Genomic DNA, 70,919 nt, shown 5'->3' on the forward strand with positions numbered 1-70,919 from the left:
AGAGTAAGCAGGATAATGCAAGGGGCAAGTCACTACGACCCAGAGCCCAAGCACATGCTGATTAATTCAGTTCCCCTCCCTTAAAGAGTTAATTTCTGCTAATCAAGAAAGGTTTGCAGAAAACAGATCTGGTCACAGTAGCTTGCTGTGGTGCTGATACAGGATGCTCACATTCAGTACAACTCTTACTTGGTATTGCATTTTCACTGAGAAACAGAATAATGCCAAAGGTTATATAGCAGATAATAACCATGGCAAAACCTGGCCCACACATAGGTCTGGAAAATCAGTTCTAAGTCATGAACCAGCATCAAGCAGACGCTTGTCAGAGAAGAATTTTTTTCTTGCCTCTTTGAAATTTCACAGTTTTAATCAATGACCTGGATGAAACTACATAATTAACACAGAATCCAGGTCCCTGGTTCCAGAACTGGGCCCACTGGACACACAGTAAATGTTTTGCTATGGAAAATATAAAAATCACAGGTAAAGCTAAGACAGACTCAGGGACAGGACATGGTGATTGGACCAGCCCTGGGCCTGATGGACCCTCATGGAGCTGGCAAGACTCATCCAATTTATTAGCAAAGACCCCTGAGTGGCAACACCCCCAGTAGGGCCCCATATGAATGCTGCTGGGATGGTGTATCCTGGTTCTGGTGTTCACAACCCCAACCCACCAGAGAGCTTCAGCGATGGGAAGGGTGTGCAGCACAGGAGCTTCTCCGCTGCTCTGGGTGAGAAATGCAGTGTGAACACCTACGACCCACCAGGTCTGCTCCGGATCACTAGCCCTCGTGCGACATCCCCACTTGCCAGCAAGCCCACATGGCTATGAGCACGCAGGGGAATCCTTGTGCTGTGGAGGCAACAACAACACTCACTTCACTTCACAACACTTCACAAACAACAGTTGGCTGCTTCAAATGGACAACTACAGGTGGCTCCAGAAGAAATAGACCCCAAAACAGAACCAAAGAGCCTGTAAAATCTTTTATGGCAAGACCAGCTAAGACCAGTCAGGCACACAGACACTGAACTGAATTTTAAAGGAAATACTATGTTAGGGGGATCTTTTTCACAGTTGCACATACTTTTCAAAGCCCATGGTGAGGTTATTAGAGGCTCCCCTGGCAAGTGAGAAGCCACAAACCATGTAGAGCAAAAAGTACCTTGAAACCACCACCAAATCCATAAGAAAGCTTCTCGCCTGAAGGGTATCCACAGACCCACAACAAACACACCAAAAATACCCTTTGGTGCGACGCTGTTAAACCATACTGGCCTCGGCATCCAGATGCCTGAGACATGGGCTGCTGTAGTCTACTGCTCTCATGCAGTATTTTTTGCTAGTTATTAGCTAAATCAACTCTGAGACTTTCCTCCTCAAAACAGCTTCATTTATCCAGAGGAGCAAGGAGGCAAGAAAGCTCAGTTGCTACCTTAGCAAGACATTGGCAGCTTTGGATGTCCTTTCCCTCCCTTTGTGAAAAACACGGGTGACCAAAGCTGGCCAAGAAACTTGTGCTGTTCCTCAGTCTCAAGCCTCAGAAATAAATGCTCTTGGACTTCTTTTTTGTTTCATTTTTATCTCCCTGAGAAGTCTCTAGGACACTTTGGAGGCTTCAGATAAGATTATGGCCAGTTATGAAGGGAAGAAAGAGTTCGTCTCTTTGTATCTTTTTGGACAAATAATCTGGGGCAAACAAGGCTTCGCAACCTCCCTGGGCTTGCAGGGTTTAGGATCCCAATAATGCATCCTGATGCTGTAAACCCAAAATACAGCCCAGCCAGTTTTCTGGCCTGGCAGTATCTTTGCTCTAACTCCTTGTTCCTGCTGGCCGAACCCACACAGCTGATGCTTTTATAGCAATCCATCCATGAAACGCTGTAGGGATGATGTGGTTTCCTCATGTTTTGTCCCCCTTTTTGGAGGTGTGAGTGGCCCTCAGCTGCATTGTGCCCCGGCTGGGTCAGTGCTGGCTACAGCTGGTAGGGGCTATGTGTCCCCAACACGACCGACGCAAACCCTGCATGTCTCCTCTGTGACCCTTGTGCTTTGTGAAACCCTGACACAGCTGGTCACCAGCAGATTGGTGAATGGGCCCAGTTCCCTGGCCGAGAAGAAATATCCTCTACAGAGGAGCTGCTATTCCTGGCATCCCTCTTTATTTGCATTACTGTTGTTACAGCCCATGCCACGCACCTGGTGCCACTGAGGCTCTGCTAGACTGGAAGAAAAATGAAAAGAAGGTAAAAATCCTGTGCCCAAACAACAAGATCTTTTTATAGGCAAGGGGATGAGGTTTTTACTCTCTTCCTATTTTCCACTTAGGGAGTAAACAGGAAAACCAACCTGGCCTGTTAGCTAATTTGGGAGCACACAGTGTCTCTCCATTTGCGTCCCTGTTGACGCTTCCCGCCCTCTCCTGGCCTGCTGTGGGCAGTAGGGCAGCACTAGGGCCAACACCCTGCATCCCCAAAGTGTCCCTTGGAGGGAGCCGACAGCCTTTGGCCGCTCCTGACCAGAGACGCAGACCCCACCGGGACTGTCACCAATTACACTCAGAGCCAGCATCAGGCGTGTGGGTCTAGTCAGCATCTGTGCTAACGGCAGGCAAAGCGAAAGGCGAGAGCATGAGCACTGCACTGCAGCCACTCGCAGGGTGGACATTTTCACCTTGGTTTGCCATTGGGAACATTTTCTCATGCCCTTCCTTTAGACCAGCATGCCCTGACACACTGGGAAGTGCACTCCGGCTCTGCTGCAGCGCAGGGGCTGCTCGGGACCGGGGTACTTCTGCCCAGGTGCTCTCAGGTAGTGCTGCCAGCCCAGGGGGGCCTGGGGCAGGGCTGCGGAGTTCAGGCTGGGGGAGCAGGAGGACATGGGCTAAGTTCAATATACACAGCTCCCTTGCCGCCTCGGCACATTCAAAACATCTTTACAGGTCCTGCCATAGAAGGGCTGGGAGCCAGCGCCTCTGAAGGAGCTCCAGATGGCTTCACATGTCCCTGCACGCAGCTGAACAGGTTTGTGGTCTGGCATCCACACAGTCTGAACTCAAACTATACCTGTGGACCTTCACCTGTGTTCATGTTTGTGCTGCCGTACAATGACTACCGCAAAGAGGAACCCAGGCTCCTCCGGGAAGCAGAGTATGGCACCACCATACATCATCCTTCATTGCTCCACTTGGCCACACAGCTGGGTGATGAGCTACCCAACATCTGCCCCCCTCTCCCCCCTGCCCTGGGCATTGCCACCAAATCTGAAATTCCTCCCCCAAATCCATCCACATAGAACAGAGCTGAAGAAATGCCCACTGTGGTGGTATTTCTCCCTCCCACCTTGCTTGCTATCCCCAGTGAATGTGCTGCATTTAACCCTGTGCCGCTGCCTGTGCTTTCCACGCTCACCCACCCCGGGAGGGTGTGATGGATGCTTAGCCCCAGGAGGGTGACTGCTGTAACAAAGCAATTGCTCTTACAGCAAAACATTGCCTGCTTCATCACACTGCCCAAAAAAGAACACATCTTTGCCTTTAGTCATCAGCAACTGAAAGAGAGAAAAAAAAGGCAGTAGGGCTGGCAACAAGTGGAACCCAAACTGCAGTGAATTTTCAGGCCCTAAGCGATGTAGCAGGTCTCTGGCCCACTCAGTGAGATAGCCCGTGTAAAAGCAGTGAGCCCAGCAGAAGGAGCCTTGGTGGTAACATGATGACTTTAGTCATAGTCACAAGGTAAAACAGCCAGGAGGGGAAGTTTTCTCAAATACCAGATAGGAAAGTTGCATAACCACCACCCAGAGCCTTCAAGCAGGGCCTGATTTCCCCCTCCAAAATTAGGATGACTTCCCTATGCAGTTTCCAGCTACATATGTGGCACAGAGTGAACCGGGAGGAGAAAGCCCACCCCACGGCCACAGCTTGGCAGCCTCTGAGGAGTCCCACATGTTCACAGGGGTGGAAAAGCATTTCAAAAACCATCGCTTGCAAGGCTAATCAAAGCAAACAGCTTCAAAGCTCCTTTATTGAGAGATCACATGCTGCTAACCAAAGGGCTGAACCCGGGGGACGCCTCCTGCAGGGGCTGTGCAGCAATGCCTCCTGACGTGAGCCAGAACTCTCTTCTTGGACCACCTAGGACAGCAGCAGGAAAGCTTCAACAGGATTTGTCAACAAGACTACAATAAGGGTTTAGGTTTTGTTATTTCTGATCCCCTTCCAAAATGGACAGCAAAGGCAAGGCAAACAGAAGTTAGACATGAGTGCGAGAGCTCACTGCGTACAAATGGGTATGTGCCCAGTGCAAGGACATGCATGAGAGAGGCACTGGTACCCTGAGCAGTGGGAAGCAGACTGGATGCTGGAATTAAAAGGCTGCCTCGGTCAGTGTTGCTCATTCCCAGGCACCTTTCATGTGTGCATGAATCACCGCCCCCCCCCCCCCCGCCGAATCATTAATCACTGCAAAATCAATAAAAGCCACATAAGCTTTTCATGTATCAGTCATTAGTCTGACCTTGTGTCTATCTCTGTAGTGGCTACGAAATAAAAGCATTACAGATCAAAGCAATCAGCACTAAATTTACCCTAGCAATAGTACCCAGTGGAGCCCACTGATTTACAGCTGATGTGCTCATACCAAGGTTGTTTTGGTTCCTGAGAGTCCTGGGCAGTTACAAAGCCCTTGTTGTCCCTTAGGGACATGAGCAGGCAGGAGGAGGGCACTCTAAAAGGATGTTCTTTGGGATTTGTTTATTTCCTTAAAAACAGGGACTGCTTTCTTGCCCAGGAGTAAGTGTCTACTCCCCACTCAGGGATGAGTGGATGCATCTCCTTCCCAGGCACTCACACACAGAGTGATAGCACCCAGAGCTGCGTGTGAGCATGTTCCCCTCTCACAGCACATGCCCTGCCTGCCTCCCTCCACCCAAGCCTTCCACGCTCTGCTGCTGCAGAGCAAACACCTTGCACAGCAAAACCTGCTGGAGACACAACATCACTGGTAAGGGAAACCAGAAGGACCAGATTCATTCACCAGGGATGGGGCACAGTATACTCAGCCCTCTGCCAGCAGCCTTACCCTCTGCAGCCCTTGGACCATAGGCTGAACCCCCCTCCAGCCAATGCTCCTGCCAGCAGAGTCAGACTGCCTACATTTTATCTGAACGCATTTATCTATTTTGGGACTGAGACACCGAGAGCCTCCAGGCAGCACTGCCAGCCAATTACCATCACTATCGATCACTTCTGCATTCAGCTTTCTGGGTCAGATCTGCTCTAGTTTTGTTAGGGGCAGGCAAAGGCCCAGCGAACTGGGAAATCGCAGGGCTCAGGGATGCCCCTGGGGCACAGAGGCAGGTCCAGAAAACCCAGACTCCTTCCAAATGCCCATGAGCTGGAGGCAGGTGTGCCACTCTCCTACATGGACCACTGATGACTGCACACCAACCCCCTCGTTAGCCCATCACAGTGCCCATAACCATCTCTGGCTAATGCTCTTGCAGAGGCCACAGAAATATCTTCCTAAGGAAAGAGGATAGTTTGCTTTTTGGAATAAAATAATTGGTCTTTGCACTAAGCGGGTCAATGGGAGGGTGGGGTAGGACACTGCAAAGTAAAGGTCATGTAATAGCAGGAGACACACAACTTGGACCTAGTTTCAAGACTTCTCAAAACCTGAAGTCAGAAATAACTCTGCTTCCTAGACACAGCTCTTTATTATGGATTGCTTTGGTTTTAATTTAAAATCGCCTCCTGTTCATGCTTCCCCAGCTTTGACTCTAAGGACCCCATCAGATTTTAGCTACCCCTAGCTTCTTTCATGAATGCTGTGGTCCTGGCAAAGGTATCCACTTCTTGCTGCAAACACATCATTCAGCCACCCTCCCTGAAATGTTGAAGCCTACCTTCCTACCGCAGTCAAAACACCATTCACCACATCGAAGGCACCTAGCAGGCACCACCCCTTCATGCCCCCCTTCATGCTGGGGCGTCCTTTGGCTGCATCCCTCTGTCCCACCTCCTCCCCTCCCACTTGACACCAGTGTGCATTTTTACTGGCAACACCTCCACGCTCAGCCCCCTCTCGGCACCAAAATAGCTGTGGCCAGGCTGCGGCCAGGCTCGCTGCTCTTGCAGGCAGCACTTTTGTAACTCAGTTTGCACTGGCTGCCTCCCTCCAGCATGACATCCACCCCTTTACGTTCCTTCTTGCAGTTATTTATTTCCAGGGGAGCTACAGCAGAGTTTTTCACCCTGTGTCAGGCTGACACACAGCATGTCACATACAGGTGTAGTACCTTTGGCCTTGCCCAGAGCATCTCCCCTTCCATCATCCATCCTGGGGCCAAGGGCATGGGTTGGGTCTAGCCACACATGACCCTGCAAACTTGCAACTCCCTCCCTGGACTGGCAGAGCCAGGAAACCATCAGGCTTTAGCCAGGAAAGTATGAGGCTTACACGCCTTCCTCCCAAAAGACCACAAAGTTTCTGAACGCTCCAGAGGACCTGGGGCTCAGCCTCTGCGGACCAGCTGGCTCAGCACACACCAACAGACCCTGGGATGGAGCGCTCTGCAGCCGCTCATTGACACCACCAGCTGCCTGAAATATTATGGGGCCTGTTAGTTTCAAAGGAAACTACAAGCACCTTTTTTCAACCTCTCTTCTCACTTTCTGAGTTATAGTTGCAGACATGGTCCTTGCCTTCCCATGCTCACTGGTCCCCACCCTGAGCCTGGGCATGCAGGGACCCCCTGAGGGACCCACCAGTGCACTGTGGCATGGCACTGAAGGACACTGGCACAGTGCACAATTGCTCAGCAGTGCCGAAGGTGAAGTACTAACTGGGGAATGATGCCGGGCCTGTCATCCTGCATGCAGCTGCAGAGAATGCACAGCCTCAGCTCTGCCCATGAACACAGGTGCCCAGCAGGCATACGGCCAGGGGCATCCCATGGCGATGGGATTTTGGAAAGTACTGCCATGGACTGCTGCATTTCCCAGCTCTACATAGTTGTTCCCAGCACTGGATGGATGGATGGATGGATGGATGGATGGATGGATGGATGGATGGATGGATGGATGGATGGATGGATGGATGGATGGGTGGATGGATGGATGAACAGACACACAGGCTGCTGATCTCAATCTGCCACTCTCGGAGTAATCCTGCTGTATATGTAAGTCAGGTTTGCTGCATGTATGCAAACCATGGGCAGCAACCTCCTTATTCAAATTTAGTAGTCAATGGTACACACCTCTCCATCTGGGAAAATAAACAACCCTGCCCCCGTTGCTTTGCCTTGGTCTCTCTTCAGCAAGAACTCCTCTCATGGTAAAGCCCTCAGCAGCCTGAATGCTCGCTTCCCAACAGCCCCCATGTTAGCACCATGATGGGTTTCTGGGGTTTTTTTGGTGCTTGATAGGCATCATCTCACAGAAGTAAACATACCCAAGCTGCTCTAGCAAAATTCCCCCAAAATTATATGGGGGATTTTATTTGAGGGTGATTCTGGTTTAATCTTGCAGCTGGGCTTCCTATAAATCTTTGGACTAGGGCACATATAACTCCACCTGCTTAGCTGATTACTTTGGGATATTGTTATAAAAAATGTTCCTTTGACATTTATCATCAAACATACATGTTTCATGTTGAAGGATGGCACAGGGCCAGCTTTGGGCAGCCACTGGAGGCGGACGAGCTTCCCCCACCTCGTGCCAGTGCAGGTCACCCTGGGACAGGCAGTCCCTGCCTACCTCTGCCTGCACACAGCTGCACTCATGCTGGAGGGGGGGATGTCTATATGGCTGAACACACCAGCGATTGCTCTGCCCACACCGATGCTCTCCGCACACTGATGTATTCCATAATTGCTGCAGCGGATACATGTGCAGCCTGCCATGCTGGGGACGATCTCCTGCCCTGTCCCAGCAGCAAGCACAGCACCTAGAGCAATGCTAACCAAAAGAGGGAAGGGTTTTGTTTGGATTTTTTTCCCTTACACTGCTTTTTACTCTTTTTCTCTGCCTTTTAACATTCCAGATGAGAAAAATAAATATTGGAAGGTTATCCTTTGTATCTCATGATCAGATCACAAGTTAGCATGTGATCTGGAGGGAAAAACAAGTCTTTCCAGCAGATGTCAATGCAGCGAGCTCGCTCTGCTGACTGCTGTACCTTGATGTCTGCTGCCAAAGTCAATTCTTGGTGCATCCTTGAGGTAAAGAACCTCATGATTCATCAGGATCTTATTCTAATTAAAGAAAACTCAGATGACTTTCATTTTGGGTTCATCTGTTTAGCAACTCTGAATGTAATGAGTATGTAAGGATAAACAGCAGCCCTCAGCCACTGTTTTGTAAACAGGCTGCAGCTCAGGAAGGGCAAGGGCAGGTTTAGAACTACCCAGTAAGTCGTGTGATTGGGGGGCTAAGCAAAAACCTGCTGCTGAGCAAAGGGACCGATGAAACAGGACCCCAGGTAGCCACCCCACTGGCCAAGAGCCCGTACAATGGCCTATAATGTACTTTGACGGGCAGGGTGGGCATTGACAAGGGGGCCCACACTGCCCCCCAGGGAGCCAGGAAGCATCTCTCCATAGGAAAGGGGGGCTGGCAGTAAATAAGCTTGCTGCCTTCCCTCTTAAAGCACATCGGGGTTTGCCTGTTCCCAGAGGTCTAGTGCCTGGGTGCTGCCTGTGCCCTGGCACATGCAGGTGCCAGGAGGCCTGTCCCCACCTGAGCACTGGGGTTTGCCCATGGCCCCCGAGCGTCTTGATAAGTTGGTGATACCGCATCTCAAGGCAGCGGCCCCGCTGCGGCTCCTGTCACATGATGGGTCAGCAGTTCATGGGAAGTCGCAGGCTGAAAGCTTGAAAAAAAAACCATTTCTTTAGCCAGCTCCTTCCCCACAGGAAATAAAATTAGAGCTCAGCTTTAGCAATTTGGGTTTGACCAGACTTATCTTGCCTGGGGCCCGGGGTGGGTTTGTCTCACCTTGCTCCTGAGCAAGCTCCCAGCCATGAAAGCCATTAGAGAAAGGACTCAGAGAAGGACAGAAGGGGCAGAGAAGGGAGAAAACACCATGGCAGGTACTCATGGAGGGGAGGCAAAGGGGGTTGCTGTAGTTCTCCTGGAGCCTCATATGGGGACAACTCTGCGTGGAAAAGAAAGTCTCTCCCAGACCTTCCTGTCCCTTTGAGGCCGATGGGAAAAGCCAGCCCAGCAAATATTCCCATGCCTGCTGTCCTCATGCCCCAGCTCAGTCAGCGAAACCGATCCAGTGCACGGTACACAGTGCAGCACAGAGAGGCTTTTGCCCTTCCTTTGCCCAGGCTCCATCAACAATCTGGCAGCTATTTTTAAACTGACTTTTTCTTTTCCCCTGCAGAGGCGCTTGAATGGCTTTCTCCTCGCACACGGAAGTGCAGGGAATGCGGACGTCGTCTCTCATTGTGATGGGAAAGGTTATTGGGTACAAAACAAAAGTGAAATCACCCGCTGGTATTCCTGGGACCAAAATAGCCGCTTGCTCTCCAGCACTGACATTATCTCAGGGGAAGGAAGGCTCCGGGTACAAGCAGTCCCACTCCAGGGCTCACGTACTGACCCTGCGGCAAGCAAACACCTGGGCTTGCTGCAAGCAAGAGAGAAAGGAGGCATTCTTGAAAGATTAAAGGTAACTTAGTGGGTGAGCTCACAAAGTTGCCATCATGCACAAGCAGCCACAGAGCCTTGCACAAGTATCACTCCGGTGACAGCCCAGCAGAAAAGCTCGGCTGTCTCATGTTAATGTGCAGCACTAGAGAACTCCTGGGGATGGCAGAGGAGCGGGGAGAGCTGTGGCAGATGGGACATTCCTAAGAGGGGGATCTGTGAGCTGCCAGCCCCTGCTACCAGCAGCCTTGGGGCCGTGGTGCCCTGCCCACCCTTCCAGCTGTGCCCAGATCCCCAGCAGCAGAGTTGGGGCAGTGCAGGGACACAGTGAATGGCAAAGGCAGGGCTTGGCTACCAGCTCACTGAAAGCATCTTTGCTATTGGACTTACCTGGGTTTTTTTTGTTACTGTTTTTTCCTCTTGCAGAAATATATTAAATCCAAGAAACAGCATTGCCACAAAGCCAGGCGCATCCGTCAGGCCTGTCACGACAGAGCCACTTATCCATTTCGCAACTGAAATTTGTCACAAAATGCTGGTTTGCTGAAAGCGGAGCTTGCCACCAGCCTGGAGGCCTGAGCACTAAGGAGGGCTCTGGTGTGGGGCTGCCCAGCATCACCCTGAGCCGGCAGCATTGTCGTTGTACGACCAAGGTGCTGCCTCCACCCTGGTCCCTTTGTTGCCTCATGCCTTTTTGCAGCCGCTCCTGTTGGGCCCTCTGCAAGAAACACCAGGGGAGTACCCAGCTCTGGGGGATCGCCGCTGCCAGCTGCTTCCCAGGGATCTCCCACGCCTCCTTCTACTGGAAAGGCAACCACTGGAAAGTCTTTGTTTCGGTTTCTCTTCTTAGCACAGGACCATGCAGGCATGGCGTGGAGCCCCAGGCTGGCCGTCCCTGGGGTAGTCCCCGTGCAAACCATTTCTAGTGGAACTCTGAGGAGAGGAGCTGGAGGGGGGATCGCAGGGAGTCTCCAACACCCCAGTCCAGTTGCTGCTTGCAGTCCTGCTCACCACCTGCAAGTAAGCCAAAAACCTGGGTAAGGGCTGCAGGGTGCTTTGCAGATGGAGAAGGCTGGGACACCCAAGAGATTCCACAGAGCCTGGAGGAGATGAAGTGGCTGGAAGCTGGCATGCTGGAGCTAGGGCATCTGCCAGGACATGGGGAGAGTGGGGTTTGGGGAACCCCTCAGTGCTGAAAGGCCTTACGTGCTGCCCTCAGCACTTCCCCAGCCTGGAAGAGGAGCTCATTTACTGGGCATCTGGGCTGAAGAGGTAAACATCCGGCAAAGCACAGAGAATTCATTGCTTAAATATCTCCCTGTGAGATGACTGCCAGGGGTGAGGGGTGACTTGTGGCAGTGCTGAAGCTGACAACCAAGGAACAGGAAAACTAGGGGTAAATTTTACTTCCCCCGAACACACAATAAAACATTTACCAAAATTGTCCAAGGCATTTTCAAAATAAGCCAAGTGCTCCGCTGCCTGCCAAAGCCAGATTCTTTTCAGAGAAGATTTAAGACTCTTCTTCATTTGAATTGCAGTAATGAACAATTCTGTGAGTGTGTTCAGCTGCCAGCAGCTGGCTCAGACTTAATTGCACCCAGGAGCCTTTCCTGGGAGCTGCAGAGCCGCCCTGCACCCAGCACAGCCCAGCCTGGGTGGCAGGAGTGGCCCACAGGCACCGCAAATGTTGGTTTATGCAAAACCAACCAGGTCAGGAAACGCAAGCCAGTACTGTCCATACGGACTCCAGCAGGGACAGCAGAGCCGCCAGCGTGGTCTCCGGCATGGCTTTCCTGGCTTTGTTGACGGGTACAGCTTTATCGCTGTTAAAACACCATTTGTTGCTGTGACTTTTTCCCCCCTTCTTAAATGTCAACTTGAAAAGAAAAATTCAGGAAAGGTCACTTACCAGAGAGACTGGAACAACTCCAGTCACTTGGATAAACACGTGTAGGGTCAGCTGCTGTGAGAGGGGATTTTAAACCAGTATTTACCTGGTTGAACAAGTGGTGTGTTTCAGCAGGAGGGCAAGACTTTATGTACCTTGTGGGAGGCAATCAATCTCCTTACCACCCATCCATCTGCTGCCAGGATCATTAACCCTTCAGGACACCCAGGCAGACAAGATGCTTCACTCAGGATGTCTAATTCTATATTTTAAGGGGGCATGAGTGGCCGTCAAAGCCCCAGGCTTACCCCAACACCACTGGTCTGATGCTCACTGGCAGCCCTGCCAGAACCCTTCCCTGGGCACTGGGGCTGCTCTGCATTGCACTTGGTTCTTCAAGCCAAGTCACTAATATTTGGGTGGAAGCAATGTGCCAGAGACCCCCTTAGTGAGGGGCAGCGTTATGTGTACACAGATGCAGTCCAAGCGGATCCAGAGTCAGGTGTGCTTGGTCCTGTTCTTACCAGCAGCGTGAGCAGAGACCTGTGCACTCCTCAGCTTCCCCCAGCTCAAAAAAAGGATAACCAGAACATCCTGTTAATAAAAAGGCACCCATTTAGAAGATTAGGGGAGCGGGATAGGGTTTTCACTACCCTCAGCTAAGGTTAGGAATTGGAAGGTGAGAGCTGTGCGCCACAGTAGACACAGTGAGCTGAGCTTTCCCTTACTGCCTTCCCAAGGATGCTCCAGCACCCAGCAAACACTATGCAAACCCTGGCAAAGAGCATCCAGAATGGAAGCCCTTTCCTACTGCTCCTTAACTCCCAATTGGTGCCCAGCCACCTTCAGCACGTGTTTGAGTGCACCGAGCACTCACAGCCCCGCTGCCCCTGCAAGTTGGCAGCAGTTTGCCCTTTGATCTGCAGGTAGTGATCAAATCCAGTAACTGCCCCTGCTGACAGCTGTAGAAAGGGACAGGATTTTGCCTGCTGACCCAGGGAGCGGGGAGGGTTTGGCAGCCCCAAACATGCTCACTACCCTTTTCGGGGAGCCTGGGCATCTTAGGTAGGAACCTCAGAGGGTTTCCTGTAAGGTCTCTGCAAACACCATGATATGTTGCTTGCCTGCCTGGTGGCCAGGCAGGGGGCATCCCCAGCAGCTCTTTCTGCTCCCCTCTGCCTAAGCACTGCTCCTATTTCAGTACCAGCAGGGCACAGTCAGAGCCCCAATAACTACGGCTTCTTCAGAAAAACTCCCAGCTACTAAAGGCACAGGTGGCAAGGGGCTGCTTTCGCAAAGACATCAGCAGGCGCGTCAATAAGGAGCAGCCCCTACAGACACAGCCTCGTGATGCCCTTCAGCTCTACCTGCTACCACTACACTTGATCTCGGCAGGTATGTTTCTCTCTCACCCAGTACATTTCCATTCCAATGCAGAATGTGCTGGCTGCATCCAAGTTAAGGATTTGACTAAAATAATTTGTCTTCCCTGTCCCAGCCTTCTTCCCCATGGCTTCTCAACAATGGAAACTTCAGAATTTCATTCAACAAAAATCCATTGATTTTTGTCCTAATTTATAGCCAGTATGCTCATCTATGACTTGCACAGAGTGCTCTGTAGCTCAGTAGAACCCAAACTAGCACATGGACCAGAGAAGTTCCAGACAAATCTGCTGCAAGATGGGCCTCCAAACCGCCACCACTGGCTGAACCTGTCTGGTTGATCAAGGTCCCTAGACACACACCACCTCCATTCCCTCAGCATCCTCTCACTGCCTGGTGAGCATCCTGCACCCAGTGCTTCTACAAGGGCCTGGATGAGGCCATTATCACTGTAAACTGGGAAGGCTGGAGTTACTCCGGAGGGCCAGTGCTAACCCCACAGCAGGCCAGAAATGGCTTTGCAGGCACCTGCTTTGTGGTCACCCCGTGTGGCCACATTTGTCAAGAGCTTTCCCAGTGGCAGCCCCAGCTTTGGCAAGGAGCAGAGTGCACCTACTGCCAGCCCATCAGCAGCCCCAGCTCGGTCTGTGGGGAGACCAAGCCAAGGTGCACCCTGAGCCAGACCGAGGTATTTTTGCGTAAGCACTCTTCCCACAGCAAAAAGTGCACTGTCTGTCATCAAGTTTACCTCTGTTGGCAGTTGCTATGCTTACTCCTAAATAGAAGTAGAGCATGCAGCCTTATTCAGGACAACTACTTGGCTGCAGGAACCTGAAGGCTTATGTTGACCCTGTAAGGAAACCAGCATCAGCCAGGGACCCCATGTCAGCCCCATCCAGAACCCAGTGCTGCTCAAACCTAACAACTCACACTATTGCGTACAATGAACAGCTTTATGGCCTCCAGCAGCCATGCAAATGGTACCACAGCAGTGCAAGGTCAAAGGCATAAGGTCTCTGCACAGTGGGAAACCACCACCACAAGGCTTTCAGAAGTTAAGCTAGACAGAAGAATTGTCAGCAGCGGGGAAAAGGGCAGCTGTTGGTCCTGCCAGTAAAAACAAAAAAGGAGAAATCAGCCCACCACTGCTTCCGATCGGATGTGACAGATCTGTCTGAGGTCCTCAGCAAATCCAGCTTATGTTGCAAGCGCAGCAGGAGACCCAGGAGCTCCCAAGCGAAGAGAAGTGGAGAGCCCCAGCTCCAGGGGCACAGGAAGGGGAGCCACAGAAAGTGGCCCCTGCTTCTGCTCTTCCCCACAGCCAGCACTATGTGCTGACTCACACACACCTCAGAAAGGAGCCTGGGTCCCAGTTATGTGTGTGCCATGACCCCATGTCCCATCCTGGCAGTGTTCCCCAAGCAGGGGGTGGGTTTCTCTGTTTCCCTAAGAAAACCAGAGACAAATCGTTTCCTATAGCTAGGGAAATGAATAGCCTCTTGCATCTCTGTGCTGGCCAGGGGAGACAGCTCCAGGCAGCCTGTTCCCAAACACAGCAGAGCATTCCCACCAGGCCCCACAGACCCCTTGAAATAATTCATTTTTTGTGGAATTCAGTCACTTTAAAAAAAACAACAACCAAACACAGAAAAGCCTTCCACAGGCTTGCAGCAATATTTTGTCTGTAAATAACTAGAGAGCAAGGTCACATTCCCAAGTGAAAGCAGAGCAGGAGGAGTGGTTAGGAGGGTGGAGGAGGCATGCAGTGCCTGCAGGCCCAGGGAACAACCGAGTTGGGCTGGGAGACCAGGGGGTTGGCAGAAGGGGCTGAGCAAAAAGGGGACCTGGAGGTAAGAGGTAAAATGATTTCACCTTTCTTTTGCTGGCCATGGTAAAGGGTGAGGTGCAGGCACTGAGCTCTCGGTGTGCCGCAGCACTGCCCACTCACAAGCTCTTGCACATCTTTATGCTCCAGTCCCTCATCTGCAAAGCAGGGACAAGTGGCAACTCTGTCCTCCCATGCTTTGGCATGTGTGCCTGGCCCTGCTGCTGGCAGGATGGTGTGCCATCACAGAGCCTTGCAGGGCTCAGCCTGCCCTGCTGCTGGCTTAAGTAATGGTGGCAACGGCTGGGTGGTGGGCACAGGCTGCCCCACTCACCAGGAAGCATCTTGCACCACTGGTGCGTTGCTGCGGAGATGGAAACGCTGAGCACTCCCAATGGCTGTCCTGCCCAGGCTCTCCCTATAGGCATGGCATGGGATGCACTGACCCCAGCATCCCCCAGTGGTCGCTCTGTTCGTGTCAAAGGTGTTGAAGTCCATGCTTTTCTGAATTGCTGCTGGAACTGGCTCTCAGCAGCAGCTCCAGTGCAGCGGTTGGGCCATGTTGCCCAGCTTTGCCCTGCCAAAGGGCAGCTCCTCGGGGACAAAGGAGATGCAAACCTCACCTGACTCTGCAGAGCATGGAGCTCTGGGAGTTCAAAGCTCTCCGCTGGCTGTGTGGGAGTGAGAAGAGCGGGAATGCTATGGGAAACCACCCACAGCCCTGGATCAAGTGTAGACCAGATGGCAGAACAAACAGCACTGGGATTTCTGTTTCACATAATCTTTTGCCCTACTCACTCCCACGTTTAACCTTTTCCTCCCATGGAGCAGACCTTGTCTTGGAAAAAGCAACCAGGAACACTGGAAGAGTTTCAAAGCAGCAGGTGGTGCTCTGCTCTGAACATCACCATGGTCATCATACATGAGACCCCAGAGGAATTTTTTTTTTTTTAAGATTCAAGCTAGTTTTGTGCTATTTTGCACCCTTTTCGAAAGACACTGAGAAAAATAATTTTTCTTTTTCTAGGCCAGGGGAAGGGTGAAGCTGCTATGGCAGAGAGCTGCCCACATGACTGCAGGTAAAAACATTTAAGGATGCCGGTTTCTTCATGCTATGGCTGTGAGCGTGACTTGTGCTGAGCAGCAGCCCTGCACAGGAGAGGTGCTTATGCTGGGACTGCCAGCATGGCTACTGCAGGTACACGTTTTTCAGGGCATGTAAGGGTTAGGGGGGGGAAAAAAGAAAAAAGAAAAAAAAATAAAAGAAATTCAAACCCTACACATGTTTTATGGACTTCTCACGCACCAGAAAGCTCAGGGGTTTCTGTGGAGTTTTGGGACAGAAACCATGTACTGACTGGCTGACTCTGCAGGGCTGGGTTTCACCTACAGCTGGCTGTGGCTGTGCAGCAGCCCCATGCTCCTGTCACAGGGGACACTGTCTCCACCCAGCGGTGCCACCCATGAGGAGACAGGATCCAGCCCAGGGAGGAATCCAGCCCTCCTCGGCAGAGCTGGCACCTGCTGAATCACGTCCCATGTTCTGCTTGAAAACGCCACCATCCAGCTTCAGTATGAAATGCTCAAGGAACCACATCACTTGCAGGCTCAACATTCAAAGAGCTCGTCTGTATCAGGGTGCCCACCATGCACGTGCTGGATATCAGGAAACAAGAGTTTCCCCTGCACATCAAGCACCATCAGCTTTCAGCAGCTGTTGCTGGTCTTGTCACTACTGTTTTACATGCTTATTTTACACCCAACTGGTGGAATTTGTTCTTGCTCATGCATTATAATCATTGGAAAGTCATCTAACCAGCACCCACCCAGTATAGCACCAATATGAGCACTCCTTCACAGCCTTGTGCTTGGCACCAAGAGGTGGCCTGGCCATGCTGCCTGGGGCACAGTCCCATCACACAGGGCAGTGTGACACTGGATGAGTCCTAGCATGGCCACGCTTCCTCAGGCAGGCTACTGGGACCTCTGGGAGTGCATCCTCTGCCTCAGGAGAGGTGGGAAAGCCCCAGGATGGTGAGGCCACAAAGCAGCTGCATCCAGCCAGAGAAGCCGGAGGGTCCAGCCTACATGCCAGGAGGTCAAGTGCTGAATGGCCTTTTGCTGGCAGCTCCTGGAGAGACAAGTGTTAACACTGCCTGTCCTGCACTGACTCCTCACTGGAGCCACAAGGCTCTACCTGTATTTTAGGAGTTTCCAATGGGTTCATCATAAAGGTTCACGATTAATGCTTGGAAATGAATTACGACAGTCTGGGATCTTCTAAAGACGCTAATAGCTAGAAGGAAGAAGCCAACTACCCTTTTAGCTCAGCACACTACAGACAGTGCTTTCTCTCTAGCACTTTGATGAAGCCAAGCACTTTTGCATTTTTACTAATAATAGTAAAATTAAAAGTGCTGCACTGCAAATTAAAAGCGCCAGAAAGATCTCCTGGCTTTGGTGTCATGCTGCAGAGCAGGCTGCCCATAGCAGAGCTCCTGATACCATGCCTGGTGCTCCCTGAGGTACAAAGTAGCATGGACAACTTCCCCAGTTAGACTCAGCCAGGCCATCACTCCCCACAGACCTTGCTGTGTATGAGCCACATTTTAAAAAAAAAGAAAAAAAAAAAAGAAAAAAAAAAAAGAAAAAACCCCGGACAGTATCCAAAAGATGTAAGCAGGGTGTGGGGTTCCTGCTGTATTCACCATGTGCTGAGCTGTTCAGAGACAAAAGAACTGGTTGGGTCAAACACAGGAACTCCCTCAAGTGAACTGTTGTCACAGGTCAGAATTATTAAAGGGATTAAATCCAGAGAGCACAAGCTTTCTGCAGTGCCTACGCTGGATCTCTGCAGACAGGCTTTTCTAATTCCCTGTGCTGCAGCATCTCTTAGGACACAATGGTAGCTGGTGTGGTCCCCTACTGAATTAAACCAGACATTTTTATAGATTTAACTCTTAACCAACAGAAACACATAACACACCTCAGCTCTGACACAAAATGGGTAAACATCCAGAAGCCACGAGATTGCCAATTTGCAAGTATCGGTTACAGGCTGTAGTGCAAGAAACTTATCACAGGCTGGGCAGAAACAAATGGCCTGTTTGAAAGGAGACCTATTTGACAGAGAAAGCCAGCTCTTCTCTTCCTTGTCTCATTTGAATAAAACAAACAGACCAAGCCTGAGCAGAGAAAAAAAAAAATCCAATAAAACAATCTTGTTCAGCACAGAGCTGATTTTTAGACTTCCTACATTTGCTTTCACGTGAATCAGGTTTTTATTTTCTTCTATTTTTAACTCTGTTCTAATTTAAAAGCTTCCATATCTGACAGGATAATTGTTAATTGTTTGAAGGTAACATTTTTAAGTGCTCCCAATAGCAGCAACACTCATGAAGGAATTACACTGACTCTGTTTAAACCTGAAAGCAAGTAATTTCCCAGCATGCATCGATTCCTCACATCGTATCTTCTCATTGCAATGACAACCCAGCTCAAGTCTGGCACAGAAAGCAGCCAGAAAAACAGAAGTGAAACCCAGAAGTTTGTTTTCATTATCCAAACTGAATCAACACAAGAGGTGAAATTATGTGAATAAACGCCAAACACTTGATCTTTTTCTTTCCAATGATTCGCTGGGGTTTTTGGTGTTTTTTTTGGCTGCCCAATTAGTAGGTTTTTGTAACAGGGCTCTCCCATCCTGCGCGGGCTTGGGTACCACCCTGCGGGTGAGACCCATGCTGAACCCCCTCAGGATGGCAGCAAGTGCAGGCAGAAAAGGCTACAGCACCGGCACCAATTCCCTCAGTGAGACATGCCAGACTAGATTTTTTGCATACCACAGCAAAGCAGCTCACAAACTGCCATATAACACCATTCTGCAACTCACATTTTTTGAGCTGTAACAGCATCTCATTTTTTCCAGGGCAAAAAGAAACCCACTGGCTAGTTCAATGCTCTTAAGAAGCCTGATGAATAGATTTCTCTTTCCTTTAACAAAAAGGCAGCTGGGCTTCTGCAACAGCATGGCAGCCTTTGCCTGTGGTTACAATGGATGCCCCTTCAGAAGGGAACCGCATTGGGAGCAGGTGCAGCGCCAGCAGATAACACTAACAGCTCCAGTAAGACCACTGTGTATACTGTTAGCAGCTGGGAACGCTGCCTTCTCCGCCTCTCAGCCCTGCAAAGATATCCACACGCAGCAGACCAGGAACAACTCAGAACTGGTATGAGCAGCCAGGCGATAGCTGCAGCTCAGCCAGCACCTCCACTTCTTTCCTCTCCCCTTGAACACAAGACCATGTCCAGCACTCAGGTGCCTCAGAGCAATCCACAATTTATGGCTTCTGCAGGTGTAGGCAAATTGGGGCCCAAACAGAACCTACAGAAATTACAGCGTGCTAATCGTTATACAGGATGAGGCCTGTTGCATCCACCACCTGCCCGGGAAGTACAACAACACTGAAGATCTGAAAGCTGTCACAAGGATTAGATGCAGCCTTGTGTTTAAACACCACCTACTCTCCTTCTGCATTTAAAGAATGAAATAGCAGTGTCTTGCTTCCTTTTCTGAGGCAGAAAAGAGGATTAACAGCAGTTTTCAATGGAAATACAGGACTCCATTGAGACAAACGGTCAGGCTGAAACAGAAAAAACATTTTTAAAAAAATCTGAAGTGTCAGACAAATGCAAATTAGTCCAAACTTCCCTAAAGTCAATGCAGCTCCAGTGTTTGAAGCCCTGGTCTTCAATCCTACATCACGGCAGACCCATGGCAGAAAAGAGCAGCTTGGGGAGCACCACTCCAGCTGGGATGGGCAGAGTGCCAGGGCAGGGAGTGTGGGCTCCAGCAGCCCAGGCTGTGCCCACTGCTCTCAGGGTGGCTGAGCAGAGCACCCTTGGGTGCAGGCTACCAGAGCAGCCTGGCCCTGGGCATCAGGCAGCCATAACAGGTAGCATCACTTCTACACTGCAGTCTCCTCACTCAGCCTTACAGCTTTCCTAAATTACCCCCAGTTCTTCTAGCTTTTAGAAGACCTACCCCCAGTTTCCCCCAAGCCAAGGAAGAGTGGGAAACACTCTCCAAGCTGCACCTTCTAAAGGGTCAGGTTTACAGCAAAGGCTGATGTGACTTCATTCAAGGACATTTCCAGACTGTTTTCTCTTCTTTTCCAGAGCACACTGTAAAAAGTAGCATAATATGCTCTCTGCTCTTGCTTTTGTGGTGCCTGCCAGATCAGGTTACACTGCAAATCAAGATACTGATATTTTATCTTTGTCCTGCTTGACATCGGGGACGCATTGAGATCCACAGCAGGACATTTCCATGCAACATTTGACCTCTGTTCAGACCGTTTCTTGCCCTGTTGTTTGCCGTGCTTTTCAGCACACATCTCCCTAAGCACCGCATATTTTGGAAACTACCTTCACTTCCCAGCACCAGCCAGCTCACTCCCATCATAGCCAAAGTCAGATGCCTGAGACCATCCATCTGCCACAGAAGCAGGCGCCATTGCTGTGGGAACTCAAGAGAGGAACCGAGCATGATGGTCCCACGCTGCAGGGTATTAATCCTTTCGCTGAGATGAGCCAAGATGGAGTTTAGAGAACTGGAAGTCAGAGAACAAGCAGACGTTTGTCCAGAGCGGGCAGTGTGAGGGGGAGGACTGCCAGCTCCTTCCCACCTCCATGGGACTCACCATCCCTGAATGTCCCTTTTTGTCTTGCTCCCTGCATCTGCGGCCAGTTGGCACAATGCCGCTCTGTCCAGCACAGGGCCACAGCCCCTGCCACATGCCTCCCCGCGGGCTCAGTGGCCAGCAGAAGGAGAAGCAGGGTGGCTGCTGCTAGCCATGGTGATGCCAACCAGCTGCCAGGCTGATCTTTCCCAAGAGGAAGTCTGCCACCCACTGGGTGCTCTTCCCATGAAGGGGCATGCCCTCTCAAAGGGCTGAGGGGTTGGCTGATGGGCAGCCAGGGAGGGAGGCTGAACAACAGACTTGCACTGTTTAACAGGCATCAGAGCCACCAGTGCCACAGAAACATCTGACTTCAACAGGAGCATGAGAGTGCTTTTTACAAGTGTTAAGCCCAACACCCTCAAAAATTACAGCCGCTCAGTATTACTAATCTGAGAAGGGTTAAACTCTGTCACCTATTGCTCAGTCTTTATCGTAACTCCTATCAGAAACTCCAGTTTTGGTAAGAAAGCATGCATCTGTGAAAGAGGCAGCAGCAAGCCTTGGCATAGAAGTAACAAGAGTTCTGTCGCTATCTACAAGCAGGAGCAGGTCAGAGGAGCCTGTCTGTACCCAGCTATGTTAATAAAGTTTGGAAAGTTTTGGCCTACAAAAACCACCAGGTTATTTCCAGTCACAGTAGTGAAGACGGGCCTTTTGGACTGGATTTTCCCCTTAGGCTGTCTTACTCTTAGTTCTGACTGCAGGACTCCTCTGCATCAAAGACCGGTATTACACTGCTCTGGTGCTGCACAGCTCATTTCAGATCAAAACATCAGGAAGGTAGGTACAAACTGATGCATCCAGGTAAGCACCAAAAACACTCACTGAGTACCATCACCCATCCGATCAAATAAGCAGAAAGTTGTGGTTTTTTTAATAAAAATACTTAACATTTATTCACCACTGAAGTCACCATAGTAAAATTGTACACACTATGAGTAACCCAGGAACGTTATTAAAAGCTACCAGAAACATAAGGCAATTTGTACAACCATTGAAAGAAATACACAGCATGTCGAAAATAGAGTGAACTATTACTCAAACAAGACAACACTTGATACACTTTAGAGTGACAAGAACCAGCATTAAGTTTTAAACAAAAATAAAGATGTCATGGCTACAAGTATTATACAGTGATAAATACTTCAAAAATATATTAAGATATATGGAAATTCTGGATTTCCTTGACAAAACGAGAAAAATTCCAGCTCCACTGGATTTCAATATACCAATTAAGGTTTAATATTTAAATTCCTTTCCTTAAGAACCAGTACTGCAGCCATTACTGTCCTGTATCAATACTTATCTTCTTGTAGTGTAATGAAGTCAACCTTATATTATAATAAGCCTCTCACATTGCAGGCACTAATTGCTTTAAACCAATCAATGAGTGACCTTTCGGTAACAAGTGCTGTGCACCACATTTGAAGCCATAAACCATGTTAAATCACAGTCGACGTTCGCCCACTTTACAGTATTAATGGAACGCAGGTTCAAAGACTTGCATCCATGTAAATAAGACATCCTGAACAGAGGGTTTAGTAGCAAGTCCATAACATTTTCCTAGCATAACATCGAGCACTCAGAAGTTACAGTACATGAACCATGCTAAAGTTTAGGTTAGACCTTCAAAAAAAAGTCCAGAGGATGTTTGGAAACGACAGGTTTTGAACATGCACAAATGGTTTAGTACACATTTGTTTGTGCTGTTACTAGGTAGCAAGTGAAGCAGCTTATAGCCAAGGATTGGGTGAGACAGTTTTCCAAGCCAGTTTAAAAATATAAACTTCTTCAAGAGTCTGTTCTATAGAAAATAGAGTGAAATCTGGTAAATTGTCAGTTTTGAGAGTACTTTCCCATGGCAAGATCCATTCATCAGCCTACCGCACCACCAAGAGAAAAGCCAATCCTGCTATTCCAAACCCCGCTGCAGCCATGATCGCATTGCTTATGGTACTGCTCTGGTCAGCCAGCTGGGAGTCGTGTCTGCCAAAGAAGCGACAGAAGCCATCCTAGAAAAGCAAGAGAAAGGACACTGAGTTGCTTGGCTTACAATTAACTGGATTTCTTTTAACAAGTCTTTGAGCACAGTTTGGTTCACTTTCCCAGCATGGTGTTTGTCAGCTGCAGAAGTCTCTACTTTAATTGTGAAACTCTAAGCCTGCTACCTTGGGAACACAAAAATGCTTTGTGAGAGCCTTTGCACAGGTGACTGAAAGCAGTAGCTACAAGCGTTTGTACACCTTGCTCAAAAGAGAATTGCAAACTTCTTATGGAGATGCTCAGCGTATCATTAGATTATTTTTGCCCTTTTAGGCAAGTTTCTGATGGGAGGTGCCAGCATTGTTCCCTCTCATCCAAGTTTCAGAAAGCATCTGAAACACAGGATATGGAGATTTCCACTTGAAAGACAGGAGCCCAACGCCAGTCCCATCTCAGTGAACGCAGGACCAATTACATATTCTCTTGGAAGAGCCAAGTGGAGACTGCTCAGAGCTGACCTATAACAGCAAAGCTGGCAGCTGCTCTCCCAGATCGTTATTTGTGATAATCAGAAGTGGCAGAAATACAACTCCAGATGGTCATGTTTGAACTCTGCTCTGCAGATGTCTATGTAAACAAGTTATACTCTTAATTTCTTCCGGAACTTTGTTCTTCACACTTTAATTTGTGCGAACAGGCAGCACGATTTTGCCAAGTGACAGTGCACACTGTAGCCAACCACCATACAGTCACCGAGCAGTCAGATGGGCCAGTGACCACTGGAAAGCCAAGTTCACTTTGGTCTCTGGAAAAGTATACTAAACCAGTGGCTGCTTCCCCCCTTTTCTATTTTTAGTGCTTGTTTGTACTGGCATCGAATATTCCACTAGGACCAAAAATAGGAAACGGGTAGTTTTGCAGGATAGCTGACATTTTGTTCAGAAATGCAGGCAGAGCTACACGGATGCCTCAAAAGCCATACTTTTAGCATGCATCTCAAGTGGCAGAAAGCAACCATTGCTTTACATTGCAACGTACATTAATGCTGTGGTCCACACCTTCCTGAGGCTCCAACCTGACCAGTTTCGGGACAAGCAGGAACCAGAGGAGCAGGTCTAGTGGATGGGTGGCTTTATACACACATATTTAAGAACAGGCACATGGGTGTTTTGTGTTTATGCTTGGGAGAAGACCTGTGTCAGCCTGCTCTCCAAAACCCGAAGACCACGGACCCGAGGAGGCGGCAAACCTTGGCCGCCGCGAGCCAGCAGCATCACTGCTGTATTTTCAGGAGGCTGCAGCTTGACGAAGCTAGCCACCGGCACTTTTAGAGACCCGGCCTAAGCCGCAACGCGGGACACCCACGGGTACCGCGGATACCGGGGCGTGCCCCCGCCGCATGCCGCCGTGGGTGGGCCAGCCCCCGCGCCCGGGCCGCGGCCCTCGCCTCCCCGCCAGTGCCGCACACTCCCACCACCGGCGGCTGCCCCGGCGCCTTTCCCCGGCAATGCCCGCCGCGGCCGAGCTGCTGCACGGCGCCGGGGGCAACCCTGCTCGGCTAACGGCGGACAGGGAGCCAGGCCTGCCGGCTCCCCGGGGTCGCGCCTCCGCCCCGTCCCCGCTCACCCATCCGCCGTGCGCCTCCAGCCACTCGCCCCGCTCCTCGGCCAGGTAGGCGGCCAGCGCTTCGACCAGGCGGCGCGGCCCGTCGCCGCAGCCCCGCTCGGCCAGCGCGGCAGCCAGCGTGCCGGCGAAGACCACCAGCGCCAGCAGCCGGCCCCAGTTGAGGCCGCCGTCGGCCTCCAGTTGCGCCGCCACCCGCCCCAGCAGCGCCGCCGCCTCCCGCGGCTCGGCCCGCGCCAGCGGCGCGCAGGAGCGGAAGAAGGGCCGCTCTCGCCGCTCCAGCTCGGCCGCCGCCCGCCGCAGCGCGGCCGCCGTGGGGCTGGGGGGCAGCCCGGCGCCGCCACCGCGATGCTGGAAGTAGTCCTCCAGCAGCAGCGCCGTCTCCTCCTTCAGCGAGCCCGGCATGGCGGCGGCCCAGGGCGGCTGCGGCCCCGCAGCAGCAGCCGCCGCCGACTAAGAGGCGGGGCGGGGCGGCCCGGCCCGGCCCGTCCCTCCGCCCCACCCGGGAGCGCTCCCCTTCTCCGGGGCGGGGCAAAGCGGAACCCGCGGCCCGGAGGGCGACGGCTGCTCCCGCAGAGGGTCTGTCTGCATCCCCGGGGAGGCGCCTGCTGCACGAAGCCGCGGGGTTCCCTGGGCGTCAAGCAAAACGCTGACTTACCGGATGCTGACTGTACGATACTTTCTTCATAAGGGTTTCTTTGCCACATCCGTGGCCCGAACCTGCGTTGTTATCGTCAAAGCATTATGTATTTACCAAACAAATGTGGCAGTGTCGTTTGCTTTTTCATAGCATCACTGAGGTTGGAAAAGACCTTTAAGACCTCTAAGTCCAACCATAAACCCATCACTGCCAAGTCCACCAGAAGCCATGGAAACAGACGCTGAGGTCCTTCAGCTGGGATGGCTGATGACTGCCGTGTCCTGTTGCCTGGATGAGGCCATCAGCAGTACTGACAGTGCTGGTGGCTGAAGTCAGGTGCAGAATTTGTGGGAATAACTTGAAAGCTGCTTCTTTGCAGCTTTTGATGAGCATATAGGCAAAATTTCAGATTAGGAGCTTCATGGTGCAAAGGTTGGGCTCTCCACTACTGCTGGTGTAAAATAAAATGGCTGAGAACACCACTGGCCAAGCAGCGTCATTTGCACAGCACCAGGGAGACATCTCAGCTAGATGCCTTCCCTACATCCCAGCTGTGCCCTTTGAGCTGTGAGTACCATCAGCTGCTTAACAGATCATCAAAACTCCCATAAATACCACCTCAGGATTTATGGCAGGCCCAGCACAGGTACACCCATCTTGTGCTTCCTGCTCAGTGCCAGTTTGCAGATGAGGTTCAGCTGGTGGCCCACTGCAAAGCCTGGCTGTGACCGCACCGTCACCACACAGCCCTGCACCAGCGCTGGGAGAGGTGCTGCCGCAGCTGCCTGGGATCAGACCATGCTTTCGTCACACAATGGGCTCGAGGCGTCCAACATGACAGCACAGGACTGCTCAGCTTCACTCCACCTACCTTGAGTTACAGCTCTCTGTCTCTGTTTTACATCCCCGTTAGAAAATCTAAAAATAGATGGGTGGAATCAATCCTAATGCAATTTCTTAGATCACTATCAAGAATTGGCCTGATGTCTTAGAGTCTTTCCTAATGCAAACTGTGAGTTTTACATCCCCATATTTGGCTTTTGTTTTGTTTCTAAGCAGGGAAATCTAGTCTGTGTTTATGTGCTAGAGCAGTAGCTGGAAGGATATCTTTACTTTTCACCAGTGCTTTACACACATGCTTTTTTAACTAGCATTTTCCTTGCAATTGTTAATCCTGGAGCAGGAATTTCCTATTGCATTCCTCACAGCAGGAGAGCAAGAGGGAGAGGCTGCTCTTTCTCTAGCAATATCCTTTTCCACCCTTCCTGTTTATATAGCGGTTTTTGTTTAGCAGGACGGAGCCCTCTGACAGTGATTTTGCCCTAGCTATAGCTCCCTTGCTTTCCATATGTTTAACCTGGTTATAGCCCGCTTGCGTAGCCTTTCCTTCACCTCCTGGCTTGAGCTGAGGGGCGGGTCAGGAAGGTAGTGCCAGTGCCGGGGCTCTGATGTGACACTGCTGCTTCTCTGCTGCACCCAGAGCTGCGTGGCTGTTCTCCAAGGCTGGGACATGCTGGGGAAAGGACAAGAACAGGTTGAAACCTCTCCCTCTGGACAGGAATAGAGGTGTTTCTGAGACATGAATAGCTTGCTTGATAGATCAAAGGAGGGAGTCTCAAAACACTGGGTTTTCCAAAGCCTCCCTGGCCAACCTTTAGTGAGTAAGAAAAACAATGGATACTTCAGTGCCCTGTTCCTCTTATCTTCATTTATCTGATGGGAAGTAGAGATCCATCCTGGTTCACTGCTTTCACCATTACCTCAGGAACAAAAAGGTGGTTTTCACAGGTGCTTGAGTCCATGCAGCCCAACTTAACAAGTCCGCAGGCAGTGGCCCTGAAGTGCAAGAACCACAGGATTTCTCCTTGCAAGAACAGAAGTGCAAGTTGCGATGTCAGCCTCATTCTCGCTGGAACCAGTGGTCGTTTGGGCACTGATGTCACTAGGAACAAGCTGGCTCAGCACTTTCCCCAGCCCCTCAGAGGAAAGGAAATGAAACAATGAGCCTAAATGAAGGAGGTGCTTTTTTCAGTGTCTAAACTGAGCAGTTGCACCAACCACCCTCATGCTGACCACAGAACCTACACTAAAGTGGAGAGAACAGCTGACACCAGCATGGTTTCTGACAAGGCAGAAAGCTGAACTGTTGCATCTCAAGGTGATCTGCAAATATGGTTTACCCAAACAGTGATAGCCAGAGCCCTCAATAGCATTTTGGTGCCCAGCTTTCACTGGCATCCCACTGCAACGTGAAGAGAATCCTGCATTCCCACAAAACACATACTCTGCGTTTTCCAGTGCGTTCCTGGGTATGGCAACAAGGATCTGGAAAGAAAATGTCACGTGTTAGCTGTGATCCTTCTGAGCAGGAAAACACAACCTGAATTCTGGCCTCCTGAATGCAGAAGGAGCTCAGATGCAGTCTCAGGTACTTTCAAGGAGTGCTTGCTCTTAGTTGCTCAGGATCACCTTGGGTATTTCCAGAAGATATTCCAGAAGCAATTTTCTGGTATATCTGGATTTCACCCTAGATTTTTGCAGGACAAATGATCTTAGAAACTGTATGGCACAAAAAGTAAATGCAAAAAAAACCAGAAAAAATAGCTACCATTACAAGAACCTAACTGATGGGAAAAACGACTGTATACATGTTCTCAATATGTAAAATACTATTTATTGTATTTAGGCCATTCATAAGTATCAACACAATGTAGTATGTTTGAAACAAACATTTTACCAATAAATACTATCTAAACATTGATATTAATCTTTTGATCAGTACAGAGTGCAGTGTATTGACTCAGTATTGCACAGTGAGCTCTATATAACATTTCCGTAGTGCATTCAGCTTGTTACAGGGATAGTTTGCCACAAATATTGCAAAGCATCAGAGTTGACTTTTCCAAGTGAAAACAGCTGTACTATTTTATTAGGGACTGAGCTGATTCAAATGGCAGTGTCCTAAGTTAATCGGTTATGGATTCATGGAACAGATATTTTAATGAACCAGGAGACTTTGTTTCTGGTACAATTTTTATAGAATTTTTAAAAAAATCCCACTTTCAAACAGAATGGGAATATTATCATCAAACTTACATGAACAGTCAACTCATCCAGTGATCAGTGAGCTTGTGATCAAGCTCACTCCAGTGAGCTTGTTTTCTCTTGTTTCAGTCTAAATATAAATCATATCTTTGATTTTTTCAGAGATGTATCTCACCATTTGAATTTCAAAGGCCAGAGCATGCAAGCCCCCAGCATTACTCCAGCACTTTGCTCCCTATATGCCTCTGCTCAGGTTACTCAGTACCTGTCAGTATGAGCAGAGGTCATACACTCTAGTCTCAACAGTTTTCAATGTATAAATGCAGATATAATTTTCCAATAGTTCTATAATTAACTGTATTTCACCTTTCTCTGGTTAAATCTTAATTCTACAGCATCAGCTCCATATGGGGGTAGTCCTGCCAGTTTGTACTGCATTACCATGCTCACACAGAGGGCTGGGGGCTACCAGCAGTGAGGCTGGCTGTACTGCTTCCCTGAAACCCAGCAGCGCCTGGATCCAACAGGCTTGCAGGCTCTGGTGTGCACAGGATCAAATGACTGGCAGAACTGTGGCTCACAACAGGTTTTCAACAGCTTACTGTTGTTCATTCTCAAGTCCAAGTATGACAAAACCATGTCCACACCAGTGGGAGATTACTGTTAGAGTAAGGACGGTATGATTTGGCTTGTAAGGTTTGACCCACATTTGCATGAACTTTGACTGCTCTGACATTGCAGAAGGTCCTTAAAATGGGCATATACTGCCTTATTACACATTTAAGCTACATTGCCCTGCCAAAGTGGTATGAGCTGCTCAAAATGCAAATAAAAATCATGGTCATAAAATTACTATGAATAACTTGGAAAAGATTTGACCATCAGTATAACAGTGCTTAGTGCTTAGCATGTAGTATCGCTTAGTGCTTAGCATGTAGTATTCCTTTAAGTAAAAGAAAATTCACTCACCAAGTGATACAATTAAAAATTTCTAAGAAACTACTGGTTAAGTATTACCTCATGATTATGTAAATCATGTTTATATCTCTCATCTTTGCAGTTTATCATTTTGTATATATTTAGATTTTTTATATTCATGTAACAGATGAAATACTCATTTCTATCTAAAAAGACAGTAGGAAAAAACAGGGATTGAAAGGATTCCTTTTTTCTACAAAAAATACATTTTTATGACAACAGCCAGCACCTTTACAGTAGGTCCTTTGCTCCTCTACTTACTACCAAGGTTCAGACATCCACAATGCCATCATAAAGTATCAGAATTGTTTTTCCTTCCACTTTTCAACACCAAAATTCAATGCACTACTATGGAATGTTTCCAAAGTCTTACTTATGCTACACCCTCATAAAGTCAGGAATATTTCTTTTTCTTTTTTTTTGTTCTTTTTTACTTTGAAAAGGAACTCCATGCAAATAAATACATAATGTGCACTGAAATACTCAATTCTATGATACAGGTGACTTAAGAGAAAAATCCCTTTATAATTATCTAAACTACTTCTAATAAAAGAAGGCAGTTTCAAAACAGAATTAATTTAACTAGAAGTTGATGTTTGCTATGTGTTCAAGTAGATTACATTTTCTACCTAGTTGTGTTAATCTGTGGGTTCAGTGTCACTCTTGTTGTATAGCAAATATTTCATTTTGAGGGGTGGTGCTTTTACGCAGTTTTTGCAGTCCAGGGTGTCAGTCTTCATTTGATTCTTCATACAGGATCTCAGGTTAAGCCCAGATCTGCAGAGAGAGAGTTGAACAACCATTTTTGACATTGACTATCCTATCAAACATTCAACTAAAATTTGGCAAGGCAGTCAGATTAGCAGTACAGTGTATTAGCAGCACAGTGTATTAGCAGCAATGATATTTAACCCGTAAGTGCAAAATTCCCTTGACTTTAACACTTTGGCTAGCACTTTGTGGGGATTTTTTTATTTGAATTTTTTGTTCATGTTTTACACTGTGGTTTTATATCCTCATTAGTCCCTCTAGAGTCAATTTTCCTGAAACAACCCTTCCCCCTCACACCCTTTTTTTAAACAGTAAAACAAAGAAAGTGTGCTGGTTCTAGCTGGGATAGAGTTAATTTTCTTCACGGTAGCTAGTATAGGGCTATGTTTTGGATTTGTGCTGTAAACAGTGTTGATAATACAGGGACGTTTTAGTTACTGCTGAGCAGTGCTTACACAGAGTCAAGGCCTTTTATACTTCTCACCCACACCACCAGGGTGTGGGCTGGGGGTACACAGGGAGCTGGGAGGGGACATGGCTGGGACAGCTGACCCCAACTGACCAAAGGGATGTGCCACACCATATGACGTCATGCTCAGCGTATAAAGCTGGGGGAAGAAGGAAGGGGGGGACGTTTGGAGTGATGGTGTTTGTCTTCCCAAGTAACCGTTTTCCATGATGGAGCCCTGCTTTCCTGGAGATGGCTGAACACCTGCCTGCCCATGGGAAGGAGTGATTGAACTCAGTGTTTTGCTTTGCCTCCATGCACAACTTCTGCTTTACTTATTAAACTGTCTTTATCTCAACCCACTAGTTTTCTCACTTTTACTCTTCTGATTGTCTCCCCCATCCCACCACTGGGGGAGTGAGTGAGCGGCTGTGTGGCTGAGTTGCCAGCTGGGGTTAAATCACAACAGAAAGAAGCACCCAAGGCTGGTGCTCCCAGCACTTACTCGGAGAGTGTGGTCCCAGGAGCCCGAGCAGAATGCTGTCCCATCGGGAGAGACCCGCAAGGTGCTGACACGATTTTCATGTCCAAATAGAATGGATACACGGGACCCTTTCAGCACATCCCAGACATTTATGGTGTAATCGTTATAGCCTGCAAACAACAGGCGACCTACAAAGAGAATGACATTTTGCAAAGTGAAGTCTTAAGTGGGTAACACATCTTGACTGCAGCAAGGGCCTTCTGCAGGACATTCATCCCCCAGTAAGCCACAACCCAACTTTCCTGTGCCAACCTGTACACACAACAAGCCCTGACCACAGCTGTGCTCCTGTTAGACACCCCTGCTCCACTGCTGAGTATGCTAAATGGTAAACAAATTAAAATTTATTAGTTAAAAAGTATAGTTTAAATTGAGTTAAATAATATAGAATCTGTTCAGTCATTAGAGGTGGGGAATGGCTCCAAATCATGGCAGGCTGAAGAGCACTCCAACAGCTAATACAGGGTAATAATATTTTGTTCAGACTTTACATAAGAAGTGGAATACAAATGGTTGAATGATTAGCAGGCAATTTGGTATTCATTGTCCCCAACAGGACAAGCTGTGGTGCTTGGAACCATGACAGGGACATTTGCCTCTGTCCCAAGCAGAGGGCAGTTCACCACCCACTCACTCATCCCCCTGCAGGCTGACTGGAGGAACTCTGCATTTGTGCTGGGGCAGGAAAGAGAAGACTTGAGCTCATGCCTCCAGACCTGTAGTGAAAAATGATAATGTCTCTGTCTTCATGCTCCTCCAACGTACTTCTACTATCTATTAATAATTTGTTATCCTTTTATAAACTATTGGTGCAAGTGTGTTTAATAGTCTAGTTACATTTCATGTTTCCTTTGAAATGTTTGTAATCATTATTGTGAAATTCCAGCCCAGCTGTAGTCAAAGGCAAAATATTTCCTGCCTTCAGTAGGGCCAGGAAAATACTTTTCATTGCTACAATGACGCAATAGCCAGCTAGGTTATTTAAAGAGTGATTATTTTTACAGGGGCAGAAAAAGGCTTCCATGCATTAAATATTTATTTTGGTACTTAGCATTACTTCTAATAACTTTTAATAACAAATGTTTTATCAAATTAAACTGGCAAAATTTTACAGTTCCCCTCAAATCCCAGCACTAAGATAACCTCCAAAGTTCAGGCCTCACCACTGAGAGAGAAGTCCACACTGGATGCTCCAAAAATGATGCTCTCTTTGGAATAAATTGCTACTTCTCTGTCTGCACGAAGGTCATATAAGCGACACTAGGATTAAAACAGAACCAACACACATGCCTCAGCAAAGGCTGGAGTCAACGGCCACTACATTTAACTGAAAAATGGGATTGGGACGGACTACAGCCTAACAGGCATCATGGGAAGTGGCTGCTTGGCTTCCTTCCTTCAGCTATTTCTGTCTGCTGTAACTGGGACTCCTCTGGAGACTAACAGGGATCCAACACAAGGCTGTTTTGTATAAATTGTGTGAAGAACCTGCTTTTCCAAACGACTTTGTTCAGCCTCCTGCCTGTCCTGCTACAAAGAGATGAGTGGTGGGTTTTGGACCATAGCTACCCACTGAAGTCCCCCCACACTCTTGCTTCCCCATTGTGGTTTCCTACATACTAGGGCACCCTGCTGCTGTGGAGGTGCATGGGGAGACAGTCTCTAAGGGCAACAGTTTAGTCACAGCTGGAGTCTGGGAGACAGAGGATTAAATCTCTAGTCATCTTTGAGAACATGGACACAATGGCACAGTGCTCAGACAGTCCCTTGGCATGGGGAAGCCTAGATGGTAGGTAGTCCTTGTTCTGAGTAAGACAGGATAGCAAACAGCCACTGCCCTTCTGTGAGGCCTCTCTGTCTGAAAAACTTATGTAAAAATAATTGAAGTGAAATAACACATTTTTATATAGATCTTTGGTTTTCATTTCTCATGGAAAATCCCCAATCACCTCTACAACCTGCACTTCCTGTTTTTATCATTTGCCAGCATACTTAGGCTTATTTAACATGGAAATAATGTATAGACAGACCAGACTTCATTGCCATGCAGAAAGGCAGTCTGTTAGCCCTGAAATCAAGATGCACTTTTGAAACTATTTGAACTGAAAACCTTCCTCAGTAGGTTAAGTTTAAGCAAACACTGGCCAGATGGGTTGGTTAATATTAAGACTTCACCAGTGAAAAATGGCTGATACTCAAGCCTGCACATAAAGGAGAGGCTGTTTCATTTGCAGGGTGGTGGGAAGCTGCCAGGTATGTGAAGTCCAGGTCTCCCAGTGTTCCACACTGATGAATAATTTAATCAGATTGTCCTCACAGGCAGGTGGGGTCACCACAGGTGACAGCACTGCCATGTGAGCACACTTTTATGGTTTCTCTCCAGACAGTCCGGATTATCTGTTCCTCGAAATCCCTAAGTATATAAATCAGGTCAAGGATACTGTCAGTGTAACAGTCTGTAATGCTGAAAACACCAACCTCTTCATTTTAAGACTGAAGTAGATGGAAACTGCCAAAATCTCTGTTAAAAGTACAGAGATGTAATTTCCCATTCTCCTGCTCAAGTCAGGGGTGTCAGGAATGGTTAAGAGAGAAACACCCCATCAAATAAATTAATAAGCACAGGAGCCCAGAGCCTGTGGTACTGGGCATAAAAAGAGAGTGCTCTGATTGCAATTTAATGATTGATAATTTCTGCATCTCACTCCTTCAGCATCTCAAGTGCTCCCAGTACTGTATCAGAATGTGTTGAGAGGCACTGGGCTCACCACAGAGCTAGAGGTATTAATTTATAATTGCAGCTTTTAAGACCTAAAAACAGTGTAAACTCTCTCCAGAAGAGCCTTGAGAGGTCTCTGCATCCAATGAAGACAAAGGGAATGTTTCTATTGAGTTTAGCTAGTATTGGATCAGACTCAAAACATGCTCTGAGGGCAGAGTATTTTAGAAAAGAGCCTTCATCCTCATGGAATTCGGTGTGATGTTTGAATAAACAGGAGAAATAAGGTGCCAGGAGCCTCCCAAACATCTGCTCAAGTTACACTTAACTGCCAGCTCAGTCCCTACAGGCTGGTACAGGCAGAGCCCGGTCCCCTACAGGAACCCATCAGCTGCAGTGAGAGCCACCAGCCCTGTGCACTCTTCAGGCGCCCAAAGGCACCAGGAGGTAAGTGGCATTTTGCATAGAATATGCTGATCAAAATTACCTGTCAACACATATCGTGCCCCTCTTAGCACCTTGCTCATAAGTAAGATCCAGTAAGACCTATTGTATCATCTAGGATGACCTGCATGCGGTGACTCATTGCAGTGAAGAGCTTTGGCAGTGAGTTAGGCTTACGGGGAGGAGATGTACGTAGCGAAGGCCACCCTAGGGCTGTGCTCTCAGGATGCATGGGGCTGTGGATTCCAGCTAGCTGGGTCTGCCCATCTCTGTGCTGAGCCCACAGCCCTTCTGCTCACCAGGAAGTGAAAACTCATGTGCAGGCTCCCTTTGTGCCCTTGCACTGTTCTGCTCTTTCTGACATAAGCTAATTTTGATTATGAAACTTCAAAACATAGAAAAACTGAAATGCATATTTGGATAGTACCTCATGTAGAAAACTTTGCAGAGGTGACCTACAAAGTGTTACTAGATTTTCCCCACAGCATTATATATAGTATTAAATATATATTATACTATTGCATTATTATTTCTGCAACTTTGGTGTCACTGGCCCAGTTTAGTCATTTAAAGTCATCTGTGGATGTGACCTAGTCTTTTAGGAAAATCTATCTTGGGAAGTAACAGAACTTCCCTAAATTAGTTGCTGAATTAACATACCGTGGCATCGTCTGAACCAGAGGCAAAAGCATCTCCACTTGGATAATATCTGTGCATGAGGTAAAAAAAAAACCAGAACACATTACATTACTTGGATGAGGTCAGACTTCAAAAATAGAACGAGCGCATTGCTCAACATTGCAAATGTGTCCTCTTCCAGAAACGTACTGACCTGACACTGTTGATATCTGAATCATGGGTTTCAAATGACTGGATGCACTGACCAGAGCGCATATCCCAAACCATGGCTTTCTTGTCACATCCCTAATAAGGCAAAAAAAATTCACTACTGTTGTGCAAATGGTGACAGTCACCCCTCATGTATCTGATACATTTCATCAAGCCCAACTACATTCAAAGGCTCTGAACATCAACAGCTCTGAGGGAATTTAACCAGCAAAGCAGCCCCAGAACTGGCTGTACTGGTTCCCCCAAGGCTGGTGCAGTTGCAGTTAGGAGCAGAGCACACCATGAAAGCTGGAGCCTCAGTGGTGCTGCAGACCAGCACGGGCATAGCACTGCCATGCAACAGTGGGGTGCAGATAGGCCTGGGATGTTTGCGCAGGCAGTCCCATACTAACCGGCACTCACAGCCCTGCTCTGCTTTTGCTGCTGCTATACCTATGTCTGCAGTCCCAGCATGCTACAGAGCTGCAGAACTGACTCATTCCCTTACCACTTAACATGCCCAATATAAAAAATTAGTACCCAGCATTTAAAATTTCATAACTATTTCTCTTCAAACACTGAAATAGAAAATTAAATAAGCGCACCTGGAGGGTCTCTTGCCCAGCCTCCTACCAGAGTTAACCCCTGCCGTGGCTCTGCACCCATGTGCTCAATGGTGTGGTTGGGATGAGAAAAGCAACACAAGAGCATTTTGTCTCATTGTCAAGCTCTAACTTGCCCTTCCAAGCTGTGCTTCAAAAAGATCATTTAACACTCAGTGCTTGCTGCAAGGTGCTCAGCACCCTGAATGCTTTGGGCAGGGGCTCAGCCCTTGTAGTCTCCAACATCCTCAGGGCAGGGACCATCTCATACCCATAGGGCCATGCTCTCAGCTGTGATGCCTCACTGCTGTCACAATCGCAGTGACAGGAAAAAGAACAGTCTTTTCTTTTAAGAGTGACGGGAGATTTTAATAAATATGACCCTGCTGAGGGGCAGGCCATAGGTAGGCTCAGCTCCTGGGGCCTCAGTCCCTCTGAGTCTGTGTGAGAAGCACAGCGCAGGCCGGGCAGCTGCTGCTTCTGCCAAGCTAGCGTATCCTGCTCAGCAGACTGTGCCACACATGTTATTTATTTTTAAGGAAATATGATTGGTAATTAAATTAAACAGTCTCTCCACAGTTCACATCTTTCCCTCTTTTTTTTTGAATTCTCTTGTTAAAATGAAATCCCAGGTTTTTTACTAATGATGTCATTACTTAAAAGAGGTAATGTTCTTTTGTACCAACTTGTGGTTTCTGCGCAAGGGAAACCAAACAGGATAGAGAACATTTTGGACTCAGCATATTTCCCTCTCAAGCCCCGCCACAGCCCAAGCCCAGCCCTTCGTATTGCTTCTATGTGCACTGTTCTTACTGACCTCTCTGGGAGTTTGGGGGCAAGACCAATCTGACAAGCTGTGCTTTGACTCCTAATGTTTTGAAGGAGAAACCAGCAACCACCTGCGGAGAGATGGGCCCCCTGAGTGCTATCCAACTTGCCCTGAGGGGCAGCACTCAGAGGGCACTGAGCATAACAGCCCAGGATGCAGCCCTGAGCTCACCCAGGAGGGCTGGGATTTTCAGTTAAGTCACTAAATGCAACAGCACCCAGTCTACACACTGGAGTATTGACATTGATTATTCCAGCTCAAGGTTACTGTATTACATAGGCACAATATACAGGGAGTCTTCCTATTGCTACTATACCTTCAGGTTGCACTGTTTTGGCTATAGCTGTGCTGACATGATATAAGACAGATCTTCACTGAAATGGTATTTTGCACATGATGAGTTAAGTGAGTCCCTGTAAGGACAGGCATGCCCAACTGCTACATTGACATAAGTATGACATATTCTCTTAGCAGTACCATAGCTGCTTGCGATTCTTTGCCCTATAATAAGCTGAGCTGTTCCCAGTGAGAATGAATCTATCCTTTCTGGGAAGCAAGCTCAGTGACAAGAAAGCCCGGGAGGAGTAATGCACTCGGCTGGAATTAGCTTTCAGTCACGCTTCAGAGCAGCTGTGCTAGCAGCAGGCAAACTGGGCCAGTGTGCTGGGCTCTGCTCCTGATGGGCCAGCCAAATTTGATAAAAGAGCCATAACAGAAAAGATCCAGGATTACTGTGTAGGGATGGGACCGTGACTCCAAGCAGAACAAGCAAAACCCCCTAATCCATGGTGGGCACCCTCTGGCACAAGGGCCATTTCCATCAGCAAGCACACGACAGCCCTGGGCCAGCACCGGTGAGGCTCAGAAGCCAGGTACCTTCAGCAAAGTTACTGGTAGCAACCTGCCTCCAGTGAGAGGTCATCTCTGTGCTCCTGACAGTTGTCACCTGCACACTCAATTTCTGATGTGGGAAAGACCAGGACCACCTCAAAAAGGAGCTGAGCACCATCTCACTCACCTTTATGCCTTGCCTGCCTGACTGCCAGGCTGCATGCCAAAGGCTGGCCCACCCATGAACAGCAATCCCTCAGCAGCAGGACAAGATCTGAAAGGTGCCCTGGGTACTTTCCCACACCAGTCTTGCAGCACCAGTGAGGTTTGTGAGTTTCTCTGGGCCAGGACAGGGAGCAGGCAGTGGCTGACTGATGAAGGGACTTTAAATGCCTCTGGTACCACTGGAAGGCACAGGGGACTCAGCAACAGCTGAAGATGTGGCCACACCTCATCTCCCTGCTCCAACTTGTACACTGGTTTAGCCAGCACCCAAGCTACCCCTTGGCTCCTGCGGAGTGGTCGAGGGACATAGTGGCACGCACGTTATTTGCAGCCTGACTTCAATGGCCTGAGCAGCCACCTGGCACACCCTGTCCAGCTCCAGAGAGCAGGGCACAAGAAAGGAGCCAAATGTGGGAAGTTATCTGCTGTGCTGGGCTCCTATCCACAGGGGCTCACACCTCTGCTGTGATAGGCGCCGCTGCTCTCTGAGCCTTTCTCTTTCCAGGAGAGGCATTGTTTTGATCTTGGGCTGGATTGCTTTGGTGTGGGGTGGAATTTTCTAAGTAAGCAGAACTGCAGTCAGACTGGCTGGGTGGGTTTGACCCCACAGTCAGGGGTTTAATTTGCTCCAGCTTGGAAAATGTGCTTGCAGAGTGGATTGCACTGGGGCTTCCAACACATACTCTAGCACTCTCTCAAAAAGATCATGAGCCTCTGAATTTGCTGCCTCTTCCCTTCCACATTCCTTAATTTTATATTAAGATAGAAAGCTCCTGCTTACCCCAGAGACAAATGTATTTCCCGTTTCAGAAGGGGCCAGGTCCAGGCACAGGACATCAGCTCCATGACCATGGAAACTCTGTAGGAGCTGCCCACTCTCAACATCCCACAGAGCACAAGTTCCATCTCCACTTGCTGTCAGGATCTATAGGATGTGGTAAGAAGAGTCACAATACAAAAAACAGCAGATGATCTTCAAGTTCACAAAGAAACCACTGACATACATACACCAAGGGCAGCATTAATTCAGTGAAATATTATGCAATAAATCAAAACCATAAAAACAATGTGAATCTAAACACAGTTTATGGTTTTTATTTTTAAGGAAAGAAGTTAGAGTCGAAAGGAAAAAGAGAAAATGTAGCTATACCTACACAGTGTTTCAATAACAGTCAGTTCTGTGCAGTGGGGTTTGGAGAACTGATGGCCATCTGCTGGCATTTCCACATCCTCCAAAAAGGAGGTAGAACCAGACTGGTATTCCTGTCTTCCCCTGTAATTATCCCTATCCATATTTAGGCTGCTGGAATTCAACCAGGGTAAAGGGAAGTGTTGGAGTTAACTATACCTGTTCAACTCCCTAAATTTTTTTCTGCTTGAAATAGCCAGGTTAAACCCAATTAATTGGGCTTAAGACATGGATTTTCTGAAAGGAAAGTAAGCCTGTCTAGACAGTTGTTTGATATGTCCATCACCTCTCACTTGTCCAAAACCATTTGCGTGTGAAAGGGCTTGAACATACACTGACCGAACATAGCTCCCAGCTTCCCTCATCTGCTACAGTGCTTGTAGAAAGCACACATGACCAGTGCTTGTTATTGTGGCTAAATCCTGATGATGCTCAATTGTTCAAAATTTCCCCTTGGCACCCGAAGCTATTATGCAATCACAAATTCTGTAGGTTGAAAGGGTCCCTGTGCACTGGCGTGGAAGGAGGCAAGGGTGAATTTAGGAGGGGTCTCAGTCTTCTACACAGGTTTTTCTCATGGTCGATGAGGAAACTCAAGGGATCCCAGTGGGCAGTTAGGAGTTAAAAAGAAAAAAATCTTCAAGAAGAAAATGATCACACAGTCACGAAACCATTCATGGAGTTGCATGTTTGCCAGACGCTCCAAAACCTCCTCCCATAAACAGAGGTCTGCAAAGCTGCAGAACAGACTGTTCCAAATCCTGCAGTAGACAGACACTAATACTCTGAGATTATAACAACAGAAGAAGGTCCTGACTTGTCTTTCTGGGTAGCTTTTGAGGCTAGATCAATGAACTTCTCTGTTGTGAGGAATATTTGTACTTGGCTGAGGAATGAAGAGTTTCAGCTCGGAGGATCTGCTCTTGTAATAGTGTGTAAGAAAGATATGAGGGGAATAGGAGTAGCTAAAGGTGTATGGGAAGTGTCTGTTGGCAACCCAGAGCTCCAGCTAATCCTTGAAGAAAAATATTATGGACTCAATTCACGGTATTGTTATTGAAAACAAAACCAAACCAAAGAATCTCCAAAAAACCAAAACCAGAAGGGAATTAACAATTCCTTTAGCTGTTAGACTCGGGCTTGCTGCACGAGAGGGTCCAGCAGCTCTGGCTGGGGATCCTTGCCTGGCGCCTGGTGGCAAGAGGCAGCACTTGCACACGGCAGGGACAGCAAGGACATAGTTCCTGCTCGCCAGGAGCACTGCACTGGGGCTGGGAGGAACGGCGAGGGCAGAGGGACCACCCCTCACTTCTTCCTCCTCTGCCATCACTATGGGCTTCATCCTGCCTCTCAGGCCTGCCACACTGGGAGTATGGCTGCCTGCCCTATGCAAAACACTTGAGATCCCAATTAACTGTTGCTATTAATAGACATGGAGCATTGTCACATGGGGAGCATTATCACGCCATAGAGCTGCAAGATACCTAATTTAGGAAGCGAGGCTCCCCAGCTCTCTGTGTACTGAGGCGGGGGAGGCTCTCTCTGTCAAGACTGATCTGGGGCATGGGTCACCAGCCCTGCAGCTCAGCTCTTGTCTTGGCCCAGAGCGGGAATGTGATGAGAAGCAAAGATGGGATCCCCACTTTCAGCACCCACACAGCATGAGAGTGTCTTTAATCAATGACGATCCACCCCTAGATCTCCTCCTTTCCATTGCACTGCCAGATGCCCATGGACACACCAACTACTATACTCCTACCCTGTCTTTCATTCCTCTGAGGGAAAACTGAGCCGTAGTTTAAGAGAGCAGTCAAGGCAGAGGAGCAGCATTCACAGCACCTTGTAGTGGGTGCTGGGTGCTGCAAGGGCACTGGGCTCTACCATGCACTAGGGCTGCTCCAGGGCAGGTAACACATCCCTCGGTGAAGTGAGCTGGGAGAACAGAACTGCTCGGCACACAGCTGGGAAAGTTCCTGCATAGTGTGTTTGTTGCACTGTGCACCCTCATAGTTACTGCATAATTTTAATTCTGTGGCTGTTATGTAAAAGGAAGAAGATAAGAAATCTGGGATTCTCTAGGATCCCCTACATAACAACTTGGCCAACCCACCTGCTTGTATTTGTTTCAACAGTAACATGCAATGCTATAAATGACCACTCATAAGCCTATTGATCACAAGAAAATTTCTCTTTAAAGTCTTCAGAAAAATACCTGAATCACTGAATATAAAGCACCTTAATCCACTGTGGTATCATTTAATAATAGTAATACGTTACCTTCAATATCAATGCAGTTTGCTGTATTTAATATTGAGAAAAAAGACCCAACTTTTCTTTCCTATTTTATTATGAAAATAACTATTTTTCCTTTCATAGGATTTAATCACAATGCATATAGGTAAGGACAAGAAAGAATATGTATGAGATATCTCTCTCTCCATATATATATATCTCATATCTATGTATCTATAGAGAGATATACAGAGACAAATATGGAGAATATTGGTTTTTCTACCTCATCAAAAACATTCCACTTAATTTATACCGCTCTAATTACGCAGGGCTCCTGCACAGTAAGGTCAGGGCTAAGCAAGCCTGAGTGCTGGGTACCTCCACCACTTGTTTCCATGGCAATGGACTTAAATTAGCACCTTGGAGTCATTACAGAAACCAGAGAGCAACAAACAACATACTCTTGGGCATCTCATGTCCTGAAATAGAAGCAATGAGAGCTGATACTTCCTTCAGAACAGTTCCAAATATTTGGAAGAAGGGGACAAGGTATTCCCTTTCCAGCAGCTCTGCTGACAAAGAAAGCAATGAAAATGCTTTCTTTTGCCACTTATTTTGCTGCAGAGCTGTACAGAGTAAAGCTTCAATTAAATTCAAAAAACCAGACAGGACAAGGGGATTATCCTGGCTCCTTTCACCATCTTTCATGTTTCTGGAGAAAGGGATCTTTGAGATATTCACTATAGAGGAAGACTGGCCTGGTCTCAGATCTGCATTTACTTCCTGGCTTTGCCAGCACCTCCCACTGTGGCCCTCTGTGCTCCAACCCCACAGCTGCGAGATGGGGATAGCATCACTTCTTTCCCTTGAGGGAACACACCACTGCACATATGGACAACAGGGTTGGCCCTGTGGGGCCATCTTCAAAATCACATATCACACTTGGTACAAACGAAAAATACTAAGAATGAAAGCAAAAGCAAAGTTGGCTGGACGTCCAGGACAAAGCAGGCAAACAACACAGCCTCCACTGGCTGGCACAGCACATACCCAACCTGGTCCTGTCTCAGCTGGGTTTTTAACTATTTGCATTAGTTTGAGCTCCTAAAACACAAGCCAGCACAGACCCAGCAAGCAGAGAACACACAGGTACCAGCAAGCTCCTCTGCAGAAGGGACAGGCCTTTGCAGGGCGCAGGCATGACAGCCTGGCCACAGGCTGTGACAAACATTTCCTTACAGCAGCTTTTGCAGCACCTTCCTTGCCCCCAGTGAGGGTTTTCCAGCAGCCCCTACATGGGGCAGGACATGGCCCTGGGTGCCCCAGGTGCAAGGAAGGTTACTTCTACTGCATTTGAGTGCAGCTCATGTTAGATGTTGCTGGATGGTGAGCAGCGGGTAGGAAATGCATTTACCTGCATGTCTGAGTTAGTGAAGCTGCAGGCAGACAAATAGTTTGTGTGCATTGCAACTGATTTCTTCTTTGCAGCCATATTTTCATTTTTGTCAAATGTCAGAGGGTACACAGAGCACTTGTTGTCCAGGCCACTAAAGAGAGTAATAATAGCAATAACAGAGAGAGAACTGGTTAAAACTGCAACGACAAAAGGCAAGTGGTGATAAGAAGGAAACCACCTGTCAGTGCTGCACTGCCAAATCCTTACAAGTACCGACTTCCCTGTATTGTGCTGTCTGGGATCTCCCTGTGCAGGGAAGCCCCAGCTGCCTCACCAGGCTGGCTACTTTACAGAACTTGAACAGCTGCACCTCAGTATTTTTTACCCTCATTGGGTTTATAAATGGCACTGAATGAAACCTCATGAAAATATAAACTGGGAGGTAACATAGCAGTCACCTCAGGGTTAATGTTTCACATACAGCCAAACTGCCATTTTTCTGTTGACATCGTCATTACAAGGATCAGTATTTAAGCATCATCTACCTCAATAAATTTGACCTAACTCCAATGGCAGAGATGGTATAGCAAGTAGTGGGTGTGAAGATACAGCTTTCAGAAGAGTTTGGGAAGTACTGACCTCTGTAGCTGGTGTGTCCCTCCTGGAGAGTTGCACCAGTTAAGCTGTGTCTCCCAGGCCAGATGTGGGACTTTTATTCTAAAGGGTCTGAGTTATGTCTGACCCTTTTCTAGTGCTGTGGTAGATCAGCCCTGCCCTGGTCCCTGGGATCCCAGCACACCACCAGGTGATGGTTCTGTGCCTTGTATTATGTGCACAGCACTTAACTGACAGCACAACAGAAATACAGAATTAGGCAGTGCAATACATATATGCCCTCCCTTTCTCTCTTACAGGTGTGAATACAGAGCTTCCTTGCTATTCTTTGAGTTTTAGTCAAAACCATACAGTGTTCGGAGTCCCTCTCCACACACATCTATGGAGTCTGCCTATCTGTCTTAGTCTGCTGTTTTCCAGATTTGCAAGCTGCACAGTAAAGTCTCCCTTTGTTCTTTTCTCTTGCCCCAAGCTTGCTTTGTTTGTCTGATCTACCCAGTCGCTTTTTAAAGGATGTTTTGCCAACATCTCATCTCTTTATTTTCTCCCCTGCATAAACTCATTTTTTTTCAAACCTGAGCCCTCAAAAAACTTGGAGAAGATTATGAAGGATGGGGTTACTTCTCCCCACCCATCTTGGCAACATCTATTCATGTGCTGGTAATCATTTATGACTAATCTCTACATCGTAGAGGAAAGAGTGCAAAGTAAGAACAGAGCTAAAACCACTCTCCCTTGGAAGATATATCCAACACATACAACCAAACAGGAACAGGGAAGTTGCATGCATGCATAATTCCTAACCTATAATATAAATGCAGAAAGAGGATTATTTTCCATGCCTACACAACACTGAAGTCAGTGGACATAATGGATATGATTCTGATATGATATATCAGTGGACATAATGGATATGATGCTGATATGATTCCACTATGGGAACAGAATCAGAGGTACTGAATGTAGTCCTTCCACCCACAATCAAGACATGCAAACTTCTAGCTGTCAGCATCTGAAGGCACCAGGAGACCACTAAAAATGAAGCTTCTCTGTGTGAACAGCTGTGGAAACTGGGAACTTACCCACAAGCAATGGCACATCCAGATGGGGCATATGCACACGCCATCACCCAGGTACATGGCATCGTCACTGCATGTTCCTGAAACACAGCATCTCTTTAAACTGGGATGTCACTGTTTCTCTAATCGGTGCAAGGAAAACAGTGTAGAGTATTAAGTTCAGTGTTTCTGTGGGACATCCTTAGGGCCAGTGGAAGGTACAGGTGTTTCCCCCAGCCATAAGTCACGTGTAAGGCTGGGACAACCCTCACTGCAGAATCCAGCAGCAGGAGGATGGCTAGTCCCTTCCTGACACTTTGCACCTTGTTCATGGGCCTCAAACTGATCAGAGAGCATGTTTTATTTGGGTTACTCAGTGCCATAAAATGCCCCCACTGCTGCACATGTAAAAGGGAGTTATAAACGAGCTGGTTTTTTCTCAGCTGTGTGGAGCAGGGCTTAGAGGAGCGGCAGCACCATTTCGCAGCGAACACCATGGCTGAAGGATCTCAGGTGATCACGCATGGCTCCTGCTACAGGGCTTACCCAGGGAGGGCTTCTGTTTTGCTGGCTGAGCTTTGCTGCCAGCTGGGACCCTCCCTGTCGGTGAAGAGGCTGGATAAGAGCCTCCCACTGGAGACCACGACAAACTCCAGTACCCTGACAGGGACTTTGCTTAGAGACAGGTCAAGGGAGGTGGTTTGCCCTGGGCCCCTTGGTTTGAAGTGCTGGTGGAGGTTTGCATGTTATCCCATCATCCCACCACCTCCTGTGACATCTGTGAGCCCTTCAGCCCTCCATCTTATCCCACCATCATTTGCCCTGCACACAGAAATCTAACTTTTGCTGAAGTTTTGTTTACCTTGTTGGTAGTGAAGGAATCCCACACGATCACCTTCCCATCCTAAATGAAAGCACACAGACAGAGAGAAATGAAGGCCTTCCAGAGACATGGCTGTCAGCCTACTTCCCAAATTTGGGGAAAACTCTGCTGCTTGTTTCCATCCCCCAGTCTGTTATGTCTGAAATTTTTGTCTCCATTTTAACAACAGCACAATGGTCACAGCAAAGTACTAAGGAGACACTCCTGAGTAGTGCGAGTTATGCCTTTGACCAGAAGAAAAGCGTATCTCCTCCACACTGAGTTGACTGATGTCAGCTTAGAAGTCCAATTTATTTTTTCCCCCTTCCCTTTTAACGGGTTTATAGGAACTCCTCTTACTCTCCTCTTACTCTCCTCTTACTCTCAGCACACGCCATGGACAGGACCATCTCCTCAGGAAACTGCCGCTAGTGAGCCCTCACCTCCTTTCAGCCATGATGTGTTTCTCCCAGCCTGTAATCACCACCTGCAAAGCCAGTCACCTCTCCCAAATGATATCTGTGAGTGGCTCAGTACAGGGCCTTACAAATACAAGAGGTGACCTGTATTACAAATCACTTGCTGAGCTGGCAGCGCTCATGGGGGCTATTTATGGACATTGCACTGTTTATTCATCTTCCCTTTCCCGTCTTTTCCTGATTTTCCCTTTACTTCACACTACACTTACTTAACCTTCAATTATCTATTGATACAATCTGCTAAATAGCCATTGTAAGAACACTCCACACAGAGCAACAAAATCACTTGGTGTATGCCAGCTACACTCATGCCAGGTACTTTGCCTTATGCACATAATATTGTTATTCTCCCCATATCATGAAAGCGAAATGCTTATTACTGAGCAACAACTGTTGCTGTACCTGGACACACTACAGTTAGTAAAATAGAGTAAAAAATGCAAAAATGCATTACAACTTGCCTGTTCAGCTTTCTGACCTACACACTGAATTTTAACCACTTCAAAAAATATTACATTAATTATTTAAAATTATTCTCTTTGCTGAGATCACCATGAATGGTAAAAACTCACAGTTATTGAAGGTGGTTTGCAATGCAGATTGCCTATTTTTACTCCTCAAGTGAGACCCCTGACAGATTTCATATAGGTCAGTGAACAGCTGTGAGATGCAACAAACTCACTCACTGCCATACTGGCCTCAGGTTGAAACAGGGGATCTAGAAAGTAATTATCTCATTGCCTCTTCCAGCTCATAAGACTGGTCTTGAGCAGGTGTTAGGACTGTTTCTCAAAATATACAAGTAAATGCAGTAATTTTGCCAGGATGTTTGAGGCTTTCAAGGTCACACCAAACATACAGACTGCAGAATAAATTTCTGTGCACAGAAGTCTCTAGAAGGATTAACATTTCTTCCTTTCTCTTTTCCTGATTATTTTCTCTGAACACATAAACTGAAATTATTACTAAATATGCAATCTGTAAAGAACAAGGAAATAAAAGTGGCCCCTGGTGAATTATCTCTTTTTTCTATTGTAGTAGGGAATATGGGGAAAATCTGTATATGAGTGGGCAAGAAATATTTAGGATATTGGCTACAACAGGTGTAGCAATGATCAGAAGCTTGGATTTGTGATATCTGAAAAATACATTGCCAATGAACTGATTTAAGGGCATCTTGAAAACATTTACAATATACACAGGTATCATCTGCAAAGAGCGCCACATACCACAGCCAAAAATTTGTATAGTGCCCAACAGCAGCTTTGAAAAACATCTGCCTAATAGCATACCTGGGAAGAGCTCACGATTCTTCTCTTGTCTTTGCACCAGTCCATACAGAGAACTTTATTTCCATGGCCCTTCAGGGTCCTCCTGGTCTTCATCACAAACTGACCCAGTGCCTCCACACGCTCTGCCACCTGATGAACTGCAAACAGCTGATGGTTAGAGAGCTCTGCATCAAAGCTCTGCCCTGGCAAATCTCTATGCTTATAAGTAATTTCACCTGGAGGAATGAATCCATGAAGTTTGAGTCTATGGTGCAAGCCAATGATCTCTGCTTCAGAGCTGGCAGCTGGTAAAACCAACATGGGTGGTGTACGAACATATTCACCAGCTAAAGATAAGGGTTAATTAACTCAGGGCTTCGATTCCAGGGCTGTAGTAGCTGAAGCTCCTGCAGACCATCACACCCAAGTATAACTGGAAAACAGAGTATCCTGTTGCTTCCTCTTACTGGGTAATCCTCAGTCTGACTGAGGCTTGAAAGTGCACAGCCAGCCTCCAGCCTAACACATGCCTTGAGGTACTGAGCAGAAGTGAAGACAACTACTGGGTCTTGGAGGGAAAATCATACAAAAGAAGGGGGTAAGCATCAAATCTCCAAAGTTTCAATGGTAAAATACTTGTTCTGGATGTGAGACTCCTAGCTGAAGTTGGCTCTTAGCACTGCAGCAGTGGTGCAGTGTGATACAGGTACTAGCCACTGGTGCTGGAGACTTCTCCTCTGCTGTGCCATCCCTTCTGGTGGCCAGGGGAGCACTGAGGGCCAGGACACAGCTCTGACTAAGCAGAGAAGCTTGGCATTTGCTATAAGTGTGTGCTACCCAACTCCTCAGCAGTGTCAACAGACATCGAGGACTTCATGGGTGGGTCAGGTTTTTCTTTTATGGGAAAGAGGAATAGAGAGGGTGGGCAAGCAACTTTCCTGAGTAGCATCCTCTGGTGGAGAAGTCAGTTCTTTCATACCTCATTTAATAGCAGTACTTTCAGCTGATATTCTTAAAAACCTAATAAATTTACATTTCCAATTGTGCAAACTTTGACATAAAATTCATCCCACTGCAGCTGACACTATTAAAGGTTATCTCATGTAATCCTGATGCCTCATGCCAGGGTCATCTGCACATGTCTGGGAGAAAGTGTCATCTGAGGAAAATTATTTGCTTTGCTCCAGCATTGTTCATCCAGTGTGGAGCTGAGTAGGGCCATGATCTATCTTGGCACCCTGTGGCAGCTCTGACACACTTCACACAGAGCATCAGGGAGGATGGGAGTTGCTTCAAGTCTCACAGCAAAGTAGGGGTCCTGGGGAAGGAGACCCCGGCACCAGAATTAAAAACTACTCTGTCTAGAGAATAGCTAATAGGATCCAGCACTTCCCTGTTGTGTTTGTCCACACTGAAACCTAAGATGATCCAGCTGCTGTTAGATAAGGGGGCAATGCCTGACTCAAAGCTTTTGGAATAAATACCAAAGCTCACATGCTTTAATGAGCTGGTGGAGGAAATCTTAAGGTTTTCAATGCCATGCTGGAGGCTGAGCTCCACATTCCACATGGCAGGTGATTGCTCTGGAGCTGCATTGCTGCTTCACCCTATGTCACTTTTTCAGAGCTGCAAGAAAGCTCATAGGCTAGGAAGGGCTGTCATAGTGATAGAACAGGAATCCTTAACTTCGAGATCATTCCCTGGCATAGAGTCAGGGGACCAATTTCTGCCTAAGGCAGGGACTAATTGCTGGTGGATTAGCTTTTGAAGAGCTGTCTTTCAAAACCACCAGCCCTGCAAGCTGTGCTAGAATAATGTTCTCACCTCAAATCTCTGCTCAACCAGTCTCACCCAGCAAGGGGACAAGTGCTGTCAACCATTCCTGACAATTTGTCCATACCATCTCTAACAGGAGGTCAGAAGCAAGTTTCTGAGAAAGTACCATATAAACCCACTGAGGAAAAGAGACATTTCCCCCTACTTTTGCCCATGGAAACCTGCCAAATGATCGAATCAAAAGACATGAAAACACAGGACAGGAGGTTATTATGGCAGCTGGAAAGATGCCTATGTCCAGAACATATCTGAAAAACCAAACATTTCACAGACAATGGGCAAAGTGTTTCCATTATGTCAACACAGCCGAGACTCTGTGGAATTGTCTGTTTTAGCCTTACTGGTTCTCTGAGGACGCTTATCTCCAACCACAGCCATAACAATCCTGCACCCGCCTAGCACAGGTTTTAGAGTCAGATAATTATTTTGAAGCATTCTCCAATATTGTTTCAAGATAGTTGAAAATTATGCACTCAGGCAAGTAGATCAGCTAGAGCCAATAAGTAGCTTGAGTGGTTTTACAACGGTCCAGATAAAACAGGCTATTTTTCTAAAACATATTGTTTGGCCTGAACAGGAGGCATGGAGTTGATGCAGATACTGTTGGGTCTTTGATCTTTTCTGTGCTGGAATTCAGTTGGTCCTAATGGTCTCATCTGGCCTTAAAAATTTATGGGTCACATGAACAGAACAAACTTTTATCTACACCTAAAATTTTAAGCAATAGAATTGAATCCTTAAAATTGTAAGATTGTAAACCAAAATCACATTTGGTATTTCCTTTTTCTATCCACATTTTTGAGGGCTGCTGTTCAAAACCAGTTGAACAAATAAGGGCAATCCTAGTTCAGCCAGCTGTTTGTTTTGGGAACCACAGAGGGAAAGTCATGATCAGAACAAAAAAAAAGCGAAAGATACAATTTTAGATTGGAAAAAAAAACCACCCCAAAACAGAAGAGATGCTTTATTCTGAAACTTACAATCTCTGCAGAAATAGTTCTTGGGGATAATTTAAGTGCAAAAAAGCTCTGATAAAGATTCAGTGGTATTAAATATCACAAGGGATCATTGTTCTGGAAAAGACTTTTGTCTTAGAAATCACATCACGGCTATGCAAACACAGCCTTCCAATATAAGTTTACAGATTTTACAAATGACAAAGACATAAATATCCTATGACTATCAATGACACACACAGTTATGGTATAACTGCAGTCATAGGTAAATCTGTGAGCAAAAATGGATTTAAGCATACACTTAAGGGGTCTATTAAACAGAGGCCCCACTACTTCTGGTACAGAAATTATACTGTAAAAATATGATTCTTTATGATAATGTTTCTATAATGAGGCCATCTTCATTTGTTTAATGATACCTGTTAATAGGACACTCATATAACATATGATTGTCCAATTTAGACAAGAAAATGCTCTATTTGCTCCAGAAGAAAATCTTCTAAGTCTCCCCACCTAAAATTTAAGAATGTTTTCCAGTCCCTCAGCCTTACAAAACACTAGGAGCTAAATCACGGGATACAGGCTCAGATTCCTTTTCAACATTTAAGCCATCAAAACAAATAAAATAAAAGTTTTAATAACCCACTAATATTTCTAATAAAGTGAGCTATATGATTTCAGAGGAATACAGTAATTCACGTCTTTCTCAAAAACTCTCCTGCAATATATTGTATCATAATTATAAAAATTAAATAATAAAAATAAAAGGATTTTTACATCTCAGAGCAGATAAATTAATACCTATTTGAGAAGCTCCATAAAAATAAGGTTTATTTTTTCCTGAACAGGGGTGGGGGGACATGGGGGGAAGGCAGGGTTGAAATCTGTCCATATAATTTCTGTTACATTAACCATGGATCTTGAAACTGCAGCTGATAACAGTGTTACGTATTGACAGCTCGAGCATTGACTCACCCTGCACCTCTGAATCAGCACTGGATCCCTGCAAGTTGTTTCCTTGGGGAAAGCGGGGAGAAGGAGCTGGTTTTGGAAGCAATGTTCCTTTTTAAGCCCTTTCACCTTGTGTGAATTCCTGGCCTCGTTATAGCAAATTCTCATCAACTTCCACTAGGCTGGGTTTAATCTTTCCTTCTGCCACTAAGATGTGTGTTAAAAGAATGCAAATAAATCTCAGAATCCACTGAGGGGAATATTTCATGGCCTCTTCCCATCCCTGCCTCCCACCCCCACACACACATGCCAAAGGCAACGCAGAAAGCATGCAGCTGTGTGTGCGCAGCCCGCTTGGGGGCCAGAAGCCCCCGCGGTGCTATGGGGTGGCCAGGGTGATGCAGGGCAGCCATCCCTGCGCCCAGCTAGCGCTGTGTGGCCCTGAACGCCCAGGGAGGCTGCGCTGCCTGCGCTCCCCATCCGCTTCCTATTTACCCCAGCACTGAGCTGTGCATTGTTTGAGCAGCGCAGCCAAGCGCATTCATCCATCGTGCTCTCTTGGCTGGACTTCAGCAAACATTGAAAACCCACTGTCACGACACATGTGTGCTGGGGGTAGCTCTCTCTGTGCTCTGCTCCTGAGCAGGATGCCTGCCTTTCCTAGGCAAGCGGACCCGGCTTCCAGCTGTGCTTTCATTTTGGGGTGGCGGCAGTATATTTTCCTGTTTCCCCAGCGAGGCCAGGCCGGTAGTGCCAGGCGTGCAGCAGTCGCGCTCCCTGCCCAGGGCAGCAGCCAGTGCCCCAGCCATGCCCATGGCCCTCACACCCCAGCCCCACTCACGCTCCACGTCGTGCAGCTTGGCCCGCTCCTCCTCCAGCTTGCCTTTCAGGCTCTCAGCCTCATTTTTCAGCGATGCCAAGGTCTCGTTCTCATGCAGCCCCTCGGTTGCCATCTTTGCAAAGGAAGCGGGGAGAGAGACGAGATGAGAGCGGGAGGGAGGAGGAGTTTGCTTGCCTGGCTCTCAGGGATGCTGCTGAGGCTCCTGCTGCCTCAGCAACGCGCCAGAGCCGGGCCGGGCTCCCTCCCCCTCACCATGCTGACGTCCAGGGCCAGACTGGATGCTCTTCCAGCCCTGTGTGCAGCCAGCACCTGACCAGACACCCATGCAGAAAAACACTCAGGAGACCCAGCAGCCCCTGCCAGCCCTGTGCTGCAAGGCAGCACGGCAGGCTCAGTATCCCCACTGGCCTCCAGGCAGGCAGCTGGGACCAGCCTCACCTCCTACCCTCCTTGTACCCACAGGCTTCCACCAGCAGATATTTGCTGTACACCCCAAGCCATTCTCACAGGCGAAAGGCTTAATTTCCCCAGAAATACACAGAAAAGGATGTTTCTGCTTTGTACCCAAACTTGTTTGTACCAGAAGCTGAACACTCTGTGGGGGAAGGAGGAAAAAAAAGGTCATCGGATACCCCAACAGCATTTTAAAATACCGCACTGGGAAGACAGATCCTGTCCAGGCTTAGGAAATCCCAGCTCAGTGCCATCACTCCCTTATACCCTTATGGGTAGGGGTGACTAGGAGACTCAGTCACTCAGAAGGTCTCTGGCCCAGCTCCTGTGCCAGCAGGACAGATGCAGTGGTATGAACACTACTATGGCTTGAATTCCTCATTTATAAATTTTGTGTTATCAGAACTTTTTTCTTTTTGTTGTTTTTCTTTTTGTCCTTAAACCAGCTACCTCTTTCACCCACACGCAGATAAGCACATTAGGGTCTGTGCCCTTCCAAGCCCTTGAAAGGGACCAGTTTCCAAAACCCCAAAGGGAACAAAGAACCCTCCATTTTGGTGTTTTGTGAGCCTGGGGCACAGCTCCATGGTTCTGCAGGCCTTGCTTATGTGCAGATCATGATCACGTGCTGGGCACACAGAGCAGCTGATGTTTCCAGAGAAAGAGCCATGGCACATGGCCTTGCAGCTTTTTGTTCCCTAGGAGTTCCTTGAAAATGTCGTCTTCTTATTACAGTAATCGTCCTTGATCTACACGGAGTAACTTTGCTTATATTGACTCCCATTGTCTCCCTTTAGCCAGAAAATAGACAATCCAATGGCTATTGTTCAACCTGGAGATGTGCCAAGATTGGAAAGGGAGATAAGAGTATACGTGTTTGCAGCTGTTGTTTAGACTCTGAGCACATCCTGGACACAGTGAGAGTCCTGGAGAAAATAATAGTCCTTTCCCACACAAGGCTTAGCAGCAGTGTCACTGTCTGACAGGGATGCATGGGCAGAGCTGTTGAGCTCTTCACTGTCACCTGGAGGCTGAGTTCAGGCCTTGGTCCAGCCATGGACTCAAGGTCTCTCTTAGTCAGTGGATCTGCAGGCAGGAGCTGGGTTACTCTGCTGGAGAGTCAAACACAGTGGATGTGTTTCTGGTTTTCTCATTGTCCACAGAAACTGATGTGACTTAACCCCACCAGCCTAATGGCCACATAGAGAACCCTGAACTTGACTTTGAATGCTGAACTGAATTGATCCAGTTACATTCAAGTAGCACAAAAGAAAGAGTAGGTAGTATTCTCCATGGAGTTCACATACTGCTGGATATGGGAGCATCCTTCAAAGCCTCTCAGAGTAAACAGCACACAGGAAGTGCCTTCCAGCACACTGATGGTGCCAAGGAAATAAAAATTCAGTATTTTTAGTGATACCAGAAGAACAAAAAAAGCATCTTTCACTAGGAAAGTGACAGAAGCTTCTAGTGCGTTATCTTCATGTCTGAAAAATTAAACCTACTTACATGAAACTCAATAATGCAGCTGTGTCGTGCGGGAGTGGCAGGGGAAGATTTTGAAGAAGAAACTTCATCCTTGAAGGATTTTAATCTATGACAAAGGCCTTAATTCTGACACCTGATAAGTGTGTAGGTGCCCATAAGTTAAATCCAACAACAACAAAAAAAGGAAATTTCTTTGCCTTGATAGGAACGCATCAGCTCTAAGGAATTTGGCTTCGATAACAGCTGTACGTCAGATAGTGGGCACAGTTCTGACAGTGAAAAACCCAGACTTTCTTGCCTTAGTGATGTGAACTGTGTCACTGCTGTGTGGAATGGGATTAAAAACTCTTACAAAGAACAGCACAGAAAGTGAGGGTCTTTGGGAACCACACATGTTCAGACTGGTACATGATGCTAGTCCCAAGATGATAGGGATAAGCAGAGCCATGAGGTGAATGAGAAGCCTCTACCAAACAGTGTGAGCTATAGAAGTGTGTGATACATAATGTATATTTCATTAGTTTGAATTAAAAAAAAAAAAGGTATTTAGCTCATCTGACCAAGCTGCTTAAATACCCATATAGTTGTTAGCTAACCATGCAAAAAACAAAGGTTAGAGTAATGCCATTTGGGAGCTTTAAATAAAATGAACCAGGGTTGGATTAATTTAAAGGATAACATAGTACTAGGTCAACACTGAAAAATAAAAATGTTACCATTTAGTAAACAATCAAGGCTTTTCATAAAATCTAACCATACTGAAGGCAATGTACTTTTAACAATGTATTAGCAATTACTTAAAAAAAATTGTTAGTAGTAAATAATTTGTTAACACAGTATTACAATTCACTATGCTGATAGCATGTTTAATCTGAAATGGCAGTTCAGTCAGCAACAGTGGATAAAGTATAGGTCCTCTTAGTCTGGTCTCTGCTTTCAGATGAGTTTCAAAACACATCAGCACAGGACAAAAGGCTGTGATAACATCCTGCACAGGAGGTATGGTATGTGGAATATATGGAAAGGCAGTAACAAGTAACTGAACTCTGCTTTGTAATGTTATGATCCATTAATTGTGCAGTAACAACTGGCACATAAAAGAATTTGTTTGTGTGGCTTCATACTGACCCTAGAAAGCTGACCCTTTCCAAACTGGCTGCCATGTCCTCAGCAGCAAGGAGCTTCTTATAAGACAGCTTTTTTCCTTTACTCTTCCCAATGGAGCACAGGCAAGCTGACCCTTGGCTTCATATACTTTGAAGTTATCTTGAGATAAACACTCTGAAGGTAGTCGGTTTTCTAAAGCATTATTCTATGGAGCTGCTATAGAAACATTAATCACCAAGAATTGTGGCAAAACCAGTCATTTCTGCAATCATAAACCTACCATCCACACATGGCAAATACACCAGTTTATGGTGATGGGGATGCATGGATGAAAGTTGGTACCGTTCCGTTAATAAGGACACTGGGGAAAATGGAAGGTCTAACAGTGTGTCACAATTTGTTTGCTACCTCAAAAGTTATGTCTTTAAAATAAGTTTTCACTCTCACTAATTCACCAGCTGATCTCTTTTTAAATTGTAAGCTAATTTACTAATACTTCTGTGGGGAGACTAACCCAGCAAACACTGACTGGGCTTCTACTGATTAGTGCCAATCTCCAAAACAGGCAAAACCCCAGAAGGAAAAGATTATTTTGTCTAAAAGGCAAACAATTCAAGTAGGATGATCTCAACACTAGGAATCAGCAATGTCTAATTCTGTTATCCCTCAACATATGTTGGTTTTGGGGACATCACAAAGACTGGCTGATGAAAATGCATGTGTGGACTGAAAGTGCAGATGCTGGACTGAAATTAGGAGTTGCATGTGCGAATTCGGAAGTTGCAAAAGAGCCACCCAACTATACACCACATTATGTGCATGTTTGTGGTTGCATGTGCAAGTGTGGCATGGATATATTGCGCATTTGATATAAGCCAAAGCATACCCACAGCTCTGAAAAATTAATTAAAAAAGTAAAGGATACACTTTCTCTACCCATAAGTATTTCAGTGTTAGTGCAAAGAGCTCTCTGTGTTCTGAATATTTGTTTTTAAATCTTTTACAAAATAAATATGAAGCAGCAAGCTAAAACCAGATCTACCAGAAAGCCCAAGATCCTACTGCAGTGGATCACTACCTAACAGCCTGTTAGGTAGTGATGCAGTTCTTCCTGAAGTCTTGATCTGCTTGCACCTAACAGCTGTTTCAGTTGGTAGGAGTCTTAACTTCCATAATGCGAATAATAAGGAGAAAGTTGCAGGAATTACAAACAACAAACAGCCAAATTCCTGCAATTCCAGCAGGCATTTATCATGTAATGGAAAACTTTGCTGGATAGCTATTTATAGGCTGTTGGCCAAGAAGGACCTGAACAAAGCAGCAATTTCAAAGTCATGAGAATCAAATAAACTGGGAAGGGACTGTCCTTTGTCTTGCAGTAATTACATCTAAACTTCCTCCTAAACAATGTAACACATGAGAATGTGCTGTGTCAGCCAGTGAACTGTACACACCGTACCACCTAGAACCACCAAATCAGTGCTCTCATCTGCCTTTAAAACAGTGTTTTGTAAACACAGCTAGTTAAACCTTTTAGCATTCCTGCAGAGACTATTTCATCTGACACTCAAATTCAACAAACTATTGGACCCTATTCAGTCATGGTAGAGACAAGTTCTGGGGAGGAAACAGTGAAGGATGTCGTCTCCAACTGATAATATACAATGGTTCATGAAAATAAACTACTCCAAGCTGGAGTATAATCGGGGCAACAAAATTCTTAAGTTTACAAAAGTTTTGGAGACCAGCTCTTCAGCAGCCACATAGGTTCATGACCTTAGCTTTTATATTTCGTCTAAAAAACCCCATTGTGATCTCTCTGGAACAGTGCTCTCTACCAGGAGAGTGGGAGATCACCTTACCAGTAATTGCTGGAGATTAGAAAGCCTCCAACATCATCCCTCCTTCATGCAGTTATTCTGGCAGGACCTGCTGGTCAGACTGGCAGGTTTGCAAATCTCCCTTATTTACCACCTTCTGTGGTGTGCACACACATGGTGACAGAAGACACTCCACTGCTGTGCAACCTTTTCCCACTGTATCCTCATTGTAGCTACTTCCAGCTCCCACCCAAGTACTGCACATAGCATACGAGACAACATGGTCTCAGTATGAAATGTGGACCATGAAGGAGTTCTGACAGCACTTCACTTGTGCCTCATTTTTATTGAGGCAGACTAGATGAACTTCATATCCCCTAGTCACTAGTGAATGAGTTTATTGCAATGGTTTCATCTTTTTTTCTGTTAAAGGTAATGGGAAACACTCAAGATCGTAGGCCAAGCAGAGTTGCACGCATAATGCAGAGTTTAGACAGGCACATAACACTTGCACAGCTGAGGAATGCGGTACCCTAGGGAAAAAGCTCGTGGCCGTTTTCCAATCAAGAGTCATAAAAAGTATCCTTGAGCTCTGGGGTCAACACTGTTGCAAGCTTGTGGAAACAGAAGGTGTCTGCAGACATGTTTGTTTGGCAGTCTATAGGCCTAGCAATGCTTATTTGCTGTCCAGAAAAATCCAACATGACAAACCATTAATACATCCAAGCCTTGTTTTTTGCAGTCTTTCCACATTCCAGCTGATAAAATCAATAACATACCATTTCCACACATAGTGAGCAGTAGCTGAGTTGTTCTGATTTGATGTAAACAGCCCTAAGGGGCTTCTCTTTGGAGCACTTGTCACATGGACCAAATACAACTGCTAAAAAGGTCTGGTCACACATCTTTGTGGTTCGAGAGATCTGAAAGAGATGGAGAAGAAGGAAAGAGTGCATGCCAGTCCAGTGCAAAGCTTCCCACTACTGCTCTGCTACTAATGCAGCTTAGACTGCATATAGACATCTGTAGGCTGGATAATCTCTCTCTGACTAATCTCTCAAGCTTGATGAACTGTCACTATATGATAGACAGTCACATGCTTTGCAGATTATATTTTTATGAAGAACAATACTAAGCAAAATATATATTGTATTATTATGTACACTGATTACACATTGTTATCATGTGCACTACAAGCAGGAAATAACTCTTAGTTTTTACTTAACTACTATCAGCAGACAGTAACCAGCAATGTATAACAGCTAGATTTGTGAGAAATCTGCACTGAACAATATTTATTGTTTTTCCACTACATTATTAAATAGTCAATATTATGTATTATTTTTAAAGCTGAAAAGATGACCTAGGGTTCAGTCAGCAGCTACAAAAATATTATGAACAATGTGCTGCTTGAGCAGAAATTGATGCTTCAAGCACACTGAAAGCTGGGTCATTATGAACCCGCTTTTGTTCTCAAGCCAGGCATCCCTAGGATCAAAGCACTATCACCAACAGAGAATTAAAAACTACTTCAGAGTCAGAAAACCAAACAAGAATAGTAGTGTAGTGTCATTCCTCTCTGTACACTGTTTATAGAGAAAATGGGACGTTCCACCTCTTCTAAAATGAAAGCTTTTAACATTATTTAGAAATGTACGTAAATAGTGAGTTCATGGTTAACAATTAGAAGAAGCTATTGCAAGAGATATTTAAATGGAACAAAAGAAATTCAATGAGTTATGCAGATTTTAGAATTTGTTTGGCTGGACAGTATTCAAAAGCCTAACCAAACTTTATTCTCTGTACCTGCCTGCATTCTGCTGCTTATTCTTAACTATTTCAGTGGACTACCTGAAAAATGAGATGATAAACTCAGAAATCCTGCCCACACCCCAGCCAATAAAGTTCTGTTGTTGTCTCCAAGGAGATGCATAACTTCACCCCAAAACATGGGGGAAGCAATCTGTCCTGAAAGGAACTACAGTGCATTAATCTGAAATTTGCATGGAGCTTTCAATCAGCTACATGCAGACAAGGAGGTTTATATTCATTTGATGAAAAGCAGCAAATAGGTCCTGAAGTTTTTAATACATTCTTTTGCAAACAAAGAGCCTGAGATCACAAGCTGCCATCCTTTCAGGGAGCTTCTCTGGGATAGTATTGCTTATACCTTTAAAGAGACTCTAGCACCAGGGCTCAGTTCTACTAGATTCTTAAAACTGGACATTTACAACTGAAAAACCTGTTATTCCGAGGTTCTCAGAATGGTTGCCACTGAGGGCAGCTCAGGTGACATATCACAGATTTAAATCCTTGGTGTGAAGCCTCAAGAAACTAGGCCAACTAGACTTCAGGAGGAAAACATTCACTTCAGAAAAAGCATAAAATTGAAGTATTACAGGAAAAAGAGCCATCTAATTTGAACAAAATATCATTACTAGATCTGGAGACTTTAGACAAGGACCTATTCTGCTTGGAACAAATACTCTGGGCAGAAATAATCTTTTATAAAGTATGAGAATTTGCTGGAGTAACATAGAGGGTGAATCATATCAGATGAGATTATGACATATTACAAAGTTTTGCTACAAGAGAAGCCAACAGAAATTCTGAATAATTAAAAAGCAGTATTATACCAGAGATTGGTTGTGACAATGATGGATTTGTATACTGTTTTATAAAGATATAAAATATTTAAACCAAAAGGGTCTAAAAAGATTATACCTTCTTGGGCTGTAGCCTGAAAATTTAAATTTACTAGGTTTTAAGAGTTACAGTTAAAATTTAAAAATGGTAGCATGGTGAAACATTAAGAAATATGCTACTTACAGAGAAATTCTATACAATGAATCTCATTTATAAATATCCAAAACACCCACCTTTTCAAACAGCAACAACCTGGAGATTCTCAATATAACTAAATAAGCTGTGTACAACTGTTAGTGTAGAAAAGCAAGCTTCCTGTTAAGTCTACTTAAAGGGTATTTAAAGCTCAGCCTCTCCAGTTCTATCACTTCAGGTCAGTTACGTACTGACGATTATAGATCAAAGGCTTTATTTTAACTGCCCTCTTTCAGAATACAGAACATAAACTATTAGGCAAACTAGATCTTACCTGCCTGTTCCATATAGCAGCAATATTTGGATGGTTTCCAAATGTTAAATTTTAAACATACTGGGCAGGTGACTGATGACTGATTTTTCCAACTACCAAGTTGACATTCTGATAAGCACTGACAATGGTAAGTCTATCTCATATGCTTAACAAAATTTAAAAGTCAAACAAATTGATTAGTGTCCACGCTGGTTCTTCCTTGAGTATTCTTTACTATTCACCTGTTTTAAAAAAATAAATTTTAAAATCAATAAGATTAAAAATTGCTGCTTTTTTGCACTCTTAAAGAATTTGGGGGGAATTTATGAAAACACTTCTGAAAAATTTAAGAAGTGTTGAAGGTCACTTCTACTATTAAGACTCTACTGAAGTCACTGAAATCATGCCATTAGATGTTTGCATTTGAAGTCAAGAGGATCTGAGATAAAATGGGGGGGGGAAAAAAAAGAAAAAATTAGGTCTCAACCCAGCAGACACTTGGGTAGAAGTAACCTGTCCTAATCTTTTTTGTTAGAATATTATGTGAACACAGGACTGAAAGGGACCACCTATGCTGCTGAGTCCTGTACCCAAAAACTGCAGGAGTCACACATCTGGACACATCCAAAGATGCCGACAGCATCTTACGCACCTCTCCATAAGCCACTTCAGTGCGTTCCCACTGCAGTAAGTATCATCATTTGACATTTTCCTGTTTGAATACCTTTCTCCTATCACTATCATGCTAGGAAAGGTAACCCCAGTAATGCCTCTTTCATGTATCTGCCTTCACTAAAACTGCTCCTTATATCTAGAAGAATTACAGATAAACAGGATTTTGTACCTACACAGACACAATAAAGTTAGCAAAAGCAAGATAACTTTCTGAGAGCATACAGCAGTCAATGTTAATTCTGAATTTTCTTTTAAAAAATACTTTTTTTTTTTTTTTTTTTTTTTTACACATACAGTGTTAATAGCATACTTCACACAAACCTCTCAAAGTAACCTAGCATCAAATTGTCAGAACAATTTTCCTTGATCAGCAATTTTTGTCATACAGACATACATGCCTTCTGGTATTTCTATGTGATGCAGACATAAGAGTGGACTGTGATTTTATTCATACCATCCCAGGTAACAGACATACAGCTCCCTGTATGTTTACAGCTAACTGTAAAAAAAGGCTATGTACAAATTATAGCAACAAAACTTGCTTGCATTAAAATAGTTACAGAAGTTCATGAGGAGCCAAGGGCAGCATACCATTCTGACAGGAAGATACACAATGTTACAGCAAAACAACCAGACCATTAAATAAATGGTGCAATAAAAGACTGACAGTATTCACTGATGTTCACGCAGTTCCAAGTAATTCTTTCAAATGATCCCACATTGAAAACTATCGCATCACTCAAAGCACTACAAATTGGTTTAAAAGCCACTTTATTTAACAGATTAAAATACTAGTCTACCTATACATCTGTGATATTCTGAACAGCTTTTATTGTTACTGAACAAAACACACAATTTTTCCTTCATATATTTTGAATATCTCTCTGTGGATATCACCATGAATATTTCACTGTACATAGTAAACACCAAGAATACTGAACAGCAAGAATGATTCCTTCTTTATATTTACAGATTTTTCTGTGAAATTAAACAAGCAGTACTAACACTGTGTAATAAAAAAAAATAACATAAATTGTTTCTTCCTGTAATACCTAAATTAACTAAATTAATTAGAATGCCTTAAATACTTCAAAGCTTTAGTGCTCAATTTTAATAACTGTGTCTAATCGACTAGCTAGAAAACTAGCATTATTTACTGAGGAATTTCTAAGTACAGTCACTGTGGTGTGGTGGATGCTGTTTCTTCAGTTGTTCTGACAGGGCCCAGTACTAAATGAAGCTACTGTTTGCTGCATTCTGACTACAGGGAGAAGGCTGAATAAAGCCAACACCCCCACCCCCCAAAAAAAAAAAACCACAAAAAACCACCCAAAAAAGACCACTTCTGCTTCTAAGGATCCTGCAACTTGAAAAGAAATAAAGATGATATGTAAGGAATTAAGCTTGGCTTATCAGTAAGACCAGACCACGGTAACTGCATTAACTCCTACTCGGTGTCTGGACTGGAAGAAGGAAACCAGCAAAAAAGAAAGGGAGAAAGACGTGCCTATGTGTGCATACTCAGTGTATATTCTCAAACACACTGCACTAGAGGTGGATCCAAACCAGATGACGACTCCTGTTTCTCAGAGAAACAAGCTTGTAATTCAAACCTGGATCATGACATGAATTTTATATCTGACTTTTCTACTATAATAGCCAATATGAAAATCCAGACTTGTCATGGCAGAGAACAAAACTGAAATCTGTCTTCAGGAAGAGCACCTGAGTCCTTCCCCTGGGTGAAGAGCTGTCTGGTGTGCAATGCAAGCATTCAGTGAGCCAAGCCAGCATGCCTATAAAAAGACAATGGGGGTTGGTAACAGCAATTCCCTTAGACTAATCTCGGTTCCCCAGTTTCAATGTAGCTATTGATTTTTTTAAAAAACAACTGTCGATCTTCCCTCCTACTACAGTCTTCTGGAAGAACTGTTATAAAAGAATTCTTCTATGAAGGGAATATAGATGTAAGAAGTATAGAAGAGTGAGAGCTACTGTAAAACAGATCCAGTGTATCAAGGCAATGATGAATAGCATTACCTTGGGAAAAATTCTTGTTACAGGAAGTGAAGGCAAGGAAAATTGTAAAGTAATAACGTTTATCACATGGCAGTTTTCCCCTCTGGCTGGTACTGACAGGGCACCAACGCAAACTTGTCAGATAAATGCTTTTCTTGTCAAGTTTGGGCTAAAAAACTGCACAGTTAGCTTTGTGTCCAGCTGATGATATTAAGTCATCATTGCAGGACTGCAGTGAAGGAAGAAGAGTAAGAAAAGAGAGAATGAAATCACACAAGCTGAAATTATTCCTACTTTTTAAGTCTTGACTGAAGAACAAGTTTTTTGTAGTTTAATTCACTGCAAGCTGCCATACTATCCACCAGCTGGAAAAATGAACCATGAAAGTCTGTCTTTATATAGTCTCTGAGGAAATACCAATGCATTGGTTTTATTAAACCCTTGTGAGAAAGCCAAGTTTGAAGCTGCTGGGGACTTGTATCATTTCCAAGGCATGTGGAGAGGGGGTGAAAGGAAACGTCACTTGAAAGAGATATTTGGTATCGAGCATCAACTGTGGAAGATCCTCACGATTGTTTAGCATAGCCTGAAATTATAACAGAAAGGGTAAGAAACATTGTATTAAGAATCAAAGCAAAAACACTACATTGCTTGCTTCCCACTGCAAATATTTCTTTTACATGATGCTAAGGAGACTTGTTTTGATCAGTTCCAAATGTCTAGAAGCTGAGCAACTTAGTAATAATATGACGTAAAGGTCAAGTGTAACTACATAGCATCAAAAACTGCATGTATGAAGTATCCCGTAACTTGAATATGTGATATAGTTGTAGCTCTTACCTGGACTTTACGAACAAATGATGGAGTCACTCTTTTCTCAAAATCATCTATCGGTGTGTATGAGTTGAGGATCTTAACTATCTGTTCAAATTACAAAAGACTATTTTAGTATGTCACAACAAGTGAGAAGTCAAAAAGAAGAAAGCATTAATTTACTGATATTTAATGGAAGTTTCAGTAAAGAATTTTACAATAAAGAGAGAATTTTGACTGTCACCTAATGAGTTGTTACATATATGATGGTTGCTATGACTCATTTCCAGAGATGTCAGCAGGATCAAGGAGATGCAGAAAAAGCTGAATCAATTAAGGGAAACAACAAAAAAAGCCTGTGACAAAGTAAAGAAAATACATTGTGGAATAAAAACATGCGATAGAACAAAGCAGGCAAGTATTCACCACGGGAGCAGTTAAAGTGCTACCAATCAGGAATAAGGAATTTAAAAAATTCAGTTTAACAAGTGGTGATGTGGAATGCTGAGGAATGCTATTTTTATCTAATGAATGGCCAATAGCTATTTGCAACAAATTATTTTAGATAGCTAAGATTTTGCAATTGGTGCTGCTGGAAGAAAACAGATGGTTCATTACCTGCACAGTAGAAAGAGATGTGCAGCGTTCACATATTTCCTTGGCATCATCATCTGTGATCTTTTTGACCTGAAGGAGCCAGGCTGCTTGAGATAGAGGCTCCAAAGTTTCTTTGGCATTGCTGCTTTGAAGATTCTTGTCCTTAAGCCATTCTTCCAAGTAGCTGATATTACATCTGGGTTAAACCATGAACAGACAACAGAAATGTCAGGTTCCCCCCTAACTAGCAGGCTTCTAAAGAAGCAATGCTCCTCCAATGCAGTGTTCAAATTATTACATTTTAAATTAAAAACCATAACTGTAGCTTATAAAAATCAAACAATTAATAGCTTATTGACCTGTAACTTTAATCCCTTGTATGTTTCAATCCTTTTTATTTTTTTATTTCTTAAAGCTTGGATAATAGAAAGCAATGTATTAGTTTAGCTGTTTTTTACAGAAAAATACTAATATATACTGGCATTGCCTATTACACTGTATCACTATATGTTTTTAAAATATTAGTTTACAACTGAGCTTATACAGGAAATGAGAACAAACTTTGCACATTACAAAGCAGGGCCAGGCTTATAACTGATGACCTAAAGGTTAAAGCAGCTTTCTTCTAGTAATATTCCCAGATGGCTCAAGATTTTACTGATTTTCTTTCACCTTAGTCAGCAGACTGTCTAATGTAGAACAAATGAGCTGTATCTTCTGCAAAACAGTTCAGAGCATGTTCTTTTGGTGCTTGTAAGAGGACAGATGATGCCCAACCTAAACCCTCAAAGGCTCTGTCTCAGTGCCCTTCTCATCACAGAGCACGAAAAATGCAAGTCAGCTTTTGTCTGTCTGCTAGCCAGGTGATGCTGCATCTTTTTACTACAGTAAGAAAGAATTAAAAATACTATTTATCACATCATGAATGAACTAGCATGGAAAGAATCCTAAACATGTCTGACTTTAAACTCCAGACTGTAATTTTCTCTGTCTTTTCCTTCATTAGTTTTTCCATGGAAAGAACAATTTGTAATATGTTATGCTGAGAAAGCTTAGCCCAAAAGGTCTTTTTTTCAAAAAGACCAAAAAACAATTAGCTACTTCCAGTAGAATGGTTACAGAATATCCAGTGACTTAGTGATAAAGGATGTTACATAAAAGTGTTAAAAATTCATGCTCAAGCAACTGCTTGTTGAAACTTTACTGGCTTTACCTTATCTGCATTCCTTTTCTACAAGAGCACATGTCCTTGCGGAGGAAGAGACTATTGAGGGTGATGGCGCCAATCAGAAAGAAAAGCTGCTTCACTGCCTGCTTTAGAAGCTCAGACTCCAAGCCATTCTGGCGCATAGTACTATAAAAATAGCTGAGCTGTTGCAGGATAGAGGTCATTGTGTAGGTATCCGTGTCATCTATACTAGAAGAACGTTTACGGAACCCTGTAGGTTTCAAGCCAGAAATTCCCTGAAGACTTTCATATTCCAGCATGCCTGGTACTGAAAGAAAACAGAAAATAACTGATAAGACCAACACTCCTAAGCCTCCTTTTAGTTATGTTAACTTGATTATTGAACAAAACCTACTTTCAGGATATTTTAAAAGTCAAATGGTACAAGAAAAATAAGATACTGACAAATGTTTCTGGAGCAAACGAATTTTAAAAAGCCTTTTATATTTTTAGAATGTTTATCAGTTCAAAGCATTATCCCACACCAGCAAACGTTGTGAGGAAAAAGTCTTTCCAAACCCTGTGGGGATATACCATTCAGTGGAATTTATACGTGCAGAAACATACATGCAGGTATACATACGTATAAATCAACAGGAGAAAGAAGTGTGTCCCATCCTTTGCCTCCATGTATAAGCTTTATTTGTACACTTCACAAGCTACATTTAAGTCTGTTGGGGTTGCCACTGTCTTACCGATCATGGGCTGAATGTTGTTCTCCATTACAATTATGAATTGGTGATAGACACGAATGGCCAAATCACTAAGAATTTGTCTGTATTCTGAGAGATCAAAATGCTTCAGACAGTTCTTATTCTGACGTGGAGTGTTACACTTCATAAATTCCTACAAGTAAGTTGGAAATATAATTATTAGAAATCACATAACATTATAATTATAAATTGTTACTATAATGTACTTGATGTATTAGAGTAACTCATTCCATCTCTGGCTGAACACAGTCTTGGAATGAGTCAAAGTGACAGCTAACTTCAATGGATGTTTCCAGTTCTGGGCTTCCTGCACTTAATTTTCCAGTTTATGTTGATGTTTACTCTGTTCATAAAGCCTGCTAAAGCCAAAGGAAAGACATGCTTAGATTTCAATGAACTTTGGATCAATTCCTAGACCACTTAAACAGAAAGCAAACTCCCCACTCCACCGCTCCCACCCCCCCCAAAAAAAAAGACAAAATGCAGGTTTTTTTACATTTTATTGCTCCAAAGAAATCTCGTTTTTGGACTTTTCGTCAGAAAAGTTCAGACTTCAAAAGTCTAGACTGAATTCTAACTTGTGTGAAGTCTTGAATATTCATTGCAAATATAGATTAAAACTCTAAATTCTGGATTCAGAACTTCCCTACTGCTGCAACCAAATTATAAACGACTGTTTTAAATTAAGTTTAAATGTTGTTTCCCACCGCTCTTTAGATGTTACCGATATGACCACAAGAAAGAGTACAGTTGTTTAGACAACACTCAGTGACTGTGATTCCAAGGCTTTATGGTACCTGTTCACATAAGAATATAGTCTTCAGGATTAAGGTGCCTATGAAATCTCAGTTCAGTCTACCTAAATTTATAAAACCTAGCAATAAAATACAGTAAGACTTTGCAATTTAAAAGAATTTAGAAGAATTTTGTATTTCAGGATAAAACTTAGCTTAAACGCATAAGTGAAATAAGGAAAAAAATGGGTATTTTATTGTTTAGCTCCTTTCCTGAGGTTTTCTTCTGTAATGTCATTTTAGTAGCAGTAGGTGTTTGAATGGTCACAATTATAAAATAATAAAACTGTTTTATACATATATGTAGCTGGACATCTGAAGTCTAGCTCACATTAAACTCCTGTGGAAGAGTTCAAATTAAGCAGCAGTTTCCACATCATGTCTTTAACCTACTTTAACACTTCAATGTTTCCTTGATATCACCTGATCTGTTAGTTCTTTACTGTGTTATTATTTGTGTAAGACATAACACCACTGCAGAGCAACATGAATATCTAAATATCTGGAAGGAACAGTGGTGAGATGGCGAATAATTATCAATCTATTATCACTATTTTTAAATTTTAATTAAAGTGTGTCACAAGTAAAGTAATGGAATCATTTGATGACATCTTTCCTACCTCTTCCCCGCTGTACTGCTTCAAACAGTTAAGAAAATAATACGTATTGGAAAGCCAAAAGGACAACATCTCAAAGTCTTCTGAATGTTCCTGAAAATTGTAAGTAACGCAATCTTATAATGGTACCGTCTCATGAAGTTAATCTAATAACTAAACTTAAGATCATTCCAGAATTGGTATCATAGAGCCCATATATAGCAGAAGGAGCACACAACATCTGTAAGATGATAGCTGAACAAATCATGCTGTGTTTTCAGACTAATACACATATAGCAAAGATCCCTCTTTTATGTGGTAAACACTGTTTAAGTCTTCTTAAAGGACAGACTGGCTAAATAAGTCTGAACCAAACAGTTTTACACATTTCTATGTATAGTGTTGTAGTGTGCCGGAGGCCTTCCTGCAAAAAAGCCTGAACAATGCCTGTATACACAAATGAAACTGAACTACATATAAACACAATTCTAACTATGTGTAGGTACGTCTTATTTTTGTTAGATATGTTAGTGCAAGGTTTTCTAATAGATAAACTGTGGTATAAATTTGTCTGCGAACAAACTATAGGCATTCTCTATACAACAAATTCAACCGCATAAACCATAGTCCATTCCCTGCCTGTGCTACAAAGTGTGGTGTTTTATTGCATTGTAAATCCAAAATAAAGCATTCACACAGCTGAATTTGTTATGTAGATGAGAGAACAGGCTAACAATTCTTGTTTATAAGTTCATAAACTGGCTGGCAACATAACTTTAATCCTTTGGGTACTAATACTGCAGTACCAAATGACACATCAAAAAACAACATTACACTAGTAGAACAGCAGTGTAAAATCCTCTTAAACTTCTGACACCTGCCTGCTGCCAAACATACTAATCTTCATTTCTGTCCATCCAACTTTTACTAGTGCTGAAAGCACCGGTGCAGTTCACCTAATTAGCTACTCATTGTAAAATGTAAAATACTTTAAATGATTTTGTCAACAAGATCTTCAGATAAAAATAATCTCTGTTACTGCATTCTGTGCATTCTGTGTTCAGCACAGTAGACCCTTACATAGAGGCTTTACAGGGATACTACTACAAACTTCAAAAAGTGTGTCACTAATGATTATTATTCTTTCATAGGCATACTAGCAAATAAAAGTGTGAGCATTCGTAGGTACTATGCATGCATCTTGTAAAGGTTACATTAAAAAAAAAAATCAAAAAGTACAGTACAGCCAAACATAATTCCTACCTTAACAACTTTTTTGATACCATCAATGGTTACATTCATGAAAGATTTCAGCATGTCAGCATCATTCAGATAATCTGCATACCTCACACACATGAATAGGATGTGAGCTGGAAGCCCAGGTATCGTATTAACTACAACTCCACGGGGCTTTAAATCTGCATAAAGGAAAGTCAGTAGGTTTATTATATAAAAATTAAATTATTCAATGTATCATTCTGAAAAAGACAAGCAGTATGGGGTTTAATTCTTCAGTGACTTGTCAGTGAAGTATCAGTCACTTGATAATTGAATTACTGATTGCTTGTTTCTGAAAACTTCTGTAACAGTACTGTTCACATAGGAGTACTAATTAAGTTTTCCAGAGTAATAGGATATGGTAGCAAATTCTAAGGTCAGCATGGGCTACACCAGACAGGCCAAATTCAAAAAGCAATCTGCATTTAACCACCCACTGGAGGCCCCAGCAAATTCTGGCATTGCTTAATGACACATCTTTGTTCACAAACGTATAAACATTTGCATGGCTGAAGCGGATGAGAGGAAAAGGAGGATGATGTTTCCAAGCAGTAGTTTATAATGGTTCTAATGTACACAGAAAATTTGTTGAGCTAATGCAAAAGGCTGGTTTGTCAGTAAGATCGATATTGTAAAATTACTCAGAGGAAGGAAAAAATTCCTCTACAAAAGAAACATGAAAGTACAGTTCCCTTCAGTGAAGAGAATGATATGGAAAGGACAGACAGGAGAGTAATCCATCACACACGGATATAAGCCCAATGACTTACAGACTTAGTAGATGACCAGGAAGAAAGTAAATTCAAGTCCCTGGAGTGCTCTTGAGATTTATAGCTTTATAAGTGAATAAATAATAAGAAAGATAATAGAGTCAGCATTATAGAGTCAGACAAATTATTTTTATGCAGATAAAGCACATCTATATTTGAAATGACTGGCAGTAGAAAAAGAGCAATATAAAGACTCCAAGTCATATTGGTAGTAAAAGAGTGGGGGGAAAAGGCAACTTTGAACATAAGTGAAATAGTTTTTCTTGCAGTGTTCTACACTGAATATCATTGACTACTGATAAAATTCGAAGTGTTACTAAAATACCGAGGATCAGATTTTGAATGATCCTTTCTTCATCCTCTTTTTTGTACTCCATCATTCCAATGTACTCTTTGGACAATGTTGGCACATGAGCTTCAGCTGTCAAACACAAAAGCACTGTTACCTGCAGGTAAACAGCTAAGCTAACATTCATGTTAGAACAAACTATTGGAGAAATGCAGTTTCCTTTGTAACCAAGTATGGGCCCTGTTCACAATAATGTTCTTAGCTTACAGTTCCAAGTGTTATGAGTTAAATAACATAATTAATGTTATTAGTTTCACTGGATTCAGTGGAATTTCTTGCACTAATAAGACAAACAGCAACAACACAGCTCAACATTAGTCACCTCTGCCCTGTTTTGAAGTGTATTACTTGCTATATAAGAGTTTTGTACAAACTAATTTCAAATCAGGAACCATCCACTATTTGGAGGTCATGGGAGGAACGACTCATGTGCTGCAAAACTAACATTCTGTTGGCTCAGAGACAGTTTGGGTGAGGGTGTGTATTAACTTTTATTGACAGAACCTGACGCCCCTAGCTTAATCTTTTATCATATAGTCTAGGTCCCACATGCATCTATTATTTAGCTGGGAAAAAAGTACAGGAAAGGGCTTTCATATAATTTCTGTTGATGGTTCCCTGGCACTTTTTTTCTGAGGTTTTAAAATTTCTAACCTCACCCCAAATCCTACCTTTTTCTTTTTTTTAAATATACTTTCCTTCAAACACACACTGAACATCCAAATCTGTATTTAAAAACAAACAAAAACCCCCAACCAAAACTACATAACAATATCTTACTTTTTTCGATAGTCTTGGTAAGAGTTTTGATCTGATCCTCCAATTTTTTTATTATTCTGTCTTTCATGTCTAGTTTTTCTTCAAGATCCTGTAATAATCAAAGTCAGTGAGTTCAGAGCAACCACAATTAAAGAATGTATTCCACTGCTACATGTTATTGCCCCAATCAAAGAGCTCTATGATGTGCTTTTACTTGTGTTTGGTGGAAGAAACATGAAATCTTCATATCTTTTCTCTCCCCCAGTGAACTGAGAAAACATCCTGCCCATACCATGAAGCTGTGATTTCTTTCTTTTTATCCTGCATTTCAGGTACAGTTTCTTAATGACAGTTTCATTTCCTCACCATATTTTCCACAGTAAGTCGAGTTGTTTCTTGCTTTATCTTGCTTTTTACTTCATCCTGGATTTCATCTTGCAACAAACCATTTCTCAGCCCCTCAATTTCTTGGGTTGTGACTTTCAGTCTCTCTTTTGTGTCTATCTCATTCTGTTCCTCATTTGTTCTAAGAATAGATAGATAGGAAGCTTTGTCTCTTATTCTTCTTTTGTTAAAGCATATTTGTATCATACTTGTCCACTACTTATTAACTGTACACAAGGCTGTAAGGCAAATCTTATATTGGATATGGTACTTTAAAGAGTTTAAGTGACTTTGTTACCCCAGCTCATGGCAATTACATTTATTACATTAAAAAAAAAAATTTACCGTCTTTGTGTTCTATCCCCTTCCAGCTCGTAATGCAGCCGATTAGACATGTCTTTCATTTTTTCCATAATAATTAGCAACAAAACCCAAAACAAAAGAAAAACAACAAAATCACATTTGCTTACTGTTCTGTACTAGTATTTACTAAATCTCTCACACTCATAATTTTGTTTCATCTAATGAAATTGAATGACATACCGGATAATGTATGACAGAAATATCTGACTACTCACACCACACAGAAGATTGTACGGGATAGGGAATTTTGACACTACTAACTTCTTGCATTTGGCAGTAAAACTACTTGCAAATTTTTAATCAACTGTTTAGGAAGACACTACAGTTAGAGAGACTCAGAAACCTCAGCAAAGTATGCTTTCCTAAACTGAGAAGAACTTCCAAATAAGCAAATGAAGCAAGAACTTTTCCCTCTGTCTCCCACTCTGAATTTTTCAACACCCTCTGAAGTCCACCTCATAGAGTATGCCTTATGTTCCAAAACATCTTTCATTTTTTATTATTTCCAAAGGGCATACTCCATTACATACATTCTTAAGTGATCCCTACTGAATACACTTGCAGACATCCAAACCATAGAACTGAATTACCTGAAAAAGGTTAAAAAAAGAAAAAATACACCCACTTGCATATATTTTGTTCTTTAATAATAGAGATATAAACTACATCACACATTTTTTCATCATATTTCTTACATTTTACTAGCAAGAAATTAAGGAATAAGGCAATGAAATTATCATGTAATATTACTTCAACTTTTAAAAATTCAAATACAGGGAATTCATCATGTTCATCTTAAACAACTGTAAGACTAGGGACCATACTGGTACTTTACCTTTCAGCTTTACAGTTTGTTCATGAAGACGGTTTTCAAGATCTGATTTTTTATTTTCAAGTTCAGAAACTTGCTGTTTAAGA

The 70,919-nt window shown here is 44.8% G+C and overlaps 3 protein-coding genes and 1 long non-coding RNA gene across 8 annotated transcripts in view; all 4 read right to left on the bottom strand.

Annotated features, from left to right (window-relative positions):
* Positions 1-3,998: 3,998 nt before the first annotated feature.
* Positions 3,999-15,653, bottom strand: LOC135314289 (uncharacterized). Its single transcript, XR_010373754.1, has 2 exons — positions 10,053-15,653; positions 3,999-8,877 (listed from the first exon to the last, which is right to left on the bottom strand). It is a non-coding gene; the product is annotated as an uncharacterized LOC135314289 (long non-coding RNA).
* Positions 15,654-21,373: 5,720 nt separating this feature from the next.
* Positions 21,374-24,620, bottom strand: BCL2L10 (BCL2 like 10). The gene is made up of 2 exons (XM_064456420.1): positions 24,115-24,620; positions 21,374-22,517 (listed from the first exon to the last, which is right to left on the bottom strand). The coding sequence occupies exons 1-2, from the start codon at positions 24,514-24,516 to the stop codon at positions 22,386-22,388; spliced, it is 534 nt and encodes a 177-aa protein (XP_064312490.1). The 5' UTR covers positions 24,517-24,620; the 3' UTR covers positions 21,374-22,385.
* Positions 24,621-27,404: 2,784 nt separating this feature from the next.
* GNB5 (G protein subunit beta 5) lies at positions 27,405-50,947 on the bottom strand. Its single transcript, XM_064456419.1, has 11 exons — positions 50,702-50,947; positions 46,139-46,275; positions 44,368-44,409; positions 43,530-43,606; positions 41,851-41,983; positions 37,797-37,940; positions 34,533-34,624; positions 34,361-34,409; positions 31,701-31,797; positions 30,499-30,665; positions 27,405-29,551 (listed from the first exon to the last, which is right to left on the bottom strand). Exons 1-11 carry the CDS (start codon positions 50,811-50,813, stop codon positions 29,540-29,542), a joined length of 1,062 nt encoding a protein of 353 aa, XP_064312489.1. The 5' UTR covers positions 50,814-50,947; the 3' UTR covers positions 27,405-29,539.
* A 9,145-nt stretch (positions 50,948-60,092) lies between these two features.
* Positions 60,093-70,919, bottom strand: part of MYO5C (myosin VC) — a 36,674-nt gene continuing 25,847 nt past the window's right edge. For 4 of the 5 annotated variants that reach the window (XM_064456422.1, XM_064456421.1, XM_064456423.1 and 1 more), the window contains 12 exons: positions 70,837-70,919; positions 69,984-70,035; positions 69,621-69,780; positions 69,276-69,363; positions 68,472-68,567; positions 67,362-67,516; positions 66,123-66,212; positions 64,691-64,841; positions 63,981-64,263; positions 62,789-62,963; positions 62,198-62,278; positions 60,093-61,943 (listed from right to left, as the gene is read on the bottom strand). The exon at positions 70,837-70,919 is cut by the window's right edge and continues 11 nt beyond it. In XM_064456422.1, the coding sequence (XP_064312492.1) occupies positions 61,791-61,943; positions 62,198-62,278; positions 62,789-62,963; positions 63,981-64,263; positions 64,691-64,841; positions 66,123-66,212; positions 67,362-67,516; positions 68,472-68,567; positions 69,276-69,363; positions 69,621-69,780; positions 69,984-70,035; positions 70,837-70,919 (1,567 nt within the window). In that variant the 3' untranslated portion in view covers positions 60,093-61,790. Of the gene's footprint in view, positions 61,944-62,197; positions 62,279-62,788; positions 62,964-63,980; positions 64,264-64,690; positions 64,842-66,122; positions 66,213-67,361; positions 67,517-68,146; positions 68,211-68,471; positions 68,568-69,275; positions 69,364-69,620; positions 69,781-69,983; positions 70,036-70,836 lie in introns of those variants that run through there. The other variant, XM_064456426.1, reaches the window with a different exon arrangement.

Source organism: Phalacrocorax carbo, chromosome 7 (genome assembly GCF_963921805.1).
Source record: "Phalacrocorax carbo chromosome 7, bPhaCar2.1, whole genome shotgun sequence".
Classification (NCBI taxonomy): Eukaryota; Metazoa; Chordata; class Aves; order Suliformes; family Phalacrocoracidae; genus Phalacrocorax; species Phalacrocorax carbo.

What these genes read in the sequence shown, in the direction of transcription:
- BCL2L10 (XM_064456420.1), bottom strand. Translation starts at nt 24,516, where the DNA reads ATGCCGGGCTCGCTGAAGGAGGAGACGGCGCTGCTGCTGGAGGACTAC. An exon ending in TGGAGGCGCACGGCGGATGG is followed by an intron (nt 22,518 to 24,114) that starts GTGAGCGGGGAC and finishes TTGCTTTTCTAG; the next exon opens with GATGGCTTCTGTCGCTTCTT.
- GNB5 (XM_064456419.1), bottom strand. Translation starts at nt 50,813, where the DNA reads ATGGCAACCGAGGGGCTGCATGAGAACGAGACCTTGGCATCGCTGAAA. An exon ending in CAAGCTGCACGACGTGGAGC is followed by an intron (nt 46,276 to 50,701) that starts GTGAGTGGGGCT and finishes AGCTGTTTGCAG; the next exon opens with TTCATCAGGTGGCAGAGCGT. An exon ending in CTGGTTCAGACGATGCCACG is followed by an intron (nt 31,798 to 34,360) that starts GTATGTTAATTC and finishes TTTTAATCCTAG; the next exon opens with TGTCGCTTATATGACCTTCG.